The following is a 72,089-nucleotide window of genomic DNA, read 5'->3' on the forward strand; positions in this document are numbered from 1 at the left end:
GAGGACTGGTAGTGGGTATCCAAAGATAAAAGAGAGTCTGTGGGTCAAAATAGGAAGCATTGAGTATTCTAAGTCCCTTTGTAGATGCAGAATACACATTAGCCTAGGATATGTTGTAAGGAGTCAACTAGTGACAAACTATTTCTCATTGAATGTAAGATACCACTGATCTTAAGACATACCGTTACTGTATTTGCCACTAAACAAGGAAAAGGAGAAAGTATAATTGTAATATATTGTCAGTTATGAGATGCATCCTGATTTGAGAGGTGTTAACATGTGAGAAACTGTGAGATGTGGAACTGTTGGATAGAATCAGGTTTAGTTCTTAGATATGCCAAACTAACTGGGCCTTTCTTGTCTGATCCAGGCTATGTTGTGACGGTTTACCCTTATTTTATTTTAATTACCATAAATAGATATTATAGGATGCTAAGGTTGTGGCTAAGATAACTCTCTGATCAAAGATGATTTGTGTTCCTTTCCATAACATGGAATTGGTGCTGTGGAGCCGTATATCCCAGTGTGTGTGTGTGTGTGTCTGTGTGTGTGTCTGTGTGTGTGTCTGTGTGCGTGAGTGGGTGTGAGTTTTGGGTGGTGGGTAGGAGGCTTGAAGCTTAGGAGATAGAGTCCTCACTGGGTGTGGTCTTGGGACTGGTTCTGGCCAATAATGTGTGAGTAGAGATAATGTAGGTCACTTCTGAGCAAGGATTTCTAAGTATCTGTGTGTCCTCCCATGCTCTCTTCACCTTCCACAGCAGGCTTAGAGGCTGCATATTGAATATTCTACCATAATGAAATAAAAGGATCCTGGACCCACGAACCATTCTTGGAGTACCTCCAATCAGGAATATTCTTGCTGAACATTGCATGGGCAAGAAAGAAACGTCTCTTGTTTTAAGTCACTGAAATGTGGAGGTAGATACAGAAATCAGCCTATCCTAGCACAGGTCAATTTTGTTCTTTCTTTATTTCTTAGCAAGTATGTAGTGCCTGCCAAATAATACCAAACACTTCTTCCAAAACTCTGATGAAGATGGAAATTCCTCAACTGACTGAATGCTTATGGGTCCTGAGTTGACCTTGCTCCACAGGGATTAGAAGAGCAAGTTGCTTCCCATGCCCCTGGCGGGGTCTCCTCGACTGTACCCAGGGTGTGATTATTACTGTATTGCAGTGGAAACTATGGGCCCAGGAGTTTCTCTTTTGTATTTGATACATGGCCTGTCTCCTGGCAGGGGCACACAGAACTGAGAGCTCTTTGACTGAGGTCAGTAGATCATGGTGTGTTAATCCCATGGAAAGAAAAAAGCATCTTCACAAGGCACTATCATTAACTCCCCGTTCTTGGCTAAGAATAATTTTCAAGAAGACTTCTATAAAATGTGTGTATTCACATCCTTGAAACATAGTCTGGGAGACTGTCTTCGACCCCTTCTCTTAGTCCTCATCTTGGCCATCATGGGGTTTTCTCCTTAGTGATGGTAAGAAAGGGGATTTGCACCATTACACACATATTACTCTATCCCCTTGAGTGCTGTGTTCTAGTAATGGGGTCTTGTTCTAGTAACAAGACCTTGTTTTGTCTGGCGTGAAATAACACACATTTGTTTCTGAGAAGGTAGAATGTGTGTGTGTGTCTGTGTGTGTGTGTGGGTGTGTCTGGATGTGTCTGGGTCTAGTGGGTGTTAGAGGCATAAGGCATGAGGTCTAGGCAATACAAACCATTAGAATATTATTAACATGAGGTGATTTTATTTGCATTTTAGAAACATTGCTTTGCTTTCAGGATAAGGGATGGATTAGAAGAGTTAAGACATGGGCAAAAATAAGCCTGGTCCCTGAGAGACCCGTTAATAGTGTATTCCGCTAATCCAGGCCAAGGGATATATTCAATGGCAATGCTAATAGAAATGAAGACTGACATTTTAGAATTCTTTTATAGATCAAATCTCTAGGAAATGGTAGAATGTTTTATTTTAAAGTGTAGGTTTTATCATTCAGGTGTGGTGAGACCAACAGATCAAGAGATGATTGCCATTGAAAATCTAGTTTGTTATTCACAGTTCCCAAGAGGAAGGCCACACACTGCACCATGCAGGGCCACATGTGGAAGCACCAGCATCTGTCAGGAGGCATAAAGAGCAAACAGCAGACACAGGCAGGAGGTTTGGTTGTAGTTTCTGAAGTAGGAAAGGCAAGAAAACATAAGGTCAGCAGGCTTAGACTTGGCTAGTTTGAATAATTTCAGGAAGCTATGGGGTATAGGTGCTTTCTCTAGGTATCTGGTACCTGGTATCTAAGGCAGAAAATTGCCTCCTAGCGTATAAAAGCCAGGCAGAAAAGGCATTCAAAGTATGAGCTTAGGATTGGTGCATTTGTATATGAAAAGTGAACTCCAGAGCAAATCACTTGCTGTCAAAGGACTGTCTAGCCCTGGGAGGGACAGTCTATCCTAGCCAGCAACGCCGGGAGGCAGAGCAACAAAAATGCAAAAAACAAGAAAATGTAGTTAATGTGCATTTGATGAGAAAAAAGAGGAAGTCAAAGCGATTTCCTTCTGGGATGACTATGTGGAAGTGAAATGCTATTTACATTTCAGAGAACTATTCTTCTTTATTGAGCACCTACTCTGTGCCAGGCACTGCTCTATGATCTTTACATAGTCTCAATCCTCAAAGCAAAAGTTTGACAGTGGGACTATTTTTAGCTTAATTGTATACTTGTGTTGAAGAAGACTGCAAGAGTTTGTGCTCAGTCGTCTATGACATGCTCCCTCAGAGCTTGATTTTAGAGATGTTGAACTTGAGGTGCCAGCAGGACATCTTGGTAGAGCTATCTAGGACACAATGCTAGCAATACCCCCATTTTTTCCGATGTTCTTGTTTAACAGAAACTTGCCTCGCACTTGCTACATCCCAGATACAGCTCTAAGAGTTTAACAAATGCCAACTCATTTAATCCCATAGCAATACTTTGAGGTATTATTTTATCCCCATTTTACATATATTTTTAATGATTATAATAGCTACCAATTTATGGAATATACTGATGAAGCATGTACTAAACATTTTATGTAGATTAACTAAAGTTGATCATGTAAGACAAATGTGATTTATCTCCATTTCAAAGACTAGAAAACTAAGGCTTAGTGGCTTGCATCATTGGACTACTGTCCCATGGCTCGATTTTTGTGAATTTCATAGATTCGAGCTTTGATTCTGATTAAAGGCATTGTCCCATTTTGCAGACCAGAAATTAAGGATCAGTAGTATGAAGTGACTGACAAATGCCATGGGGCCATCCTTAAGTCACCCAGCCTCAGTTTGGATTTCAGTATATCTGATTCTTCATTCCAATCTCTTCCCAATATTGCTGTGCTTTCAAACTGTGGTTCACTGGAGCTGTGTTTTCAGTCAGTTTCACAAAAGTGAATTTCTTCACAAGATTTCACAAGAGTTGACGTTGCTACGTGCTGAATTGTATTCCCCCAAAATCCATGCTGAAGTTCTCCAGTCCCTCAGAACGTGACTATGTTTTGAGACTGAAGCTTTAAAAAGGTAATTAAGGTAAAATGAAGTCATATGGATGGACCCTAATCCAAAATGACTGATGTCCTTTTAAGAAGGGGAAATTGGGACACACACACACACACACACACACACAGGGAAGAGCAAGTGAAGGCAGCCACCTGTATGCTGAGGAGAGAGCCTGAAGAGCCGTCATCCCTGCCCACACCTCCATCTCAGACTTCCAGGCTCCAGAACTTCATGAGGAAATAAACATCTGCCCTTGAAGCCCCCCACCCCCACCCCAGTGTGTGGTAATTTGTCACGGTAGCTTTAGGAAATGAATACATACAGTGAGTTTCCTCTACTAAAACGAAACTGGAAAGCCACGTCCTGGATTGTTGCGCAGGCTGTTTGACCAGTTTGATTGCTTTCCTAAGTTCACTAACCAGGAGGTCAGATGACTTCCCGGGATCAAAGTCAGCTTCCTCTTGCTGTTACTTGGACCACTGATCTGCAGACATTTTCTTCTTCTTCTAACTTCCCCTCCTGTGACTGGGGACACAACTATTAGAGAAACAAAAGCCCAGAATGCTAAGGTTGCCTTTCTCACTTCCTCTTGCCTCTGAACGCAGCATTGCTTTGAATACAGTCATTGTCCTAGGGCACTGAGCAGGGGAGAGAAAGCGGCAGTACCTCGGAGGCCACACCAGCAGGCGGATACAGCGTGTCATGTTTCACCGAGCCATTTTTGGACACAGAAAATGCCAGAATGATGCCTCCTACCCGCCTGGCTGGGACTCTGATCCCAGCCATGGCCTTCCTCTCCTGCCTGAGACCTGAGAGCTGGGACCCTTGTGTGGAGGTACGTGGTTAGTGTCAGCTCATCTCCTATGAGATTTGCCTTGCTTCTGAAAAACTGCTCTCTGCCCAGAACTTCCCACTGTGGATCCCCTGCTAGTTGCCTAATTTCATTTGCAAAAAAGAGTCAAATTACCTTAAGGACTTGAGAAGGCACAGGGACCAAACAATTCATGGTTCCATGGCACCAACAGGTAGCCCATGGGTCATGTCCCATTCAGGACTTTAAGTGCTAATAGGGGCTTTAGGTCAGATCTGCTTAAAATCACTGTTCTTCGACTTCTGGGCTGTGTGATCTTGAAGAAGTTATTAAACCTCTCTGAAGCTAGATTTCACATCTATGAAAGCATTATAATAATACCTGCTTAAACAGAGAGCTGTAAGAAGTCTGCTTCCTGTCATTTCCTTCTGCTAGTGGTCTGTACTCTCAGCTTCAAGCACTCACTTCACCCCTTTCGATCTCAGGAAGGAGTGTGTGAGTGTGTGTGTGGGAGGGGTGTGGGGGTGTGTGTGTGTGGGGGGTGTGTGTTTTCTCTTAATAGGGAGAACTTTCTAAGTGGATTTCAGACTTGTGGATCTAGCCCTGGTTCCAAAGGATGAAAAGAAAGGAGTTTAGAAAAGAAAGGGGAGAAAGAGAAATGAAGGCAAAATGGAAAATAAGAAACAAAGATACAAGGGGTGGGGGAAGAAAGAACCATGTAAAATGACAGCTAATGCAATGGCTTCTTTCTTTGTGAAATACCAACCGACTTTTGCATAATCTCATTCATGATGGATCTCTTCTGTCCCTCCCCACCCTGTGCATGGACTTTCACAAGTGCTTTGGAAGCCCATGGTAGGACCCAATAACCAAGAGAATGTCCTGGGATTTAATGTGTGACAGGGTCAGAAACTCAAGAAAAGCATAACCAGTGGTGCGCAGAGATTGAGGGCATGGCGGAAATACCATGGGGGAAATACATACCATATGTAACAAAGACAAATTTGTCATCTCAAAGTCTTGCCTTCCTCCAATTTCCTGCCCAGAGCCCTACTCCTTGTCTCCTCTGTGTCCCTCCTGCTGTTAGGTTAATGGGGATGGTCCTCTAATCAAAGTCACCACTAAATAAAATCACACCTTCCCTTTTCCCACACCTCATATTCTCAGTCTCCAAAACCTGTCCAACCCTGCCTATCCCCTAAGTGCCACCCTAGGGCAGGTCCTCAATTTTCCTGGCCTTGAGTCTTGGATAGTGACTGGTCTCCTGCCTCTGGAGTCCCCTTTCCACTCTAATTAACTCTGTACATTTTTGTTTGTTTATTTGTTGTTTTGCCTAAGTCTCAGTTCCAACAAATTGCCCTCTTAACAACTTGTGATAACTTTTGAGTGCTATTAGAACAGTTTGCTACCCCACGGCCTTTGCACTGGCTTCCTCTAGCTAGAATGCTTTGCTCCTAAATCAGTGCTGCCCAAAGGCAATATCATGTGGGTCACATGATCTTATTTAAACAATAAATGTAACCAACTAAATTTAGCCAAAGTTGTACTTAACTAAATTGTAGGTAACTAAGTTTAAAATGTAGCTTTAAAATTTCTGATAGCCACTTTGAAAAAATAAAAACTGATAAATCTGATTTTAATATTTTTATTTAACCCAATATATTCAAAATATTATTTGAAAATGTAATATATACTAAACTATTAATAAAATATTTCACAGCCTTTCTGTGGCACAGAGTGTTTGAGATTTAGTATGTATTTCACATTTAATATACCTCTCAATTTAGACTGTTTCTCATTCTCAATAGCCGTGTGTAGCTAGTGGCTACCATGCTGGAAAGTGCAGTTTTCCTTATCATCATGACTTAATCCCTCATTTCATATTTCTGCTAAAATGTCACCTCCTCTTGGAAGTGTTCCTTGATCACCTCATGTAGAACTCCCTATGCCCCATATTTGCCTCTAATCTCTATGACAATTTATTTTTTATAGCACATCATTAAATACTTTTTGTGTATTTGTTCACTATTTTTCCGTCCTTTTAAGATGGAATCTGTAAGTGAAGGATAACATTGCTGATTTTATTTATCACTATATCCCAGCATTTTGTGCTGGTCTCAGTCTATCAATAACCAATGTTGTGGTTGGACCAGCCCTTGTGGTTCTTTTGGATTGTAAGGTACCTTTCAGCAATAACCATCTGGAAACTTTGAAAAACTAAAAATTTATAACTTATAAGACCTGGAAATTATACAGCACATGTAGGGCCACACATGTGGCCTCATTGAGGGTAGAGAAAAAAACTGCTCAAGCATGTGGGGTTCTGTTTTGACTGGGGTTGAGAATGGGGCCTTAGGGTTTCCCTGGCTCCCTTCTTAGTGGTGAATTTAAAACATAACAGCAGAGAGTTAAAGGGAGGAGGTCGAGGGGGAAAAAAAAGAAGGCTCAGTGGGGGAAGAAGTCCTGGCTCTGTTTAGTCATGTGGCTGGTGTTGTGTTTATTTTAGCCCTCTTCGAAGCTGATGCCTCCCCCAATTAAAGCTTAAACCAGACACCTGAATTACAAGAAATGCCTACTGTCAAAGCTTAGACTATACCCAGTACCTAGTACCCAGAAATTGCTCAACTTACATATTTTAGATGATTAAAAATACTGCCACAGGGCTCTATCTTCCGCACTGGATTAGGATCCATTTCTCCCACTATGGACCAGCCGCTCTGAAATAGTTTCCATCCTTTTCTTGCTTACATTATTCTCTCCTTCTTTCTCTTTCCACATATCCAAATCTTGCTCATCCTTGAAGACACACCTTGAAACCTTCTCATTCTCAGAGGCCTTCTATAATCCCTGGATCCAGAATTGACCTCTACCACTTATGTGCCAAAGGAACTATTTTGGGGAAAAAAAATTTCCAGGCCTGATTTACGGTCCATTACACTAGTGTGAGTTGTGTTCCTATCTTAGCTCTTCCTCTAGACTGTAAGCTCCTTGAAGTCTGGAGCCATTTCACACTGGTCTTTGTACTGTCCATAGCACTTAGATAAAATGGCTACAATTTGGATTTAAGCAAATCTTCATTCAATCAGGTATTCTCTCATTTAGTCAATAAATACTTAGTGAGCATTCACCATTTGCCAGGCACAACTGTGAGTGCTGGAGACATAGCAGAGGACAAGAATATCAAAGCTGACAATGTAGTGAGGGTAATGAACAAGACACATGGTACAATCACATAGACAGTGTAATGTTAGATGGTGATACACGCTGCGAAGGCAGATGACAGAGCGTAAGGGAAGGATGCCTGGTACCATCCTCTATGAGTCAGTATGGTCTGGGAGGCTCCTACAGGGGATAGCATTTCCAGAGACATGTCCATCGATGAAGTGAAGAGCTGCACACGTGACCTGTAAGACCTTATGCAGATTATTCCATCACTCTGACTTCTTCTTTAAAAGGTTTATTTGAAGATTAAAGTATATAACATATAAGAAATAGGCCCACATATGGTAGGGGATTAATAACTAATAACAATAAATGTTAACATGTATTGATCATTTACACTGTAATAGGCTTTGGGATAATCTCTTCAAATGCCTTATTTCATTTAATCCTTTTAACAGATTCTATTTTGGTTTGGTTTTAAACAGAAAACCAAAATTAGCTGGCTTAAGCAAGAAATTTTGTTGAATAAATCAGAGAATTCAGAAATTAAATGGGAAGTTAGAGAACAAGGCCTACAAAGAATTTGGGAAATATGATGGAAACAAGCATAGGAACCAAGGGAGCATAAAGTACCTGGCCTTATTTGCTAGGTTACACCACTGAAGTCCAAGCATCTGAAGGATTTTTCCCCATTTCTGTGTTACCTACTCAAAGGTCAATCAGCCAAAAGAGAGAATGCAACTGGCAAAAATTGAGTTATGACTATGAAGTCCAGGCACCTGAACTGATAGCCTCCTCGAGGCTGTATACAATTGTGGGGTACTTGGTATAAAAAAGGTTTTGCCCCAAATCCCATGGAACACTGGGGTGAAACTCAGGGCTTCTGGACTCCAGAGCCTTAGCCTTTCAGCACTTGATTCCCTTGCTTCTCCCTAAATGCTGCCATTGTGATAGCAGAGGTTAGAAAACAGGACATAGGAAGTTCTCTCCCCTTCCAAATCTAGAGTAAGAGATTTTATAAAGTGAGTGGATAAATGAATGAATGAATGAATGAGTGGATGGATGGATGGATGAAAGATGGTTGGATGGCCCCAGTCCAGGAGGTCTCCATGGGTCTGGCCTAGGAGAAGGGTGTGGAGAGGGCAGTCCATTGAGGTGCATATATTAAGACACTGTATCTAATATGTGATCATTGCAGGTGGTTCCTAACATTACTTACCAATGCATGGACCTGAATCTTCACAAAATCCCCGACAACATCCCCTCATCAACCAAGGACCTGGACATGAGCTTTAACCCCCTGAGTCATTTAGGCAGCCATAGTTTCTCCAACTTCCCAGAACTGCAGGTGCTGGATTTATCCAGGTAATGACTGAGATTTTACACACGGCACAAGGTGAAATGCTCATTGTTCTATCATTTCGTTCTTATGTCAGGAGTCTCCTCTTTATTCACTTAGTCATTCATTCAACAGGTATCTTATTTGCTGTATAACTTTGGGCAAGCCCCTTCCTTTCTCCAGGTCTCAGTTGCCTCATCTGTGAAATGAGTACCTGGACAATTTCTAAAAACAGTTCTATCTTTCGATTTTAGGACAGGGGAGAAAATTGACTCAAACTCTTTCACCAGCAGATATATATTGATTACTATTTGCTATATAGTATAGAATCTACTAGGAAATAAAAGTTTATTGATATATTATATATACAACTCCAGCTATTAAAGAGGGCATACACACTTGAATGAAGTAACATATTAAAATCCTGAGCATGATGTTAGGCCCATAGTAGGCATTCAATAAATGTTACTTGATTCTGATTTGGGATTTTTGAACCTGAGATAAGCATGGGAATACACACCAGTAAGTGATAAGCTATGTGCAAACTAGAGGCAAAATGTTGTGTCGTTCAAAAGAGAGGCCTTCTCTGCAGTGGGTAATCAAGACAGATTTCATGAACTGAGTAGGATTCAAAAAAATATCTAGAATATTGAAAGTGTGACAGAGATAGGGAAATAGGAAGATATAAGTAACCCAAGAAGAAAGATGACAAGATCAAAGAAAAATATCTTCTGTAAGAAAGAACAGTGACTAAGATTTTTCTTTTCTGATTCAGGGAAATGTAACATTTATTAGGGCAGGTGAAATTATTATCATTATTTTGGGGAGAGAATTGGATTCTAAAATTATTTTCATCATTAGGGCTATGATGGGTTATGGGTTATGGGTTATGGGGCTATGATGGGTTTAAAATGTACTAGATAATGGATCATATTCTATATAAGAGTTTGGGGAAAATGAAGAAGCATTTATATATATGGCTATTTATTATAGAAACTTTTAATGAATTCTAAGACCATAGCATGAAAACCTTCTTTAGAGCAGATCTTTATATAGAAAGAAGAGGGGACACTTGATGTTTTATACTCTAACTTGGACAGTGAAAGTGTATAACAAAGAGGGAATGGAGCATTTTGAAAGGCAGTGGGGGTTGAGGAGAGAGCTCTGTGGGGCTCAGAAGACCTGAGCCAGATCTTCCTCCAATATTTACAGCCACATGGACTGAGGCATGTCACTTGATCTCCCTGAGTCTCAGTATTCTTATCTGTGAAACAGAAATGATGAAACTTACCACACAGGGCTAAATGTGATCGTGGATGTTAACATGCATATATATTAAAAACCTTATAAGGCAGACTTTATAAGAATAAAAATATTACTATTGTTATAGCACTTCATTAGTTTCTGAATTTCATTTTTCTGAATAAGACTTTTTCAAGAACTATAATTAAGATGGACAGATCACCCCTCCCCTTTTTTAAAGCAAGAAGTAGTTTCTCATCAGACCATGTGTTTTATAAGGAATACTTAAGGAACTTTTCTCAGAGGCCTTAACTATGTGCCTCAAGAGAGGCCAGCTCTCTCTCTCTTGATTATGGTTTAGGGCAAGGACAAACATAGTATTGTAGATATCCTTTCCCTTCTCATATCCCTTCACAATGTTCACATATAGTGATTCAACTAGTCCTCTAGGATGCTTTATAATAGACCAGGCACCCTGTTATTCTTATGGAAACCTATTGACACATGTATTTGCTTTTTTGGACAAGGAAACTGAAGTACAGAGACTTTAAGTAATGTATCTACATTCACTCTCTATGTTTTGTAGAGCTTGCTGCAGCAGAGATTCATAGTCACATCTCCTGCTTCCAAGTTAAATGTTGTCTTCATCTTAATGCTCTGTTTCTCTAAAGTGATGAGCCCCCTTTGATGAGACAGAGCAAGAGCAAGACCTCTCCAGTCATCTGATGCACACAGCAATATACATAAGTTTATAGGTTACAACATCTTATAACTGAAAGTAACTTGAGAAATAATCAAGTTTAGCTGCCTCATTTAGAAAGGTGATAACTGAGGTCCGGAGAGGAAGTTTCCAAAATCATGTGATATGAGAGAGAGGACATCAAAGACACCAGAGCCAAGATATCTTGCCCACTTTTCCAGTATTCTTTCTATAGCATCTTCCACCTTCTATTGAATTACCAATCGATAACAAAAGCTTGGGCCAAAATGCTTTGATTACCCATGACCCACATGGAGGGGATAGGACAAGTGGGGAAATTGTTAACGTGATTCAGGTTGGACTAGGAAATAACTCACTTGCAAATTGTAACTGTCATGCACTTGTAGGACTGGCAGGTGTTTACCATTGACTTGCCATTCATTGGCTGGATAAGAACCTTGTCTGTAGGACACCTCTACGAACACTGTATACAGCATGGCTTCCATTTCTCTGGAAATAAAATTCAAAATCCTTTATCCAGTCTTTAAGCCTTTGCTTTGTATCCTCCTTTCTCCACAAGTTCGTCTCACACTCCTCCACTTCCCTCTCTGTACTGCAGACACAGAAGCAGTTTCTTACGGTTCCTCCATGTATCATGGCTGTTGCCTACCTCAGACTCACTTCCTTTTCTTGGTAATCCTTACTCATCTTTCAGGTTTCAACTTAAGTGCTCTCGTGGAAGCCTGCTCTGGTCCCCCCTGTCTAGGTACATTCCTTCCATATAAGGTTTCATAGTGTACTTTCCTTTTCTTCCATACAACTCTCTCCCATCACCTGTTACTACTAACATTTACCTGTGATAACCACAACTTGCAAATATCTAGCTATCATACATGGAGAACTCTGCATTGACATTGAGGGTAACACAAATGTGTAATTTTTTATGTCTTTAAAATTGACACTGACCGGTTATTTAGCATGCCTAACAACTAACAGCTATCCATATCATCTGTGCCAATCTGATGGACAATCACAATTATGTATGGCAGGAAATAGCTAAAGTTAATCCAAGGTGGTTACATACTCTATCAGCCATACAGTCTTCACGTGTCCCCATTATTGATCTTTAACTGACTTCTTTCTGATGGATGTGTTGCCTCTGCTTAGCACGTGTGCCTAGTGTGCTAAAAAGAGTTTGTCATTGTGTCCGGCGTAATAATACTGCATCTGTGGGGTTTCTTATTTGCTCGTGTCATGATCTGTCCTGCTTCATGTCTTTGTCGATGGCATAGATCATATGGCATGTCACATCTGTGTGAAGAGCTAGGTGACTGGGGTGGTTACTCCATTTTGAGTTTTGATCAGCAGAAATATTACATAATCTGTATCTCTTTTCCCTGTAGGTGTGAAATTCAAATAATTGAAGATGATGCGTATCAGGGCCTAAACCACCTCTCCATCTTGATATTGACAGGAAATCCTATCCAGAGGTTATTCCCAGGAGCTTTTTCTGGACTATCGAGTTTACAGACGCTGGTGGCTGTGGAGACAAATATAGCATCTCTAGAGGACTTCCCCATTGGACATCTCAAAACGTTGAAGGAGCTTAATGTGGCTCACAATCTTATCCATTCCTTCAAATTACCTGAATATTTTTCTAACATGTCCAACCTTGAGTATTTGGATCTTTCCAATAACAAGATCCAAAATATTAATCATAAAGACTTACAAGTTCTACATCAAAAGCCTCTACTCAACCTTTCTTTAGACTTGTCCCTAAACCCTTTAGACTTTATCCAACCAGGTGCCTTTAAAGAAATTAAGCTCCGTGAACTGACTTTGAGAAGTAATTTTAATAGTACAGATGTAATGAAAGCTTCTATTCAAGGTCTGGCAGGCTTACAGATCCATCAGTTGGTTCTGGGAGAATTTAAAAATGAAAGGAACTTGGAAAGATTTGACAAATCTATCCTGGAGGGACTGTGCAATTTGATCATAGAAAAATTCCGGATAGCATACTTTGACAAGTTCTCAGAGGATGCTATTGACTCATTTGATTGTTTGGCAAACGTTTCTACCATTTCTCTGGTGCATCTGTATTTCAACGGGCTAAAACAGCTCCCTAAAAATCTCGGATGGCAACGGTTAGAATTGGTTAACTGTGAATTTGAACAATTTCCCACATGGAAGCTGGACTCTCTCAAGGAGCTTGTTTTCTCTGCCAACGAAGTTGGGAACACTTTTACTCAGGTTAAGTTGGAAAGCCTTGAGTTTCTAGATCTCAGTAGAAATGACTTTAGTTTCAAGAGTTGCTGTTCTGAGAGAGATTTGGGGACAACCAGACTGAAGCATTTAGATCTAAGCTTCAACAATATTATTACCATAAGTTCAAACTTCTTGGGCTTAGAACAGTTAGAATATCTAGATTTCCAGCGTTCCAGTTTGAAACAGGTCAGTGATTTTTCAGTATTCCTACCCCTCAAAAACCTCCGTTACCTTGATATTTCTTACACTCACACCCAAGTTGCCTTCCATGGCATCTTCAATGGCTTGATCAGCCTCCAAATCTTAAAAATGGCTGGCAATTCTTTCCAGGACAACTTCCTTCCAAATATTTTCATGGAGCTGACTAACTTGACCATTCTAGACCTCTCTGATTGTCAGCTGGAACAGGTGTCCCAAGTGGCATTTAACTCACTCCCTAAACTTCAGTTGCTAAATATGAGTCACAACCACCTCTTATCATTGGATACACTTCCTTATGAACCACTTCACTCCCTCCAGACTCTGGACTGCAGTTTTAACCGTATAGTGGCCTCTAAGGAGCAAGAACTACGGCATTTTCCAAGTAATCTATCTTCCTTAAATCTTACTCGGAATGATTTTGCTTGTGTTTGTGAACACCAGAGTTTCCTGCAGTGGGTCAAGGACCAGAGGCAGCTCTTGGTGGAAGTTGAACAGATGGTGTGTGCAAAACCTTTGGACATGCAGGGCATGCCCATGCTGAATTTTAGGAATGCTACCTGTCAGGTGAGCAAGACCATCATTACTGTGTCGGTTTTCACTGCACTCTTGGTTTCTCTGGTGGTGGTTCTGGTGTATAAGTTCTATTTCCACCTGATGCTTCTTGCTGGCTGTAAAAAGTATAGCAGAGGTGAAAGCACCTATGACGCCTTCGTTATCTACTCAAGCCAGGACGAAGATTGGGTGAGGAATGAATTGGTAAAGAACTTGGAGGAGGGGGTGCCCCCTTTTCAGCTCTGCCTTCACTACAGAGACTTTATTCCTGGTGTGGCCATCGCCGCCAACATCATCCAGGAAGGTTTCCATAAAAGCCGGAAGGTTATCGTCGTGGTGTCCCAGCACTTTATCCAGAGTCGATGGTGCATCTTTGAGTATGAGATTGCCCAGACTTGGCAGTTTCTGAGCAGCCGTGCCGGCATCATCTTCATCGTCCTGCAGAAGTTGGAGAAGTCCCTGCTGCGGCAGCAGGTGGAGCTGTATCGCCTTCTCAACAGGAACACCTACCTGGAGTGGGAGGACAGTGTCCTGGGGAGGCACATCTTCTGGAGACGACTCAGAAAAGCCTTGCTGGATGGTAAACCACGCAGTCCAGAAGGAATGGCAGATGCAGAAGGCAGCTAGCGTGGAAGAGTAACCTCTGCCTGAGGAGGAAACACTCCTGCAGTGCTCCTTGCCCAGCTTGACCCAGTACCTTCGTTCACGAAATGAGAATTAAATGCTGTGACATACCTGGCGCTGTGCCAAGGGCAGATGATTCAGTGGTGCCCGAGGAACCCAGGACTGCTGACCTCATGGGGTTTACAGCGCAGGGGGAATAAGTACTGTGCTAAATTACGGAATCTCCAGGTGGATGTTTCAACCAAATCAGCTAAGGAGTCCATGGCAGGGAAAGTCAACTCAACACTTACCCCATCAAACTGAATTAGACCTAAGACCCTGGGCCCTAGTGAAATCAGAAGGTATAGTTCTTCACCTGAGTCTTCTGAATGGAAACTACCTCATGTTTTACATTTTAGCCAGCTTAAACTTAACTGAATGAGGTCTTTACTCACTTTTCCCTTTTCTATTGAATGCAATTTAAATTCCACTTGATAACTCAGAAGGCTCCTGATTGAGACCACCTCCCCTCCAATTTCAACCTGTTTCCTTACATAGGCTAAAGTCTGTAACTAATTCCGAAGGAAATCTGAGTAATACATATCCACAAACATCCTGGTCTTTCTTTTGTATGTTCTAAATATTAACTGACTGTGCCTGATACATTTTTGTTTTTATAAATCTAGTTCTCATTTTTCATGTCTTCTCTATAAACTCTTACCATAAATAAGGCTTTTAGAGACATGCTAGAAATTTCCATATTTAAGCACTATCATTCAAGAAAATATGTGAAATTCACTCCATCACTTTGTCGCTTGATGTCACTCTAAAGTTATTAACTACTAAGTTATGACTGTCATGAAGGAAGCATTACAATGATTTTGTTTAAAGTGGCACTTTTTGTAAGAGAGAGGGACAAGTCCAAATTCCTGGTCTTATAAAGAGCAATTCAGGCTAAGGGCAGGCCAAGAAATGGGATGGCCTCAGGAGGTCATTTTTTTTTTTTTTTTTAATTTTTTTTTTCAACGTTTTTTATTTATTTTTGGGACAGAGAGAGACAGAGCACGAACGGGGGAGGGGCAGAGAGAGAGGGAGACACAGAATCTGAAACAGGCTCCAGGCTCCGAGCCATCAGCCCAGAGCCTGACGCGGGGCTCGAACTCACGGACCGCGAGATCGTGACCTGGCTGAAGTCGGACGCTTAACCGACTGCGCCACCCAGGCGCCCCAATTTTTTTAAAATTTTTTTTTTCAACGTTTTTTATTTATTTTTGGGACAGAGAGAGACAAAGGAGGTCATTTTTTGATGGTCCTAGAAACATATGGCTGATACAGTTGAGGTGACCACATGACGAGAGCTGCAGCAGTCTCTTCCACAGCAGATGAATATTGCCTGACAGGACACTGATGCCTTCAGGGATTGTGAAATAGTTTAAGGTGGGGAGCATACATTGTGGCTTCCTGTTGGGTATCACTCTGTGACCACATTTAGGAAGGAGTGGATGTTATGACTGAGAAAACAATGTCACTGAGGGTAAAGTGGGTCATGTTGAGGAGAATTCTTCGAAGAGCACACACTTATCTTCCCCAGAATGGTACATTCAAAGGAAGATCAGTGAAGATACTTGGAAAAGATGCTTGTCAAAACTGAAAACATGGCCACACCCAAGAGTGTGCTTGTGACGGAGTGTTTCAGAGTGCATTTTCATTGCAATATAGTGGGAGGTGTTGCACACAGCTGGGTGTGCTTCTAAGTCTTACGTGGTAGTGAAAGTGGATAGTGGATCTATGTATTTGTGCATGTCTCTAAGTATTACTGTCTGTGTGTGGATGCAAGAGTTTGTGTGTGTGTGTCTGTGTGATTATGTCTGTATGGAACAGTGTGATTATATTGCAAGGGGAATATGTGATTGATGTGAATGTCTACAGCTGTTGCTTTATTATTTTTATTATTTTTTAACGTTTATTTATTTATTTTGAGACAGAGAGCAAGCGGGGGAGGATGAGAGAGAGAATCCCAAGCAAGTTCCATGCTGTCAGTGCAGAGTCCGATGTGGGTCTCCATCTCAGGAACTGTGAAATTGTGACCTGAGCTGATATCAAGAGTCGGATGCTTAACCGACTGAGACATTCAGGTGCCCCTACAGCTGTCTGAGATAGGTTCTCTACTCTTGTGTTTGTATGTGATTACTTATATACAAATGTCTACATTAGATTCTGAGTATGCCTGAAGGCATGTGTTTTCTGCGCGTGTCCACGCTATAGTGAGTGTGTGTTTTGCACATGTGTGTTAGTTCAAGCAAACATACAAGACTCCAAGGAGGAAAATCAAAATGCAACTAGAGTGTTTCTTGTATACAAGGCTGATGCTGGCCTTCTTCCCATCAGCCTCCTCTCCCAGATGGGAATTCAGAAAATTGCAGGTGAGGTAGACCAGAAAGGAAAGAAATGATACGATGGAAATGTAAGGGGAGGAAAGAAGAAAGTCAGACCTAGGGCAAATTCTTTGCAGCTATTTAAGTCCTCTGGATTGAAAAGACATGAAGAGTGGAATAGAGAGAAAGTAATACTAATTGGAATGCCTTAAATTTGTGTAATACCTTACAACTTGGAATATAGTCACACAATTATGACCACATATAAATTTCTTATCATTGAGGTGAGGTAGCAGGTTAAGAATTAGTTTCCTCATTTTACTGACATTAAACCTGAAGTGAAAGGAAGTAAATTTATTGTCAATAGGCCACAGTGTAAATGAACAGCAGGACCTGGACTTGGGCCTCCAGCCTCCTCAGGGCAGCTCAGTTTTCTACTACACCCCACTGCTTCATGCTGAGAGTTGGTAAAACAGGAAGTGAAACCCCTGTAGTTTTCTGTGTGGTTGACACTAGTCAAGGGTTTTTCACTGAAACCATGAATCTTTAGGCAAATACATATGCAACACATATTATATATCAAATGATTTACTTACAACACATTTCTTTCCATAAAGGATGTGAGGGAGATTCAAATGGGCAATAAGCTAGCCGATTAGAACCAGAAAAGCTGGACAAAGAATGAAAAGGGGAAAGGAAGACACTAAGCGTAAGGTTTAGCATACTGTTTTCCCATTCAACCGTTGGAAAGACCCCCCCCCCACCCCCCGCTGGTGTTTTGGGTAGTGTGGCTTCTGGAGAAAGCCAAAATTCAGATTCACCATGTATCCTGTATGCTTTGGGCTTCACTTTTATGAGAGTCGAGCCAACTCAAATACAAAATGAGGGTAGAATATTACTCTGTAAACTGTTGTAAGTATTAAAAATAATTGCACATATAAGGATACTACTTTTATGGAGGAGCGATCCTCTGGGACTTTATGCAGGGCGAACAGAAAGAAACACTAAGTGGTCTTCTCAAAAACAATATTTTAGCAATTGCTGTTTTCCCAAACTGTGGGGCCACAGGAAGACTGTAACTGTAATCAGGCAGTTTCTTTCTGACTTGGCCTCCACCCGCAGGATTGTCAGAACCCTAGCCCCCTTCTGGACTTTATCACCTTTCTAGAAATCACCAGCAGGTCCTTGGAGGGTCTTACGTAAACACAGTTCTCACAAAAATGACTGACTGCTCTGTGAGGGCAGAGGGCAGAGGGCATGTGCACTCATCCTTTGCTGCTCCAGCCCTGAGGTCAATGGCCTGCACACAGCAGACAGAACAACATCGTCTATTTGAAGAATTAATGAGTGAATGAAGAACCATCTCCAGAGGGGATGTTGTCCTTTGCACCTCCTGGTCAAGGCCCCCAGGTCCCAGGCCACTGTTCTCTGCCACCCATGCAGTATCTGGGGCTCTAGCTTTCTATGGCTACTTCCTGTCTCTGTTGTTGTCTGCATAGATGGTCTCAACTATTTCCTCCACTCGGTTCCTTAACTCCAAGTATCCCAAAAGTTACTTTGCAGAAGAGAGGAAGAGGAGTTATAATAGTTACTTACCCATTGTGGCTATTTTTAGGTCCTACTCTACTGCTTTATGTATGATATCTAATTTAAATTCCCATACCATGACTATGAGATTGATTCTGGTAATATCAGCATTGTTACCCATTAGGAAACAAAGATTTTGAAACTGTAAGTAACATACCCAAAGTCACATAGCTAGTAGTAAATGCACAGCTTGGATTTAAAACAAGTCTCTCTGAAATTAAAAGTCAGCTATGCTAGATGGTTTCTCTAATGCCTTCCTTCTATTTCTTATAGAGATTTTAGTACTACTGTTCTTTATTTTTATTTTCTCTTTGTTATGGCCAGCACTCAACACCAGAACTGAACTACGGTGGTGAAACCAAAGGATGGGTGTTGGGCCAAAGGTTAAACTGTGTAAGAGACAGCAGGCTGTCCATGAAATCAACCATTTCCTCCCATGATGCTGGACTAAGCCCTTCTCACTTCAATGCTCTTTTCCAATAGAGCACATTCTTGTCCATGAGGCTCCCAGGGCTTTCAAGCAAATAGGCCCATCCAAATGGCCTTCCAGATGGGCCCAGCTGATTCTGTATTTATAGCAATTGCCTACCACCCTGTACTCAGTGATCCTTTCTGCCACATGGCTTTATATATGGCCATTCCTTTCAGTGTCTTCATTAAATGACATTGGAAAGCAACTTGATATAAAGCTGATATAGTCTGAATTCATCAACTTTAGCAACGTATCTTGACACAGGATTTAAGCTGGACAGTCTGGAGGAGGAGCAACATAGCATGAACCTTGCACTGGGTTTCCTACTGGCACTGTTATTCTCCCTTCTTTTGGCTTAGATAAACGAGAGGACCCCAAAAGCTCAGAGTCTGAGAGTGTGAATTTCAGCCTACCACCTAAAACACTAAGAGTCTATTTTGCTAACTAAAGAAGAATATAGATGCTTTGAAAATCAGAAGTGGCTAGAAAGTCTGACTTTTACTTTCTTCTTGTGGAACATTCTAGCTGTTGTTACTAAATATAGGGGTGTAGATAAAAACAAAATTCTATGTGGACCTGTTTATGGAGCTATTAGCCCAGTAGATGTGTATGGCGCACTTGGGTTTGGATCCTGGTTCTGCCACACTTTCACACTATAATTTTTTTTTTTTAATTTTTAGTTTAATGTATTTGCTTTTAATTTTTTAAATGTTTATTTATTTTTGAGAGAGAAAGAGACAGAGCATGAGCTGAGCAGAGAAGGGGCAAAGAGAGAGGGGGAGACACAGAATCCAAAGCAGGCTCCAGGCTCTGAGCTGTCAGCACGGAGCCCTGACACGGGGCTCGAACTCATGAACTATGAGATCATGACTTGAGCTGAAGTTGGTTGCTTAACCAACTGAGCCACCCAGGTGCCCCTCGCGGTATAATTTGGAACCAGTTTCTTATGCTAATTCTCATTCCTTTTCTTGAGTGGCAAGGGTAAGTAAGTTTCTCCTGTGCCACAGGGCTATTATGAAGATAAAAGAGAGAGTGAAAGGGAGACACGGCACAACCCTAAATTTACCCACTTGAAGGGTCCACCTGAAGAATAGGTAATATCCCAAGCCTCATATGAAGTTGACATAGAAACCTGGCATCCTGAAGTTCTCTAAGGCAGGAGTCTTACTCAAGAAATTGAATCTCGGGGAGGGAGAATGGAAAGAGAACACAGGAAGAGCCCTAGCTCTGAAACACATTGAATTACCAGATGCTGCTGCCAGAATTTACAAAGGGGCAAAAGCCATATTCTGTTTATTTTTAATGCAGCAGAATCCTGCTGTAGCGGACAGCGAACCACCTGGGAGGGTAGAACGTGAGATCTGGTCTAGGCACTCTATTTACTTGTTATATGACCATGGGAAAGCCATTCAAGTGCCTTGGAGGCTCAGATTTCAATACATAAAATAGGAGTAACAGTACCTTCTTGGCAGACCTCATGGGGCTATAATGATAATGCTGACAATAATAATGTTACCTTTATTTTTAAAATATTTTTTAACATTTATTTATTATTGAGAGACAGAGAGAGGCAGAGCATGAGCATGGGAGGGACAGAGACGGGGGGAGACACAGAATCTGAAGCAGGCTCCAGGCTCTGAGCTGTCCGCACAGAGCCAGACACAGGGCTCGAACCCACAAACCATGAGATCATGACCTGAGCTGAAGTCGGACGCTTGACTGACTGAGCCACCCAGGATGTTAGTTAAAATGATTTAACTAACCAATCATTTCATGCAAAGGCTTTGTATGTACTAACTCATTTGCTGTGTCACATCAATGAATTAAGAAGATACTAGTTATTTCAAATTTACAGATGAGAAGACTGACACTTAAAGATATTCTCTAATGTGTCACCTGCTAACAAATGCGAGTTCTGTGGTTAGGATGTAAGGCCACGTCCACTTCATAGCAAGGTCTATTTATTTATTTATTTATTTATTTATTTATTTATTATTTTTTTTTTTAAATTTTTTAATATATGAAATTTACTGTCAAATTGGTTTCCATACAACACCCAGTGCTCATCCCAAAAGGTGCCCTCCTCGATACCCATCACCCACCCTGCCCTCCCTCCCACCCCCCATCAACCCTCAGTTTGTTCTCAGTTTTTAACAGTCTCTTATGCTTTGGCTCTCTCCCACTCTAACCTCTTCTTTTTTTTTCCTTCCCCTCCCCCATGGGTTTCTGTTATGTTTCTCAGGATCCACATAAGAGTGAAACCATATGGTATCTGTCTTTCTCTGTATGGCTTATTTCACTTAGCATCACACTCTCCAGTTCCATCCATGTTGCTACAAAAGGCCATATTTCATTTTTTCTCATTGCCACGTAGTATTCCATTGTGTATATAAACCACAATTTCTTTATCCATTCATCAGTTGATGGACATTTAGGCTCTTTCCATAATTTGGCTATTGTTGAGAGTGCCGCTATAAACATTGGGGTACAGGTGCCCCTATGCATCAGTACTCCTGTATCCCTTGGATAAATTCCTAGCAGTGCTATTGCTGGGTCATAGGGTAGGTCTATTTTTAATTTTCTGAGGAACCTCCACACTGCTTTCCAGAGCGGCTGCACCAATTTGCATTCCCACCAACAGTGCAAGAGGGTTCCTGTTTCTCCACATCCTCTCCAGCATCTATAGTCTCCTGATTTCTTCATTTTGGCCACTCTGACTGGCGTGAGGTGGTATCTGAGTGTGGTTTTGATTTGTATTTCCCTGATAAGGAGCGACGTTGAACATCTTTTCATGTGCCTGTTGGCCATCCGGATGTCTTCTTTAGAGAAGTGTCTATTCATGTTTTCTGCCCATTTCTTCACTGGGTTATTTGTTTTTCGGGTGTGGAGTTTGATGAGCTCTTTATAGATTTTGGATACTAGCCCTTTGTCCGATGTGTCATTTAGCAAGGTCTATTTAATACTGTTCTGTACCAGAGCACGGTCCTCTCAAAAAAAAAAAAAAAAAAAAGCATAAAACTTCCTATCTCACCATCATAATTTTGACTGATATTAACCAAAGGGAATTATTACTATGCTACTTTTGGATATTAATACCACAGCCATATGAGCCTGGGAAAAAGTGAATCAAAGATATGCATGATTAAAACTGTTTAACAATGGACAAATCAAGCCCAGTAGATGATGATTTTCCTGAAAACAACAGCCTTAAGTAGCTGTATCATTTCTTAGTCAGTCTGACTTCCTGAATGGAATCACAGACTGGTGATTTAACAGAGGTTATGGGGGAAGTTCCAAAAGCTAAGGACCTTCCGGCTGGTTGGAATAAAATCACACACTCTTAAGGAGATCCCCAAGCTTTCTAATTCAAAGTGAAACCCTGTGGAATAAGTAGTTGATCAAAAGCAACCAAATACACTGAGCACCATGCAAGCTCTTCTGACTGATCCCCTGTGAGTTAGGTACTACTCTCCTCATTGCTAAAATGGATGCTCAGAGAGGATGAGCCACTTATCCAAGGTCACACAGTTTATAGTATTAATAATAACTGACATTTGCTTTTTTCTTCCCCTCCGCATGTGCCTGAGACTGTTCTAATCAGTGTACTAATTCACTTAATTGTTAAAATGACCCTATTGGGCAAGTACTTGGTAGCTAAGCTACCAAGTTTTGCCATTTCTCAGATTAAGAAACTGAGGGGCAAATGTGAATTGTCCAGTTGGAAGGTGGGGTGGATAGGGTGTGAAGCCAAGCTGGCCTGATTCCCAGGGCTACATTCCTTCCACCATGTAACGACTGCCATGGTGCCCTGGCTACTCTACCATGGGGAGAAGGACTGAAGGATAATGTAGACAAGGTCAGTAACCCCCATGCCATCTAGAAATGGAAAGTTTAAAAGGCAGTGTCTGCTCCTCGCCTCGATCTCTGCAGAAATAGAGATGATACCTCCCTGTGACAGTGCTAAGTGACAATTCTGAGTGTAAATGTGTTTTTTGGCACAAATTGTCCTGTCCTAATAGTCTTGATTATAATTATAAAATAATGGGTTTCTGAAAGGCTGCAAGCAGTTCTGGGAATGGCAATAAGGGTTTGGAAACGACATGTTGTTTATGCGAGAAGTGTTTTGTTGAAAATTAAACCCACGTTTAGGAGAAAGGATTGTGTTGTATGCTCTTAAGAAACTAACTCACTATGTAATTAAATCAAAACCAGTCAGTTGCCAATTTGAGCTCTTGTCTCACACTAATGACACCCCGTTTCCCATGAGCCAAGCAACATGACTGACCTAAAAAAAACCCAGCCTGGATCTTATCCACTGCCCCCAAGAACCTTGCTCCTCTATTTCCCTGGGGGCCCTGTGAGATGCGGTTGCAAAGCTCATCTTCTTCAGGGGATTCTATCTTATCTTTCCCTTTAGATTCTTGTTGGTCTTCTCACCTCCACACAAAGAAAGAATGAGCACTTACTGTTAAAGGGATTTTCTGGGAGGCACTATATGGAAATAAGGAGTTTTTAAAAAAAAGGATGTGAAAAAGTTTTAGAGGCTCTGAACTTCTCGCAAAATCCCCAGAGAAACTGTCTCTGACTTCATTTCTTAGAAGGGTAACAGAAGTCTCTCTTCTCTGTTCCAAGATCCCAAAGTTAGATTAAGCTACTAAATCTACCACGTTTTCTTGTGTCTCTAGGTCCCTCTCTCTATCTGTTCTATGTTCTTCTAGCATCTTCTCTCACCCTTCATTTGTACTCAATCTATTTCCACCAAGGACTTTAGGCAGCTTACAATTGAGATAGCTTTAATGGAACTATTAAAAATGGAAACAGTGTATCGAAATGATAAAGTTATCCACCTCCGGCTTTTTAAAAAGCGCTTGGCTTAAGAATCACTTGAGGACGTTAATTATCTATTTCCATCCATTTTTCTAGATGTGTTTATGATCTTTATTGTTGAAAATTCTGATTTAGTATCAGAGATGGGGCTTAAGGAATCTGTATTTTGAAAGGTTGCCCAAGTGATTTTAAGGCACAGACAGATCTGAGAATGACAGTCATAATAGAAAATGGAGGATAATACCCCACATTTAATATGGTTACTGGTTTTGTCCTTGAGATTTATTGCTACTATCCAAAACAGCCAAGGCAAGGTCAACGGGATGGAATATGTGATCCTTCTTATCAAGGGAAATAAGACACTCCTTATTGGTCAGACAGTTTCTTTCTTTCACACTGTATGGTTATTCCCCTCATCCTCCCAGGTCAGACCCGATGGGATGCTAATGGTGGCCTAGTTGATTCTGAGCTTACAATATCCACTTAGATCTTGTGACCTAGGCTCTTGCCCACTTCTCCTAGTTCCTCCTAGTGTGGTTCCGATTTTCCTTCTTCACGCTCTAGAATAGCTGAGACCCCGCATAAGCTTATACCAGAAACATGTCATGGTCTGCTCTGGGTTCTCTGAGCCATCTGCTGCCAATTCTGGTTTTCTGATTTTTATTGCAAAATAAATAAAAATAAAACCTGTCCGCTGTACTTTCACAAACTGACCACTCAGCTTGCCTTTGACAATCAAGATTCCAAAAATAGTTTTCTCTGGGAAACACCAGGATCTCCGACGCAAAGACTAGCTGAGTCATTGTCAGTCTTCCCAGGAACCTCTTTTTCAATATTGTTGGGAGGCAAGTGGGGCAGTGAGCACTGAAGGTTGATATTCAGTAGATTTTGTCCTTTAAGGCTGAGATCCTGAATCCTCTGGTGGAATGTACTGCTCCCCAGTGGGGAGGTATCTGCTGTAGAAACTTTCCAACTGCAAAGAGCACTTCTGAAATTCATGGCAGAGAGCAACTCTCTGGCTAGAGCTGTGTATCCTTTCCACACATCATCTTTGGCTGGATTGGCCGTAGTTGCAATGTCTCATCCAGGTCTGGGAACTAACCCCAAAGAGCAGGGAACACCCTTCTCAGTTATTAGAATATTTGCTGCTGAGATTAGGTAAGTAAGCAGAGGCAGCAGTAGTGTGGGTAAGAGCTTTGACCTGCATTCAAGTCCCTCGTCTATGAAATGAGACACTGGGGCTGTGTCAGCATTTTCCAAAGTGTGGTATGTTGGTAATCGAGATGATTTTATGCAGTTAACAGATGAGTATACTACCTTTAATGATTATCTATATATTCTCATGTTTTTTTTTTCCTACTTATGATAGGTTGTGTGAATAATAAGGAATATGATCCCTTAAAAATATTTTTAAGTTTATAATGCAAGCCTTTTTAGGAAAAAATCAAGAACAAAAACAGAAAACAAAATGAATAATACAAGAGGTACGCAAATGTGGAAAAAAAATTGATATTGCATGAGAAAGTTTGCCTATTGGAAAGCAATGGACCAAATGGCTGCTGAGGGTCAGGCCAGCTCTCTGACATTCTAGTATGTTCACTTCTCCAGACTATTTCCTTATCTCTAAAATGCAGGGGTTGGAGTAAATGTCCTTTATGGCCATTCTATCTATGATTCCAGGCATAACTCCATCATACAGATGTTCCATCACCCTTAACATGTGGTTCTAGCATCTTAAAACTTGTGATATTGTATGAAAATGGGAGACTCAATAGTAAATTCAGGGTTTATTCATGCATTTATAATTTCCCCCATTCGCCCTCATTTCTGGCAAAGGCTCAGCTATCAACCGAGTTGAGTGGCAGGTGAAAGACTATGGAAGAAGGGATTAGGACAACTGGATGGTGCACTGACCTCACCACTATCTGTTTAACAAACAGCCTCTCGATCTCTTTGTCCCTTGGTGTCTCTTTGTCCACGGGGTGCATGGTTTATACAGGCACTTTGACAGATAGGAATCACTTGCATGAATCAAATGGAACAGAGGATTCAAGAAAGTTCATGCAAGTGGTATGTAAATCAGAAAAGTTAGTATCACACTGGATTGAAAAGTCCTTGAAGGGAGGGTTTCTCTTCCAAATTGTATGGTTCAATTGTATAAACCAAGAATACCTCCCAGCTTTCCCACTCATTTAAAAAGCTGCAAAATTAACACATGTGTCAGTTTTATAAGACTCTTCTATATTTTAGCAACATGTTACTTGGCTACTTTGAATTACCTTAAGGAGAAAACTGCAGTTTGTCTAAATCCAAGCACCTCCTTGCACTACAATGCTTGCTATTATCCTTCCCCTTTGCCGCACTTGACATGTAAAGTGATACCTCCCAAGCTCCCAAGCAGTTAGCTATGGAGGCACGGTCTGACCCCTGGTGTTTTCCACCATCTGCGGATTCTTGCCAGTTAAGAGTAAACACTCTGTGTAAATTTCATAATTGGCGCTTGATAATGGCAGAGACCTCTGGTTACTCATTCCTTCCTGCTCTCTTTCTTAAAATGCCATCCACGATTATCCCTTCTATCCTTCTATCACCGTGGGGCTGCTATCACCCCTCAGCCATATGCCACCGCAAACAGCCACCAAAGATGCACTCAGTGGCCAGGCTGCCAGACCTTCCAGGCACTTTCCCTTCTCAAGCGGTGAGGTCAAGCCGCCGCCTTCCCAAGCTGTGGCATCTTCCTCTAAATCATTCTTCCTCCTTTGCCTGCTGCAGGCCCCTGTCTTTGCCCTTTTCTGGTTCCCAGAACAGTTTTGAAAAGAAACTTGTCCAATTATCTGGTGTTCAATTCTGCTGCCATTCTCATCTGTCTAAATGTCACTTCGATCTTCCTTCCTTCGCACCTTCTTACTGGGCACAAAGTCGGTGCTTGCCCGGGAAGTCCTGTCTCCCACTCTGTCATGAACTGCCAGTATCCTGCCTTCTCAGTTTTTGAATTTCTTTCTCCCTTTACTCTTTCTCTTCCCTTCTTATCTGTGAACTCCATTACCTGCTTCTGCACGTGACAATGCCTATTGCATTCCCCAAAGAATGTGCCCTTTCTTCTTCTAACATATTGGGAAGAATGCGAGCTCGGGAATCAGATCTGTTTTCTGATGCCAAGGCTTAGAGAACCTGTCTTGTTCACCTCAGCTGTAAAATGAGCATACTAAGACCTACCTACCTCTCAGATTTGTTGGCAGTTTCATTAGCTAGAGTAAAGCTCTCAGTTTCCTCTATCTCCTTGAGAGTTGTCCTTATTTTATTAATCCTTCCATCTGTTATTTACGGAGAAGCTACCCTATGGTGGCACACTGCAAGGCACGTGAGGTGGCAGACAAACAACAAGACATGTTCCCGAAGTTGTGGGGTTAAGATTCAAGTTGGTTAGCGAGATGTGCCAACAAATAATTAACACACACACACACACACACACACACACACACACATACACTCTTAAGCCAACATGGCGGGGGGTGGGGTGGGGTGGGTTGTTCTGCTTAGAAGCAATCACGGAAGGCTTTACAGAGGAGGTGCTATTTGACCTAGACATTTTTTTTTAATTGTTTTAAAATGTTTATTTATTTTTGAGAGAGAGAGACAGAGCATGAATGGGGGAGGGTCAGAGAGAGGGAGACACAGAATCTGAAACAGGATCCAGGCTCTGAGCTGTCAGCACAGAGCCTGACGCGGGGCTCGAACTCACGGACCGCGAGATCATGACCTGAGCCGAAGTCGGCCGCTTAACCGACTGAGCCACCCAGGCACCCCTTGACCTAGACATTTTAAAAGACTAGCTCTGCAGGTGGATCATAGTGGAGGCTGAGGAAAAGGAACTCTTGAGAAAAGAAATAGGGGCACCTGGAGGCTCAGTTAGTTGGGAGCCCGACTTCGGCTTTGGTCATGATCTCATGGCTCATGAGTTTGAGCCCCACGTCGGGCTCTGTGCTGACAGCTCAGAGCCTGGAGCCTCCTTCACATTCTGTGTCTCCCTCTTTCTCTGCTCCTCCCCAGCTCACGCTCTCTCTCTCTCTCTCTCTCTCTCAAAAATGAATAAAGAGACATTTTTAAAATAAAAGAAATAGCACACACACGAAATATTAATACAAGGGCATGGCTATAGCACAGAGGGGTGGAAAAGAATATAGTAGAAATAGTTAATTGGGTAGATGCCAATCATTAATTGACATCAGCTGACCCTGGCAAAGTCATCTATCAGACTGTTTCTCAGTTTGTTCATCTTTCAGTTAAGGATAATGTATTAAACAAGTTAACACAAACAAAGGGCAAGCCACCCAACAATCACTCAAAAATACTAATTCTTCGGGTGCCTGGGTGGCTCAGTCAGTTAAGTGTCTGGCTCTTGATATCAGATCAGGTCATGATCTCACGATTTATGAGATTGAGCCCTGCTAACAGTGTGGAGCCTGCTTGGGATTCTCTCTCTCTCTCTCTCTCTCTCTCTCTCTCTGTCTGTCTCCCTCTCTCTTTTTTCTCTGTGCCCCTCATGTTCTCTCTCAAAATAAATAAACATTTAAAAAATACTGATTCTTTTTGTGTACTTTTGTTAAGAGATGGGGAAGATACCATGAGAATGAAAGCCCAGATAATTCCCTAGCATCAGGCCCACTGGATTGCAATGTCTGGGACTTACAGGGCCCAAATTCTCATCCTGGTGTTGCTGCAACCAGGCTGTGTGACTATGGGGACATTATAGATCAGATCTGAGAAACTGTGACTTGTGATTTGTTTTGTTTTAAACGCTGAGAATTGGGGGTGACCCCACCCTCCATTTCAAGAAACAAGACATTCTGGAATGTCACAACATCTGGGGTGGAGAAGTCACTGAGTAAGGGGAATGTGTCACTGGTGGTAAAACCGTTGTCAGTTGCATAACAGGGTTATATAATTTCTCCTTCCCCTATTTCTATGCCAGAGAGTCAAAGATTCATGACATGGCAGTTTTACTTCCCCAAAGGAGACATTGCAGTTGACTAAAATCAATCACTTAGATATTAGCAGCTATAGAGCCAGCGACCAGAGAATATTCACTGAGTGCACAGTTTCCTACCAGATGGTGAAAAGGTACAGAGAGAAGAGACCACTACGTCCTGCCCTCAAGGAGATACTACTTGAGCAATAGGGACATAAGGGGGAACACCAGAAAAAGAAATCTTCCAAAGGACTCTGTACAACAGGGTTTGTTCACATGGCAGGCTTAGGCCTGGGCTCCCCTGTGTCTCTCTACACATCTCCTGCTCTGTGTAATGTCACAGGGACAGAAAGAGGCATGATCTAGATTGGAATCACATCTGCCTGGTCCACTGCAGGATGCTGCCTGTGTATGAGGCAGACACCGGAGTCGAGGTGGTAGTTAGCAGTAGCAAAATGATATGAAAACCACTACGACTGATAAGAAAAGAACTGTGCAGAGGTGGAAGGAAGTGGGCGGGGAAATACGGGAGAATAACTGGAGCATTTCTGCTGACTCTTGTGGTGTGTGTGTGTGTGTGTGTGTGTGTGTGGTCATTTTAGAAACTTTTGTTCAACACTCTATTCAATGTAGGAATTCCTCCCACTACCTTGAAACAGTAAGAATTAAAATGATACTAATGAAAAACATAAATAATTATGAATTTCATGTATACTAAATAAGGCAGTCTTTGGGCTGTTACCATGTTCCAGGCAGTAATGCTGGGTGTTTTACAGCCGTCACTCCATTTAATGTCCCCAGAAGCCCTGAGAGGTGGCTGTCCTCATCATCACCATTGGGCAGAGGAGGAGAGTGACCATCAGGGAGGTTGAATGGCTTCTTCCAAACCACTTAGCCAGTATATCACAGCTGGTGAGACGTAAGACTGGAATCCATGTGTGCCTGATTCCAAACCCTTCCCTCCAATATCTCTTACACATAACTGTTCCGCTTATACCTGCAACTCCAGGGATGGGGCTGATTATTCTCCAGAGTGTCTCATTTCATGGTTTGACAGCTCTGTTGACAGGGGTAGGGACAGAAAGATTTAAATGGAGCCCGAGTCAGCCTTCCTCTGCATTATTGTTGGACTAGTATTTTTCACCTGTGATGTGGAAAAGTGCTGATACTTGTTGCTTTGCAGGTGTGGGGAGGTGAAATAGAGCCTTGTCCAGAAGGGGAGTTGGAGTCAGACTCCGCCCTTTGCTCATCAGGAGCTCTTGGCCAGCTGGGAGCAAAAAACCATTGTCCTGGGGTAGGGACACCATTCTTGGAGAAGTTTCCTGCAGAGTCTCGTATTTTTCCAACTTGGCTGTTCCCCCCTCTACAAGTCACTGACTGAGCTGTTTGGGAGGTAGGAAATGCTTAAGGAATGCACACAGAGGTTCCTTCCTCTATGACCTCCATAGTAATGTAGTTTGTCTGTGCTGCTCACGCGTTCCTCTCCAGTATACTAGGGTGTTTAATGTCATGTGTTTACAAGAAATGGGGCAATGCATGTAAGACACTCAGCATGGTGCCGGGCACGTACTTCCTACGTGGTTCATGTGTGGTCAGCTTCTGTAACCAGCTTCTGAGCAGATGTTCAATGGGGCATCCAGAAGCAGTAGACTGGAGTTCTTACAGGCATGGAAACTGGAGGAAGCAACTGAGAATCCCTATCTGGTAGCCTCCATGCCCCCCCATAGCCCAGAAGGGAGAATAGACATTAATACCAGAATCCCTTGCCAACTCATTTAAAAACGTTCACTGAGCTCATGCTATCTGCCAGGCTCTGAAGGGGAGTGATATTAAAAACAAAAAACGAAACAAAACAAAGCGTGCCCTCCTCGCTCAGGAAGGTCAAAGTCAACATAGTATACAGGAAAGGGCAGTGGAATGGACCCTTCCCTAAGAGTGCACACGTGGTGCCATGGGTGACCAGGCAGCCAATTGCTAACTGGGGCTTACCTATGGGGAGAGCTTCCTCCATGGCCAGCATTCTTCAATGTGCGTGATGTGAATGTACTCATTTATCCGTCCCATTATACAGATAGCAACACCAGGCACAGAGCAGCGGACAACTGAGCCCTAGATCATTGCAAGCCCAGAGGTCACAGAAGTGTGATTTGAAGTACTCTGGAGCTAGGTTCTACTTCTTGCCATGCCTCTACCACAAAGAGACAGAATAGAGTTCAATCTGGAAAACATTTTCTGTAATGTCTGCCAGGTCTTTGTTCCTGCCAGAATCCATGGGGAGCAAAGAAGGAAAACATTGTTCTTAATCTATCAGAGTTGTTGACTGAGTTGAAAGAGAGAAAGACATATGAACTTTGGTCCCACTGTAGCATGATACACTGGAGGCAAAGACCAGTGATTAAGGGTATGGAGTTGGGTGACAGACAGACCTAAATGCCAGATGTACTATATATAAGCTGTGTGACCCAGGGCAGGTTACTTAACTCCTCTGTTCCTAGGTTTCATCATCCTGCCTGGTAAAATGAGGATAGTGCAGATACTTGCCTCAGAGAATCAGAATGGTGTAAAATAAAGAGACATAATTAATAGAGAGCGATTGGCACACTGTCACATACTAAGCCCTCAATAAGTGATACCTGACATGGTTTTGGAGTGGTGGTGGGCGTCCACAGCCAATCAGAAGAGGTGATTTTATTTTATTTTTATTTCTTTCTTTTTTCAATGTTTACTCTTGAGAGGGAGGGAGAGAGCATGCGCGCTTGCACAAGGTGAGCACAAATGGGGGAGGGGCAGAGGGAGAGGGAGACAGAACACCTGAAGCAGGCTTCAGACTCTGAGCTGTCAGCACAGAGCCTGATGTGGGGCTCAAACCCAAGAAACGTGAGATCATGACCTGAGCTGAAGTCAGACGCTTAACCGACTGAGCCACCCAGGCGCCCGGAAAAGTTGATTTTACTAAAGCACACGGAAAGATTGTGAGGCGTGACTGATTATTCACTTGGGAGTTAGGGGGAGGTAAAGTCAAGAGGAAGTCTCCAAAAGGACTTTCATATGCTAACGAAGACTCAAAGGATCCAGAGGCCTAGCTATTGTCAAGCTAAGGTTGTTTCTCCCTCCAGCAAACCGTTAAGACAGTAGGGAGTTGCAGGAAGAATATTATATTGAATATACTGAATATAACATTCTTCCTGCCTCAAGTATTTGTCAATGGGCTGCAGGTTATAAGGAAATTTAATTTTATCTGCTATTTCCTTCTGCCTTTGTTTCCCAGTTCAATACCCCATCAATAGGATGGGGACATAAAGGATATAAAGGGCTGGAAAAATAGCAGGGGACCAGATCTGGAAGGACACTGAAATTGTTTCAGGTATTGGGAAACGGTGAAGCTCTTTTCTCCAGGAAGGGACAAGATCAGAGGATCAAGTGGTGGATGGATGGAAGGAAGAGGGGAGCCAAAGGCCAGTCAGCTGGAGCACGGAGGCCATACCCTCATCAGCTTTGCTGAATGTCAAAGAGGATCCTGATTCCTGATCTTGTGACAGAAGGACTGAAAGATCAGGAGACCTGGGAACCTGGGCCCCTTTTATCTCCATCTCATAAAGCATAGAATGGGACCTTCAGGGCCACAGAACAATCTGTTCTTTTTGGGAGAAAGCAGCAGCAGTGTCTCCTGTGGTCTGACCCAACAATGTGGGCTCTGCTCATTCGTCTCAATAGCTCAAGCACTAGATATATATAGAACCGTGGTGACAACAGGCAGAAGGTAATTTAATTTGAGCAAAAGCCCCAAGTGGAAGAGACAGGAGGCCCTTCTGAATGTAAACGCCTAACGTGCACGGCTTTGTTTTTATTATTTCTGTATCCCCTAGCAAAGGCTCAGTCGCGTCATGTCTCCAGTTGCATTTGGCCAAACACCAGAGGGAAGAGAGACACAATCTAGGTCAGTGGTTATGCAAGGAAAGAAACCATTCTGAAAAAAGAAAACAAAAGCAAAACAGGCCTCTTAGTCCCTTGGAGGGTTGGAAAGAGGAGAGTGGGATTATTGGTAATTCCCATGCTATCATTCACTTCCTATGAGCTGACAAGTCATTCTCTCCTAGATCCCCTAAACCTGGACCAGAATATATTAGCCATAGGACAGTGGAGAGGTTTCTCAGACTGTAATAAATACTGGTATACGTTCATGTGTGTGTGTGTGCATGTGTGTGGGGATGCGTGTATCTGTTTGGTTTTTTTTCCTTTTTTCTGTCTACATAATCTCTTAGTTTCTTTGCATAAAACTGCTGTCACCTTTCTTTTATTTGTCTGGGGTTTAGTCCTATGCCTCAAGGTTCCTGAGACATGGAGACAGGCCAAACTGGGTCTTAATCCTTCTTTTTACCACTTTCTGCACAGGTAGCTTCAAGACAGTCACATAACCTTCCTTAACCTCAGTTTGTTCCTAAGGTGAGGATAAGGTTGCTTACATTCTCAGGTTAGGGTGGTAATGGAGTAAGGTAAGAGTAGAATGGGGCGTATCATAGAGACTATATAAATACTAGAGCCCTAGTCAATGACTACAAGGCACCCCCTTGGCTCTCATGGGCTTAAAATCCTCCCATCATGCTGATGGGGTTTTGGGGTGATGGTGGGGTTCAGAGCTGATGGGCAAGAAAGAATTCTTAAGGATGTCTTCAGTGCAAAAAGGTGATTTTATTAAAGCACACGGACAGGACCCATGGGCAGAAAGAGCTGCACTGGGGTTGTGAAGAGTGGTTATATACTCTGGAGTGGGGGAGGTAAAGTTAAGACTAAGTTTCTTAAAGGGATTTTCCATATGCTAAAGACTCACAGATTACTAGAGGACTAGATATTGTCAAGCTAAGGTTGTCTTTCCCTCTAGCAAAGCATTAACATTAAGACAGTAGAGGGTTCCTGGACTTTAGGCTATTGGTAAGATTGCCCCCCTCCACCCTTTTTTTGTAATTGTACTAAGATATTTGTAAACTGATGGAGACCCTTTAACAGTTTCACCATCTGTTTTCTGTCCTTTCCTTTGTTCTTGGGCAGCCAGGAGTTCCTGAGGAATATTAGACATATCTCCCCTTTGGAGGGGGTGGTGTGCTAGGTTGTGTTTGGCCCTCAGCTTGCCTTATGGTCCCTCATCATCCCTTCCTACAATTTGGAGGTTCCCTAGTTCCCAACCTCAATTTCCATCTCATCAAAACCTTTCTATCCTTCAAGGTCCAGCTAAAACTCTCTTTCTTGGGGCAAGCCTTCTCCGATCTGAATAGCTCCCAGAGTTTGTCACTACACTGAACTCCAGTAGGATTTCTGGCCTAAAGTCTCCCATGGGTATCTCCTAGGCCCTCCCAAGATGCCAGGCTGTGTGATGACTTAATATTTTACACAGACTCTATTTGACCCTGAGAGATACAGCTACTGTGACAAATGGACTTCAAAGGGAAGGCAGACAGATGTGGATTCAGCACAAGCCATCATTCTCATGGGAACCAGACCTAACCAGAATTGGAATGATCTTCCCTGCAAGCTGTCACTTCCCCAACAGTTCTCACCTCGATTGTCAGTGGCCTGAAATGCTGGTGCAGGGGCTGGTGTAAGAGAAACATCCAGGGTGGAGCTGGGCTGCCCGCTGGAGATAAAAAAAACACCTTAGCTTTGGTTTATAGATACAGAGATGACATATAGTTCAGTGGTCACCAAACGTGGCTGATTAGCAAAATCTCCTAGGGAGAGGGTGCTTTAGAAAAGAGAAAGATTCATGACCTCAACTCCTAAGGACTTGAACAAGACTTTTCTGTGTTAGAAATACGAAGTATATATATTTAAAGCTACCTGGTGACTCTGATAATAAGCAGATTTGAGAAGTAGTGATAGAAACCATCCACTAGATGCCATAGGAAAGAAACTAAGAACTTCTTAACGCATTTTCATTCCTCTCCATCTCTAAGAGGAGTTTAAGCATCTCCTTGATGTTATGGTCAAATATTCCAGCATTTGAAAGATTAATTTAGCTATTACCCTAGAATGATCGGAAGAAGGAGCACTGTTTCCTCTCTTACCACAGCTATTCTTGCTTGCACATACATTGTACCTATTTACCTGGCCCAGTTTGTGGTTTAGAACAGTCCTAGAGCCAGCATTTAGTGAGTGATTTCTGTGTCCCAGGCACTATGTAACTAGCTTGACTTGCATTGCTTCATGGACTCCCTCAGAGGAGCATTGTGATTATCCTCATTTTACTGATGAAATTGCAACAGAGAAGTTCATTAACTGGCCTAAGATTCCACAGCTAGTAAGTGGCAAAGCCAGAATTTAAATCCTGAGGCATTTACTCCAGAAGCTACCCTCATAAATATCACTATTACACTTCAGAATTTTAACATATGTGTCTGAGGATCTGTTTTTCAATTCCAATTTTAAACATGTAGCTTCATAGGTCATACTTCTCCATTTCCCAATGCCTTCTTCTTCCTTTAGACAATTGAAATCTTCTTCCAAATAAATCTGTTTTACTGTTTCAAAAAATTCATTTTGCTTCTACAAATATATTTGTGTGTGTGTGTGTGTGTGTGTGTGTGTGTGTGTGTGTGTGTGTGTGTTTTAGGGGAAGGCAAACTCATTAAAAAACATTATGTTTGTCCTTTCCTATTATATAACTGAGATCATGCAGCTTCCCACCCACATGGGGAATATTTATTGGTGTGCTGGTGAATGTTTAACAACCAGCTCTCCGGGGCAGGGGAGGGAAACAGAAAGCCTTGACTGTTGGCTGGTTTCTGTGGTGTAAATATTTCCACCATGGCTAATTTCACGATTCCAACACGATGTCACCAAACATGCAATTAGGAAGAGATGCTTATGACTAGCTCTCAGTAGCCAAATTATCAGAAATTGCAGCATTTTCTCCCTTTAACCTTTAAAGTATCTATTCTTGCTCACACAAAAATCACATCAATTTTCCAGGTTTGATTTCTGACTAAATAAAATCATGGGAACCAACATTTACAGAGTGATGTCTGCATTCCAAGGGCTATGCAAAACACTTGACATAATATTACCATTAGTTGTATCCTTTTTTTTTTAAGAGAGAGAAAGAGAAAGAGAGACAGAGAGAGAGAAAGAGAGACCATGAGTGGGGAAGGGGCAGAGGGTGAGAGAGAGAGAGAATCCCCAGCAGGCTCCATGCCCAGCAGGGAGCCCAACCCCAGGCTCTAATCTCACGATTTAAGACCAAGATCTGAGCTGAAATCAAGAGCAGGACATTGAACCAACACAGCTACCAGATGCCCCACCATTGGTGGTATTCTGGCATCAAAGAGTATGTTAAATAGAATTTCCAATCTTCCATTGCTCTTCTCTAGTGACCAGTGTATAAGCCATCAGACCTCATGGAGACAGGTTGAAATATGGGAAAGCACTGTCTCGACGTAGGCACACCCTCAATTCTGTCCTAGCTCTAGTATGACTGACAGAGTGACCTTAGTCAAGACACATGAGGGGCGCCTGGGTGGCGCAGTCGGTTGAGCGTCCGACTTCAGCCAGGTCACGATCTCGCGGTCCGTGAGTTCGAGCCCCGCGTCAGGCTCTGGGCTGATGGCTCGGAGCCTGGAGCCTGTTTCCGATTCTGTGTCTCCCTCTCTCTCTGCCCCTCCCCCGTTCATGCTCTGTCTCTCTCTGTCCCAAAAATAAATAAAAAACGTTGAAAAAAAAAAAAAAAAGACACATGATCGCTGCGGGATCTGGAATATATGACTAAACGTGCTGACAACAGGAGAACTAAGTGATAGACCATATGTAAAACACTGGGTACATTACAGATGATCAATAAATGTTAGCTATGGACCCTCTCTCCTTTCATGAATCATTTACATTTTCTGAATCCACATTGCCTTCTTGCTCAAATGATCTCTACTTGTTCTTCACTCAGAGCCCACAAGCTCTGTTTTCCCTTTGTAGTGTATGTCTCCCACTCTGAGTTGTGTTTTCTCTCTATTTGTGTGATTTTATTTACATCCTCCAAGACTTGCTTTCTAAGCCTCTTAGCTATTTCCTTTTTGCGTGACTCCTTTTTCTCTCAGGCTGTAACTTCCTCAGCCATGCCTTTCTCCTTCTACTGGGATGTGTGCTTCTTCACCAGCGGGACTCCTAGTCTCCACTCTCTGCTTCTTCCTCCATTAATTTCTCACAATTCCCCTTCCCATTACTCCTCTGTGGATTTCAGACAAAGCCGTCTTTACTGATGTGTGTTCTGTTTGCTTCTATAGACAAGAGCAGCCTTCACTGTCCTCTTTATTTCTTGCATCTTGTATATTCCTTGCTCCTACCTGTCTGCCCCCAACTCCCAAATGCTTCCATTTGAAATCCATTGTCTTTAGTTTTCCTTTTCCTTCCCAAAGGACTTCCAAATCTCTCTTCCATCAGCCCATTATCTGTCTTTCCTTTTCATTTTTCCCTGAAACTACTCTAGCTGGGTAGTCTTCCCTTTCAAGATGCAAAGGACACAGGGCCAATTTGCATTGATATTATCTGTTTTGCATCATAAAGGCAACACACTCCTTTTCAGGCTGAGTAGCTGGATTCTTGTCACTAACTTGAGAGGGGGGTTGGTATTGTTTCTGTCTCTACACTGAAATCTCTTTAATAAATCCCTGCACAGAATGACAGTTTAGGTAGTGGAAAGCACATGGACCCAGGCCTACTTTCAGATTCAGCTTACCACAGCTGTGTAATCCTCAGCAAAGGAATCCATCTCCCCAGGCCCCCCTCTCTTCATCAGTAAAATAGGAAAGCAGCACAGCATAGGGTCTAAGAATAGGATTTTGTAGATGGACAGATCACACTGCCCCGCTACTTACTGGTCCATCTCAATGGCTATGAACTGCTTAGGTCACCACTTCCTCATGATGGCAAGCACCTTTTTGGAAGTGCAAGGTATGACATCTATGAAACAGGTAAATCTCAGAAATGAAGGGAAGACTCGATAAAATCCTCTGTGCAAAATACTCAACCCATTGCCTGGGCCATCAGAAGCACTCAGCACTGGGGTTTATCATCATTGGGATATCTCTACGTCTCTCAGAAGTGACATGGCCCCTCATACGTGCCTGGCTTTGTTCTTGCTGTTCCCTCGACCTGGAATGTCCTTTAACCAACATCATCCCTGAAGTGTCCTCTTGTGACATTTTCTTTTTCTTTTTTTTTTTTTGCACTTTTTTGCAAAGCCTTATCTAACCGCCCCATTGTGCTGTAAACAGAATCAGTCATTCCCCACTGTCTGTCCTCAGAGCGCTTTGTCCCTGCTCAGTTTGTACGTCCAATCACATTATTTTGTAGCTTACAGTTTACTTACAGGGATACATCCTACATGTTATTCTAGACTAGGACTTTTCAGAGAGCTAGGCTGAGTCTTTTATTCTGTTTCTCAGCACCAGACACAATGCCTAGCAAAGAGTAGGTGCTAGACATACATTTGTTAATAATTGTAAGAACACATGCAGACAAATGGTAGATGTTCATTCTAAGTTTGTGATGAATGCGAGAATGAAGAAGACAAAGACCCAGTTTCCCCATTTCTATAATTAGGCCATATGGCTGGGGCATAGACCCAGGCCATCCAGGCATCCTGGTCCCAGTGTGTAGAACCAGGTTAGACTTGGCCCAACAGACTTGGCTGACTGATTTGGTGCTGAGGCCCTGAGCTGCTGATCTAGAACCTTTCCAATCTCTATAGACCAGGCACTGACTTGTTCCTAAGTGTGGAGTAGGTTGGAGCATGGGTATAGGGTTAAATGGCCCCAATCCAGAGGATGAGAGTAATATCAGGCAAGAAGACAAGCAAATCACTAGAGTAATATGATTTATTTGGCTCTCTCAATTAGTAGTTCCTAGACAATTTGGAGTTTTGACATCTTATCATTTTTATTTCTTTAAACTTGTACTTATTTTCTTATACTTATGAAAATGGCTCAGGGGAAAAAAAAAACTAAGGCATGCTGGGATTTTTAAAAAACAAACGTGAACTAAAATTATGCCTCCCAATCCCCCATTCTTTGCTGACACTTCCATGAATAAGGCCAACATCATATGACTATGTGTCAGGCACTGACCACATGATTTGTTGTTTTTCTGGGAGCATGATTTAATCTATGGAACAGGACAATTCAACTAGTCACTTAACAAGCATTTAATAAACACAGAGTCTGACGTAGGCACCATGTGACCTATCAAGACTAATAAAAGGTGATGGCTTGGAAGGTAGTCCTGAAAGAAATGTCAATGGCTTGGAATTCAAGTCTGTGACTCCACCCCTTATTAGCTCTGTAATGCAGGAGAAATCACGAGGACTCCCCAAATCTCAGTTTGCGCATCTCAGAAACAGGCAAGATATGAGTTGTCTTCTCTCCAACCCCTTCTCATAGAGTTGTTGGAAGATCAAACAAACTAGCATATTACAGAGCTTTGAAAACTGAGAAGTGATAAGAAATAACAAAGCATGACATTCAGCATTGCTTTTTGTTTGTTTGTTTGTTTGTTTTGTTTTCCCATCAAGTAACATCAACTTCATTCTGAGGAAACTGGTATAAACCAAATGAAAGCTGGTAAAGTGAACCTTAATCCCCCAAGTTCTGACTCTGGTACAAATTAGGTGTGTGATGTGGTCTGTTCACCTCCCCTGCCTGGGCCTTGATTTCCATATCTTGGAAAATGAGGTAGCCAGACCAGAGGAGCTCTAAAGATCCTTCTAGCTCTGATCGTGTTCTTGATTCCAACACAATGTCTGTCGTCTGCCTGAACTTGGTAGTAAGTTGTTTTTATAACTTTATACACCTGGACAGGAAGTATCAGAGGACAGGACTGAATTCTTTAGGCGTAGGAACACAGCTAGGGGGTGGAAGCCTCAAGAAGGCACAGCTGTCCCAAGTCTAATATCAGGGGAGGCCAGCATGACTTCTGGTGCCGAAGGCACATATGCCTTCATGGGTCCCTTCCTTTTTTATTTATTAAAAATAAATAACTAAATAAATAAAAAGTATATTTTATGACTGCACTGGTATAAAGATGACTATAACTCAGGATCAAGTATATATTCTTTCTTTTGATATAAAAAGAGTAAAAGTTTTAGTAGCCCTAAAAAATTGTCATGGACCCTAGGAACTATTCCTACTGTGTTTAATGCATATGTTGGCCTTGCTAGGTTCTCTTAAAAATGTTGGTGCATTTTTTGTTTTTAATGTTTATTTATTTTTGAGACAGAGAGAGACAGAGCATGAGTAGGGGAGGGTCCGGAAGAGAGGGAGATGCAGAATCTAAGGCAGGCTCCAGGCTCTGAGCTGTCACAGCTGACACAGGACTTGAATTCACGCGAGATAGTAACCTGAGTCGAAGTCAGATGCTTAACCCACTGAGCCACCCAGGAGCCCCAAGTGTTGGTACATTTTATTCAAAGAACACGTAGACTGCCAGCCATCTGAAGCTAGACTTCCTTCTAGAGTAGGGTTTTTCAGCTTTGGTTACTGACATTTATTTGTAGTGGGTAATGGTTCTCGGAGGAGGGCTGTCCTGTGCGTTGTAGGAAATTTAAAAGCATCCCTGACCTCTATCCACTAGATGCTGATGGCATACTTGCCTCAGTTGTAACAACCACAAATGTCCCCAGACATTGCCAACTGCTCCCTCAGGGGTAAAATCATCCCCAGTTGAGAACTACTATTGTAGAATGTTCTCTCTCAGTGATGTTCTACCTTTTGCTGACAGCTCATGATCTTGGGAATGGCTTCCCATATCACTCTTGGTGAAAGATGAATTCCTTACATGGATCTGTAAGACTCTCTGATCTTGCCCTCCATTCCGCTCTGACTTTCCTACTGTTACTCCTGTCTTCCACAGGATTCCTACCCCACTGTGTTCCCTGCTGCATCCTGGATCTACCAGCCACACTGAGTTAGGCCCTTTGAAATGGTTCTACCCTTTGCATGGAACACAATTCCCCTAGATAAGCCATTTGGTTAATTCTATCACTTCTTTGATTCTTTGTTTAAATATCACCTTCTCAATGAGGCTTATGGTAGCCACCCTTTATAAAACTTGAACTCTATTCTCTGTCATTTCTCTTCCTTTGTTCTCTCTCTCTGCCTCTGTCTGTATATATACACATATATTTTCCCCCATAGTTTATCATCTTCTAACATACTGCAATTGAGCCTGGAAACAACACAGGGGTTAGGGGCACCAACACCCTGCACAGTCGACTCCCTCAAAACTTAACTACGAACAGTCTATTGTTGACAGGAAGCCTTAATGATAACATACAGTCAACTAACACATGTTTTGTGGGTTATATGTATTATATACCGTATTCTTATAATAAAGTAAGCTAGAGAAAAGGTTATCGAGAAAATTGTAAGAGAAAATACATGTATAGTACTGTGCTGTGTTTATATAAAAAAAAAATCTGCATGTAAGTGGTTCCATGCAGTTCAAATCTGTGTTGTGCAACAATCAACTCCATATAGGGGTGCCTGGGTGGCTCAGTCGGTTAAGTGTCCAACTCTTGATTTCGGCTCAGGTGGTGATCTCATGGTTTGTGGATTCAAGCCCCACATCAGGTTCTGCACTGACAGTGCGGAGCCTGCTTGGGATTTTTGCTCTCCCTCTCTATTACCCCTCTCCTGCTCTTTCCCCACCTCTCTCTCAAAAAATTAACTAAAAAAATATTTAAAAAAAGAATCAGCTGCATATAACTTACGTTATTTAATTATCTACCACACATTCATCACTTATGGTCTTTGTCCCTCTACTAGAATAGAAGATCTACAAGAACGGGAACCTCTGTTTTTGTCTGTTTTGTCTACCCTACAGCTGGTACAGAGTACACGTTCAATAAAGATGCATGGGATCAAATTGGAAAAAAACTGAAGTAGCTGCCTGTCTTGGAGGAGGGCCACTAGGAATTCTCCTTCCTCCTTCTGACCTCAAATCCACATCTCTGTGTCTCCCTTGCTGTGCGACAATTCCTTCTTCAGTGGAGTTCTGGGTCCCTCTCTGAAGTGCCCCCGTGCTCCCTAGCCACGTTTCCATTCGTTTGTGTGCGTCTGTTCCCCCTCAGTCTCCAGGCCTCCTGGAGCAGAGGGGAAACCTGCATGCTCAGGGTTTTGAAACAACTTATTTTTCACTTCGTAGAGCTGGTCTATCCATGAAAAGGAATGATACAAAAGAGACTTGAAAAAAAACAAGACCTTGCCATCCTTGTGAGCAAAAACAATGACCAGGAGAACAGAGAAACCCCTTTCAATCTTCGTGTCAGGCATTATTTGCCACTGGAGGTTCTGAAAAGAAAGGCCAATCCACGGGGTTACGATGTCCTCCTCTCAAAGCCGGCTGGGGAGAGGCAGCCAGGAAGTCACTGCAGCCAGGGCTGGCATGCGGGGACACCAGGAGCCCACGTCTTGCTGGAGAGACAGCCCTCGCTGACCCAGTTTCAGAACAACATCGCCTGACACAGCACTGCAATCCACAACTTTAATAACTTGGTGACATACAAAGCAGTTTTGATGCAAAGTGGAGCTGACAGAGCAGCAGAGGGAAGGCTCTGCTTCTCACCGAGCTGTGTGGGGAATCCGTTCAAGGTGACTGCAACCTTCGCAGCAGAGCAGACAGTCCGAGGCTGCTCTTGCAAACAAGTAAGACTGGCTTGTTTTCCAGGAGGACAAACACAGGGGTGGCTGACAGTGAGTGGAACCAACTTAGAGGGACTGGGTGATACGGCCTGTCTCTTCTGCTTTGATTTATGTCCCCAGCATTCCTGCTCTTCATCATCCTTGCTGCCCCTGCCTTAATCGGGGCCTGTATCACCCGTGCTATTGGAGCGGTTGCATAATATTAAATATTCAGAGCTTATCCCCTCCATCCCTCTGGGTCACAGCCAATCTTGAATGATCTTCAAAAAGCATATCAATGATCACGTAACTTTCCACATCAAACCTTTCCCACGCTCCCCATTCCTACAGAAAAAATGTAAACATAAACAGTTCTTCATGCTTAGTCTGTGAGCCACATTTTTAATTTCTTCCACTCGGTCCTGCATATTTCTTGCCATTCCTTGCCACCATAGCCTCCATCACCCCCACATCTAGTTTCCTCTTTGTAATTTGCCAAATGTACACCATACTTTTCATTCCCTAGTGTCCTGAAGGATATGATGATTCCATGTGCACTTGAATACTCCCTGTGGTTGGGGACTCACTACCTCACATGATAGCCTTTTCTAATACTGAACAGTGTTAAAGCTCTGTAAGTCTTTTCATAGGAAACACAAACTGCGCTCTATGACTCTCCTTTGCTGTCCCTGTGTCTACTTTCTGGAGTCTCAGAGGATATGTTCAGTCCCAGAACTTTCTGAGAAATGAAATCAGTGGAACACAGCTTCGAGCTTTTTTATCTGTGCCACAGTGGCCAGGGTCCTTTAACCATTTTTCACAAGCTAAGATTTTACCCATCTCCACTCTCTCCAGCTTACCTTTCTGCACCTTCCTCAAATATCCCCGATTCCTCTTAGATTCAAAAGGGGAAAGTTGCTCATTGTGTGTTTAAAGAGAACAGTAACAATTAGCAACGATAATCATTACCAGCAACTGTTCTTGGCATATGGAAATGCATGTCTTGACCTAAGTTGTGCAATGTGAATTATTTATTCTAGTATTCATTCATTCATTCATTCATTCATTCATTCATTCAATGTATATATTTCTATTGAGTAATGAGGGTCCACAAAGTAAGACACAGTCTCTGTCTTGAAGCGTTTCCTGATCTGGAGGGCAAGGCGTGGGGCAACCATCTTGCAAGCAGCACTCACACTCCGTGTAATCAGAACTGTGGTAGGGGCTAAACGAGCATTGAAGAGGGGCCCTTAACCCAGCACAGAGACACTGAGGGATGGAGGGAAGAACTGCCCAGATATTGCTCTTCACCCTGAGACAAGGAGGGTAATAAATGCTAGTCAAGTGGAAGGAGTGAGCAAGGACATTCCAGGTGGTGTGAACGGCAAGGGCAAAGGCACAGAGATAAGACAGCGTGGAGTATTCAGTGACCTTGAAGGGTCTTGTGATTCCTTAACAGGGCAGTGTGCATTACAAGGTTGATTCCTGCGTCCAGACTGCAGTTAAACTGAAGTAACGGAAGAGAGAGATTACTGGGGCTTGAAATTGTCAGGACAATCTCCCTGGAGGTGAAGGGTCCTGAGGTGGGCCCAGAAGGAAGAGCACATTATGGAGAGCAGAGAGGAGGGGAGATAGATATCTATATGCAAATATGTCCACACATATACATCTGCTTCATATGCATTTAAACCTTAAATTGACTTTCACTTGCCTTCCACTTTGGTTTCCATGGTAACCCTGGCCACTTATATTTCTTTTAACCTCCTTTTCATTGTTTCAGGATGAGGAGAGCTGCGTGAGGGTTAACCAGTCAGGAGAAGACAGGAGATTTTAAAGCAATTATTTGGATTTTTTTTTTTTTAAGAAAACCGCCAACTTTGCAATTTAATGCAAACTGTCTCTGGTATATTTGCCCTGAAGGATGCTGTAGGGAGAAACAGGAGCCAGAATCCTTTTCGTCCCCTCCTCCCTGACTTCTATTATTACCGTGCACTTACTGCTAATACAGCATCTAAACTTGCAATCTTGGTAACTATGGCAATAAAATGGGTGAGATTCCCTTCCATTATGACTTGAATTGTTAGGGCTTTGCAAAGAGCACGTGCGTTTGCACAGAGAAGGGGGGCGGTGCACTCCAGGGAAAAGAGTTTTTCCAACTCTCTGTGGGGAATTGGAGACTATTGTCTATCAGTCCACATTTACATGAAGAATTATCACCATGCGTGTGTCAGAAGACGCGGGCACCCAACCTACGGGTTATAGTGTGCATCTAGAGCTCACAGAACTCCCTTGTGCACAGCCTAGAGAGCCAGGGGGCCAGGACTGCACGGAGCCTAGAAGAGAGGGCCAGCAAGAAACTAGAAGGATTTAATCCAGGAAACTTTCTCTGCAGAGGGCCAAACAGTAAGTACTTCAGGCTTGTGGGCCCTACCGACTATGGAACTCTGCTTTGCAGCTCAAAAGCAGTTACTGACAGAATGTGAATAAAGGGACAGGTGTGTTCTCCTATAATTTCATTTGTGGACACTGAAATCTGAATTTTGAATACTTTTTCACAGGTCATGAAATAGTATTCTTCTTCTGATCTCCTCCCACCCCCCCACCCCCAACTATTTAAAAATGCAAATCCAACAGAAGCACACCTGTAAGAACAGGGCCTGGGAACTTTTAAGAGCCACCTCATTGCAATGATCCAAAATCCACAAGAATTCACTGGGAATGGTCTTATACACCCCAGCTTCCCCGCCCCCTGATATCTCCTGATGGTTCTAATCTCTGGTTAGCTTTCTGCCTAGACATATAATGATTTATACACTCTTACTGTCTCCAGGCTCTGGCTGAGCCCCAGGAAGAGCCTGTAGCATTTGGGGCAACCTCCATTTACCTTTCCCACCCTTGCTTCCTTTGCTGGCTTGTGTTGATGCTGACAGCTTAGCCCCAAGTCCCATAAACCCACAGACTTCCTTCGTTGGCCAGTTATTCTTACCTGCCCCAACTCCATCCCTTCCAGGACCTTTGAGGTTCCAGCAACTTGAGGTACTCAGTAGGGAGAGGAGGATAACAGGGTCACTGTCTCCTGATCTGCAAAGAAGCGGGAGACTTTAATTATTCAGGACAATCCTGGAAGGAAAAACTAGGAACAGTGAGTGGAATTTATAAAGTGGCATATCTCTCTCTTACAGATCTTAGTCTAGGCTGCTAAATACACCTTGTGCCACAAGCAGCTGTGATATGGGAAAGACAGAGAGAGAGAGAGAGAGAGAGAGAGCGAGCGAGCGCGCTGAGCTGGGGGGTCTCCGGTTCTGGATTCGGGGCTTTAGCTTCTTTCATTGTATAGCTGGGCACAACCCTCTAATCCCTGTCTTCCAACTGGAAGGAAGTGGCTCTCTGATAGTGGGGAATGCAAAATTCAACAACAACTGACTTTGATGCTCTTGGCAGGTTGTGTGACCTTGGGAAAACCAGGTCCTATTCTCTGGGCCTTATCTCCCCATCTGTGCTCTGGGCGTAGCAACCCTCTCCAGCAACAGAGACCTCGGATTATAGCCCTTTCCTCTCTGCTCCCAAGGAACAGGCACATCTGTTTTTTTGGATCCATTACTTTGCAAACTTTTAAGGGATATTTTCCCCTCCCTGCCAGTCCCTAGGAAATTACTGCAGCTCTTTCTTTGGAAAGAACATTAGCCAGACCCTGTGCTAAGCAAATGCATTCAGCTTCTCCCTATCTGATTTCTCTTTTTCTCATTTGTCAGCAAAGGAGAAACCTCCCAGCTATTAATCAAACTCCTGGCTGTGGATAGCTCTAATTGCAGAAACCACTGCTGGATGAGGGATGCTCAACTTTTCCGAAGAAAGCCGGCTGCCTAGTGCAGAAGAGAAACAATTAATTACCTGCTCCTCCTGTCCCCAACAGAGATGCAGATGAACTAACAATATTGCTGCTGGCACCAAATCCTCCCTTCCCAAGGTGGAGGAAAGCTAACGCAACTCAGACAGCATTCATAAAAGTAGAATGCCCAAATAGAAGTTTAGCTACAACGCTCTGGTGGGACCAAAGTTTTGCCCCTCTCTGGCATCTTTACCTTAAGATGGATATAGACAAGCTCTAGATCTTATTGAAGAGAGTGATTGGGGATGTTGACATACTTGAGACATCATATTCTCCAAGGAAGGATCTAGTGTGTCAGAGATATTGAATTCAGAGAAGAAAAGATTAAGGTGGGGCTAAGGGAGGGATGCAACTTAAAAAAAAAAAAAAAGCCAGGAAAAGAGAGATCAGACTGAATGTGTATATTTCAATGGACTGACTAGAATTGTGGGTGGAATTTCCAGTTTCGCCTAAGAAGAAATCCTTGGGACTTGGAACTGTGTGCCTCTGGAAGGAGGTGGCCCCCAGAGGTACTCAGGTTCTTGCTTCTGCAGGTTTTTAAGAACCATGAAGGATGTTGTAAAACACTCTTTGTACTGGATAGGGAGTTTATTCAATCATCTTGGATATGTAACTGCCCCTCTTTTGGGTTCTGCCAAAAGTTACTAATACTTTTGTTTTACTTCAAAGTTTTCAGTGTAACAGGCAACATAGAAGGAATGGGTGGAGGTAGGGAGAGCTGAGTCTAAGATGGGAGTCTGTTTGAAGGAAAGACTTGCATTGAAGAACTGTGGGGGCTAGTGTTGGAATGCCTTTTTTTTTTAACATCTTCAATTGCCATGGGGATATGGTAGATATGATGTCCTCGTTGAAAGTAGGTGCTAAGAACTATATTGTTTTTCTCTGCATCCCCAATACCTAGCAGATGCCCTGCACAGGGAAACTTTAAGATGGATCTGAAAACCTTCTGAATGAGTCAGATTTAAACTTGCACTTCTGCTATGAGGTCCGGGAGGCAATATTGTGCAGTCATAAAAAGAATGAACCTGAGTTAGATGGACCTGGGTCTACAGCTTCCGTCCTTGTTTCTTAGGTAAATGAGCCTGGGCAGGGGCAGAAACGCTCAGTGTCTCAGTTACCTCCTCTGGGAAATAGGAATACATGTATACACTGGGTGTCTGCATTGAGGTGCCAGTCTCTTTAGAGCACTGGATTGGAATCCTACCTCGGTCAGCTTTTTTCCTTTGTCTTTATTTCATGTGTTCATTTACTTATCTCCTTAATTATTTACCTGCAGACAGAAAGGCGTGTTGAAAAACACAGCGGTGTGTTTGAATCCAGGCCTTTGCACTCCAGGCTGTGTTAAGTTGGGTCAAGTACCTAAAGTCTCTGGGCTGTGGTTCCCAGTCTGTGATGAAGCAAAGTACAAACCGTGTCCCCAGTGACGCTGGGGAAGTGCGTAACAAGGAAGCCTAGTTGGGAGATGGAGAATTTTCACACTGACTTGCCAATCTGCAAAACTACCAAAGAGGAAATATGTGGTTTACTCTTAGAAGCCAACGCAGTTCCCCTTAGTGGGTTTCCCTCTCAATTCCCCTCAACTGGGTTTACCTCAATTCCTGGTAAGCCCCAGGCTCCCACCTTCCCCCCCTGCCAAGTCTCTCTCAGTTTAGATAAAATGTATCCGGTCAGGAATGAGGTGGGGGAGGGGAGGCAGCCCTTAACGCCTTCGTCGTTTTCAATTGCTGGAGTTATTTATTTATTTATTTTTTAATTACCGCTCCCCCCCCCCCCCCGCGCGCCTTCCCTTATTTCTTTGCTTGAAGCATTCTTTTTCAGGGTGTTTGGGGGTTTTAACATTATTTCAAAAAATCTTGCTGTTCTTTCTTCTCTTGCGTCTACCAGGCTTTCTCAACAGCTTCAAATAGAAAACTTTGAAGTGAGCGAACTTAAAAGAAGCGCTGAAAACTCCGCCCGATGCCCCGAAGTCCCGTGGGCAGCCGTGCCACAGTAACCACTCTTGGCGGAGCTCATTAGCGCGGGCTGCGGGGGCCCGGGCGCCGCGCGGGCGGGCCCCGCCGGGGGGAGTGCGCCTCCGCCGGCCGCGCTGGGCGCTGCGCCGGGGCCGCGCGGGGGCGCGGCGGGCCCGGGGACCGCGCGCTGCGGGGATCGGGGCGGCCCGCGGGCCCCCGCTGGCGCCGAGCCCCCGGTGCCGCCGGCGCCGCGCGCAAATTACATCTGAGCCGTCTTTCAAGCCGCCGGCCGCTTTCAAAACGGGGCTTTGAAAGGCCGGGCTCCCCCGGCTCCGCGCTGGAGGACCGAGCCGGGCTTGTCGGGGAGGCCGGGCCGGCGCGCACGTGCCCGCCTCTGCGGCCCCCGCGCGCTCTGCCAGCGAGCATGAAAGCGAGGAGACGGTCTGGTGGGTGTTCTCGCCCACGCTTCCATCCCTTTATTTACGGAGGAAACGGGCCCGGCTCCCGGAGTCCTCGCCGGCCGTGGGGGGATGAATGGGCTGTTTGAAGTGAGAGCATTGAAAGTTTTTCTTTGGGATATATATAACTCTCTCTCTCTCTCTCAACACTCAGTGATCCCGCCTTACCGAGGGACCCAATCTGGGAGGCAAAGAACAGACAGATACATGGAGAGTTCAAACCCTGTTTGAGGTTTGGAAACCCAGTTTCTATTAGCGAAGGGAGGGTCGCTGCCACTCAACCCCCTTTCTCCTGCTTTTGCCCCAGGCCTTTTGGTCCCCGGTTGAATGAGGGGTCTTTCCACAGTGGGAAGGGGGAGGGGGAAGACAGAGCTGAGAATGACAGATTGGGTTTGAATTTTCTGCGCCACTTAACGCAGAGAAGGTGCCTGACCCACAGTGGCCATCCGGCCTTTCCCCCTCAACTCCAGAAGTTGCGCGCCCTGCGCCTCTACGAGTGTGCTTCCGCTCCCTTGTGTTTCTGTCAGTTCTTCCTTGCCCAAAGGTTGAGTTTTTAACGTGCACAGGTCTCCAGTGCCTTCCTTTGCACCAGTTATTACTGTGGTCTTCAGTATAACTGCCTTAAAATTCTTTTTTTTTTTTAAGTTTATTTATTCTGAGAGAGAGCATGTGCGCAGGAGCAGGGAATGGTCAGAGAGAGGGAGAGAGAGAGAATCCCAAGCAGGCTCTGTGCTGTCAGCACAGAGCCAGCCGCCGGGCTCCAACTCACCAACCATGAGATCATGACCTGAGCCAAAATCAGGAGTCGGTCGCTTAACCTACTGAGCCACCTGAGGCCTCTGCTTTAATATTCTTCTAAGACGTTTATAACCCCAACTCTTTCCAAGTCATCCCAGTCTATGTGGCAGTCAGTTCTTGGCTCTAGGGGCATGGTTCCACCCCTATGACATCCAAAGCCATCAAACAGATCATACTTGGGTTAAAAAGAAAATGTTAAGTACTCTTCTCCAGGACACCCCTCTGTCTGGAAGGACAATGGCTTATTCAGGGTTTCGCAGAAAGTTTATCAGTGAATCAGTATGAGCCTGGTAGAGCATATTGAAATACACTGTCCCCCAAAAAAGGGATATAGATTCAATGCCACAGTCCTTGAGGGCGATCTTGTTAGCCCCTTCTTACAAGAAAGTATGATTGAAAGATCTCTGTGAATTCCCAAGGCAACACAGAAAGTGGGGAAGCCAGAACACAACAGATGTAGGTTTTCTGACTCTAAGTGGATGTTCTGTCCACACACAGTGACTTGCTGTCCTCCTCGTCCCCACCCCTCTTCCTCTCTTCCTGATTACAACTCTATCTCTTAATTCCCTACCTCAAACTTTTTGTGCCCTGAAGCCTTATCGGGCTAGGACAGGCAGTCCTGGGCAGAAGGCCCACTCAGTACCCTGTGAATAGTCCTTTGCATTCTCACATACAGCCTATGTTGTGTACCAAAACCTTATTCCCTTTGGTGGGAGGAAACTGTTAATTACAGACGCGGGCTCATGGGCTCTGCGTTCCAAAAAGACCCAGGGCCTGTCTTTGTGTCTCGCCCAGCCCAGCAGAGAAAAGCTAAATTGTGTTTGAAAGCCTTACAAGGGGAACGTTAATTGAGGCATAAAAGCGTGTGTCTTTGATCTTCCCAGGACCTGTGGTTCTCCCATTATCTGAATCCTGTTCCTGATGACACAGGTTGGAGCAAAGCCTGCAGTGAGACGGGCCAAAGGCACCAAGCTGGATGTCCTAGCTGCTGCCTCTCCCTTCTTTACACCACGGTGAAAGCTCTGCCTATAGGTATTTAGCTGTGACTTACATTTGCAGCAGCCTAGCCCTGATCTCCGTGGCCATCTTCCTGCTCTACAATACAGGCCTGTGTTCTCAGCCTTCAACTATTTCTGTGAGCATTTCTGTGCTTCCCTTCTAGAACTCCCCCCACCCCAGGATAATTTCTCACGTCTGTCCTAAGTCTCAGCTTCACTGACATGACTCACTGACTTCACAGCTGGATTTCAGGGTTTTGTAAGATGTCGTGTTCATTCATTCACTTAGGCATTCGGTCATGTAATTTCTCCTTCACTCATTCACCCGTGCACTTCTTCAAGCATTCACTTACTTTTTGGTCTCGTGTCTAGTCTTTCACCGACTGAGCCCAAGGAGACTGCATGTGTTATAAGTTGACTAGAGTCACTGTACAAGTATAAGGATTCCTGCATGCACATGCCTGTTTGAGTTACTGAAAGCGGCTGGAGGGAGCTCTCGCAGTGGCCTAAAATCTGTGTAACACTGCACTTCCCAGAGAAGTGTTCATCCAGGGTTGTTTGAAGGTCTGAGGCGGTATTTAATGAGCAAGTCAGCTTAGTGTAATACAAAAGAAGTTAGTTTTGGGAGTGGAAGAAAGCTCTGAGTTCAAATGTCAGCACCACCACTTAGCAGTCATATGACTCTGGGCTCGCTGCTTAAACTGCTCGGAGCCTCACTGTTCTCATTTTTAAAAGAGAGGTACGGATATCGATCCGGGGAAAGAGAAAATACTCGTACATACTTATACAGATCCTGGCACACCACTGCTGTGGTTGGTAATATATTACTGCTCACTTGTGAAGGTGAGTTGCAACCCAGCCAGACAGCATTGCTGACACGTCCCCGTGTCCTCTGGGGAATCACAGATACTCTGATAGTCTCATAAGATAAAAGCTGAAAAATGGGCCTTCTTTGAGGAAGCTTTCAGCATAAAATGAAACTGCTGATGCTTTAGCCTTCCCTTTCATCCTGGGGGCCCATGTGTGGGGACAGCAGTAGTGACATCTAGAAGAGTGGCAGAAACAGGTGAAGAGTCTGTATGATGGCAGCAAAGCTTGGTCAGCTCAGTAACGTTGGAGCTTCTCTGCCCCCATCTGGGAATGCGTCGCCTGTTTAAAACGTTCATTCATTCTTCTACCTATTTGTAACATATTTATGTTTGATATGCTAAGTTCCTGACAGACTTCTGAAGAGGCCTGCCCTAAGTTACCCCCTGACTGCCACTGCACTTCTAAGGTAGTTTTCAAATATTATTATCTTTTTTTTTTTTTTTTTTGTCTTTCCTTGCAGCACCTTTGCTGTATTCAGAAGACACCTTGCTAGAAAATCCCATACATAAAACAGATACAGGTCTGTTGTAGTGGAAATTGGGGTCAGGTTAATGGAGCCTGCCTGCTCAGTCTCTGTTGGGCCTGTCCTTCCATCCTCTGCAGGCTTGCGGGGATTCTGGAGGACCCCGTTAGTTTAGGAAACTAAAGAATGAAGACCTCATGTGGCTATTGCCAATGTGCAACCCTATTTTATCAGAACGATGAAATAATAACCATTTGCACCAACGTGCTTACAGTCCAGGACTGGCAGATTCATCAGTCACACAAACAGGGCAGTTTTGATGGGAAGAGCGGGATGCAGTTCAGGGTATGGGATGATGGTGTTATGGGGAAGGCATAGGGGCAGGTGTGTTCACATGTCTTATGTCATGGAGTTGTCAGGCCAGCCTGTGATATATGAAGGAAGTAACATCACCAACCAGCAATGCGTCCATTTTGTGTACTAGGAAACTGAAGCTCATAGAAGTCACCTGGCTGAGAAGTGGCCGGGCTGAGATTTTAGTTCAGGTCTTCTTTTTATTTTTTAACTCTTTTTTTAATGTTTATTTATTTTTGAGAGAGAGGGAGAGAGAGAGAACGAGAACAAGTGGGGGAGGGGCAGACAGAGAGGGAGACACAGAATCCAAAGCAGGCTGAGCTGTCAGCACAGAGCCCGACACGGGGCTTGAACTCACAAACCGTGAGATCATGACCTGAGCCGAAGTCAGACGCTTAACCGACTGAGCCACCCAGGTGCCCCTTGAATTCAGGCCTTCTGACTCTCTTTCTCATAGGTACTATGGCACTTCCCAGGCCTCTTCCTTCACCTCCTTGAGTGCTGTATCAGCTGTCCTCTTTGCACTGAGTGTGGGGAGGATGCACGACCCCAGGAATGTACCAAGCACCCATCCAAATGGCCACTTTCCTTTCCCTTTCTGCTCCTTATCCCTTTATCTTCATCAGGGCTGACAGATTGGTGTGTGTTTCAGGAAGATAAATGTCCCCTCAGATATTCTGACAGAGATGTCTCATCTTGGGAGATAGGCTTCCAGTATCCCTCCTAGATGCCAGAGATTGGAGCATCCAGAGGCTGTGCCCTCCCCCTTCCTGAGCCTTCAAGGGTGAAGCTAAAGTAAGCAGAGCCAACAGTGGCTGAGGGAAGAGCTTCTAGAATCAGGAGTAGCACCTTCCTGGCCATCTACAACCCAGAGTCAGGTGAGTGAGGGAAGGAGGGGGATTCATTATCTGAGGCCAATTTCCTTACCTCTCCTTTGAATCTTGGCTTTCAAGTGAGAAAAGAGGCTGTACCAGGATTTGAGGACAATTATGGTTTCCCTGTAGTCAATAAGGTCAGTTGGTCCCTCAAAATGTGTCTACACATACAGTGTGGAATGAGGCTTCTCCTTTGGGCTTGGAAGTACATGGAAACCCCGAAGAAAAGGAGCCACCAATGATGGAATTGCTTTTTGTCACCTGAGCAGCCCTTCACTGTAGAAAGAAAGAAAGAAAGAAAGAAAGAAAGAAAGAAAGAAAGAAAGAAAGAAAGAAAGAAAGAAGAAGAAAGAAAATCTTTCTTGTGCATTGTCTCATTTCATCCTCACAATAATCCTCTCAGGCAAGACAGACATAATCATTCCATTTTACAGAGGGGGAAACTGAGGTTCAAAGTGGCCATGTGACTTGCCTGAAAGCTCACAAAGTGTTGGAGCCAACATTTACATCCAAATCTTCTGACTCAAATGCAGGAATATTACTATACTCATCAATGATTACTTTTATGAGAGTATTTATCTCCATAGTGATGCCAATGAGTTTGCAAAAGATGGAGTTCTGAGGTCAAGTTGCTTAAATGTCATTTCAGTGAAATTGTAATAGGACACTCCTTGTAGCATTTTTGAAGGAATGAGAGGGTTCCTCATCAACTCAACCTTACTTCCAATGCTTGGTCTCAGTTGAGGAAAGAAAAACACAGAAAAAATAGTACATATGTTTTGGAAGAGACCATGGCCATGTTTACACAGAGCAAAACTTAAAAATTTCAGGAAAACTATAAGACAGCAAAATTTTCTGGGGCACTAGTTCCTTATACAACAATCTTATGGTTAATAGAAGGATTTCAGTAAATTGATGGGTGTTCCGGGAGCAGAGGAAGAATACATAAAAAGGGCAAAAGGGTTTAAAATAGTGAGGAATGGTGTAGCAGCTGGGTGGCTCAGTTGGTTGAGCAGCCAACTCGATTTTGGCTCAGGTCATGATCCCAGGGTCATGGGATCAAGCCCCACATTGGACTCTGCACTGGCCATGGAGCCTGCTTAGGATTCTCCCCCCCACCCTCTCTCTCCCTCACTCTCTCTCCCCTGCTCATGCTCTCTAAAATAAATTATATATATATATATATATATATATATATATATATATATATATATACACATACACACACACACACATATATACGTATATACATATATATACATATATCTATGTATATATATGTATATGTATGTGTATATATGGGGGGAATGGTGCTCACCATGTTCAGCTGCCATTTCCCTTACCACTTTTTAGGAGCATATTCTGTTAGCATAGTGCAGCTGGACTTGTATGAGAATGCAAGGCCCTTAGCCTCTCCCCTGTCCAGTCCCACATGTATGCATCAGTACCAGATTAGTCTCAAAGCATGGCTCTGGGCACATCACTAATGGCCCTGCTTGGATACCCTCATTGCCCAGCCCCCCCCCCGCCGTGCCTGCTGGGTAAAGTCAAAGCATCCTAGCCAAGTATTTAAGGCATTTAACATGCTGGCCCTAATTAATCTTTCCAACTTTATCTCCTAGAACTGCCACTCTTCTTCATCAGAAACTGCTTTGTATATTTCCCCCGTGGCTTTCTGCCCTCACCCCTTTTTTCACCAGTCATCCCCTTCCCCAGATTACCAAATCCAGTCTGTTCCTGCTTTTGCCTCACCTCTCCACACACCTGGTGTTACTAGAGGCTCACACCTAGCCTCAACCTTAGCCTATTTCATGCATCACAAAACTTGGAGATGAAAAACAGAGACTAGGTCAATCTGCACTAGATTATGTACTTGTCCTCCACATTTGTCTAGCTGCTGGACTCCTTCAGTTTGCTAAGAGGGAGAGCCATTGATCTTGGGCTCCAAATATCATCCCTGGGTCCCTGCACAGTTTGACATTACCATAGGACTGATTTTTGCTTGGAATTTTATGGCCCTGCCTCTTCTTTTCATGAGGCTAGATTCCTTTTCTGGAACACCAGACTGCTGACTGGTTGGTAACAATGATCTGTTAGGTCTTCTGATACCTCGTAGATAAGCAGGATACTCTCATTTCTCTGCACGCTGCCTCTCCATAAGGTTCCTCATCTGTGCTTTCCCATCACTTGTGGGTTCTCAACTCTTTGGATTCCGTATGCCAACCTGCTGGATTGGACTTTTGCTCACCTATCATTAGCCTAAATGCTATCTCTTCTAAGAAGCTGTCTCCGATCTCTTCAGTTTCACATGATTCTCCATTCAAGATAGCTCCTTGGAAGGACCACTTTCTTGAAATATGGTTATATGTGATGGTGACATGGTCAGTTCTTCCCGAGAAAATAAAGGGTTCTACGTGTATAGTCAATCCCATAGTATAAATGTTCCCATTATGGCAGATTTCAAACCACTACCCAAGTAGGAACAGATGTGTACAATGGGCTCTTGGCAGCTGGCATGAACTGGTGCCAGGACTCTCTGGTTATGTGTGTTCTGTTGTTGTCTTTAATTCTGTCCCTACTCCTGTTAGAGCCACTGGACTTCTCTGATTCTTTTTTTTTTTTTTAATGTTTATTTACCTATGTTGTTTGTTTTTGTGGTTTTTTTTTTTTTTTTTTGAGAGAGAGAGAAAGAGAGAAAGAATCCCAAGCAACCTCTGTGCTGTCAGCACAGAGCCCCATGTAGGACTTAATCTCACAAACAGTGAGATCATGACCAGAGCCGAAGTCGAGAGTCAGATGCCCAATGGGCTGAAACACCCAGGCACCACAACTTTGATTCTTGAACAGAACATGCTCTCCCACACCTCTGGGTATTTGCAAATGCTACTCCTCTCCCAGTCACATTCTCCTTCCAGGGCCCCAAGTCCTTTATGTGCATCTGCCTAACTTGTTTTAGGGCTATCTTTCCACTAGCCTGAAAGCTCTGAGAGGCATACATCGTGCTTATTTAGCTCACCACCATATCCCTAGCACCTCGCTCTGTGATTGACGCATAGTGAACTCTCACAGCATGCCTGTTGACTATACTATCATCTTTTACTGGATGGTAAATTTTTATCAGCATATTTCCTGTGAAGAACTGGTATGCTTTTCCTTTATCAGTATTAGACATCTAGCGAACAATTGTGTTTTCCTTTTTGCTTCAGCAGACGGGATGCTCAAGCTGATTTAATAACCTCTATATGTCAGACAGTGTATATCTAAGTTCCAGTATTTTCTTTACATTGGTCTGGTCCTTTTATTTGGCTTCTATTTGCCATTTTCAATTTCATTGCAGGTATTTTTGAAAGCGTCCTCAAATTTGCTGGGTAACAATATAGGATATAGACAAATATAATTCCTTACTGTAGTTTGTTTGTTTCGTCATTGAGCAAACACCCTTGTTGTGCCTTAAAGCAAGACCTCCCACCAGGCCTGGCAATGGGAGGGAGCAGATTGAAAGTGTTGGGATTTGGGCTTTGGAATCATAAGGATCTGTGATAGAGTCCCCAGTTTGTCACCAGTTTGCGATATGACACCAGGCAAGTTAACTGGCCTCTCTGATTTGAAGTTTCTTTATCTGTTACCTGGATGTAATAATGTACTCCTCACAGAGTAGTTATGGAGATTAAATTAAATAATGTGTGTAAAGTGCTTAGTACAATTCCTAGGACTTGGTGAGTGCTCCATAAATGACAGGTATAATTACAAATACTGCTAGTGAAAAAGACACAAGTCATGGCAGAATCATAGCAGGGGGTTGGCAAAGGCCAGCTTATTTATGCTGCAACCCCTTCTATCTTCCCCCATCCTTCTGATGCGACCCCTCCCGTTAACCTATCTCTGAACATCACAAAAAATACCAGTGCTAAGTCTTTGATTTGCTAAGAGTGCATCACTGATTCCCCCAGGGATAGTGCCTGGCTAAAACCCCCTACTTTCATTTGCTGGGAGAGAAACTTTAATTCAGCACACTGAAGAAAATGCAATTTGGTACATTTCATCAATTTATTGCCCTCAATTTGCTCAATTTGTGCAGAGGAGAGGTGAAGGCATGGAAAGCAAGCTATAGAATGTTTAAGATTGTACAGGACCCAGACGCAGGCTTATTCATTGGCTGCTTGCAGCAGCCACCCCGGGACATCTGTTCTACCTAACGCCGATGGGTGTGTGTGGCTTCCACTGATCTACCTGGAGCACCGTGTCAGCCTCCTGGGGATGCAAGGAGAGGACACAGAGTGGACCCAGGTTGTGGCTTTCTCAACCAAGTATTGTGGGTGAATTTTACAAAGTTACTGTGGTCGCCTCAGACTTCCTTGTTGAGTTTGCTGTATGTTTATTCTCAGCGTCATTTATTAAGTATTTGGTGTGCTTACTAATGTATTAAGTATATGTATTAAAGACCTGATCTGTACAGGACGCTGTCATAGGCAACACCTCACTCACGAGCAATGCTTAGCAATCTTCTTTTCCAAATGTATTGATTTTCCTACAGTTCCTTAAAATGCCTTGGCTCTGCACACTAACTAGCCTTCACTTGTAACCTCCCCTTAGCTTGAACGACTCCATTCTTCTCCAAGAACAAAATCAAGACTTATTTTATTTTTTTAAGTTTATTTATTATTTTGAGGGAGAGACAGAGAAATTGAGTGAGGGAGGAGCAGAGAGAGGGAGCCCAAGCAGGGTCCCTGCTATCAGCTCAGAGCCTGACATAGAGCTGGAACTCACAAACCGTGAGAACCATGACCTGAACTGAGATCAAGGGTCGGATGCTTCACTGACAGAGCCACCCAGGTGCCCCAAGACTTATCATTGTAGTTCCAATTGAGCTAATAATTAGGAATGACCATTTTTTCATTCTTCCATTCATTCTTTTAGTGGATGTTTATTAAGACAGGCACAGTGTTTAATGCTGGACACACAAAACATTTAAAGAAGTATATATGATCATTCTTTTTTTTTATACAAAGAAATTAGAAGCTCTGCAATTGCCCAATGTTTATCAATTATAATGGTAAAACTGGAATTAGACACCAGGTCTAGATGTTTTTAAGGTTCATGCTTTTCTCGCTGTGCTACCTCACTCAATGCAGAGCGATCCTATATAGATATTATCTATTGTTGTGACAATCATTTGACTTAGACGGTCTTTGTGAGGTGGCATAGCCCAGACACGAAGAATTTGCAAACCGGTCCTGAAGTTTTGGGATATACTAGGGACATGAATGGAACATGATCATCCAGTGGTGGGGGGAGAACCAGCATGACAAATGATGGATGGCCTGGAGTCAGATTCTGGTTCAAGTGCAGAAGGAGGGCCAGGTAGGGGTAGGCACCATAATCTAAGGACCTGCCCGATGCCTAGCTAAACCTTGATAAGACGGAAATGTACACGTATGAGGGAGAGCACTTAGCAGTTCTGGAAGAATCTGTGTGGATAATGTCCCATAGTCATAGGAGATCTTTGATGTTCTATGATTGGCCTCCTAACCCCCGTCCTCCCACATCCTTCTTTCAGCTGCCTGTTAGTTTGCACGGTGCTGTGCTCTTGAACCTGTGTCTACCAATACTGAGATTGCTGGACCAGTCTCTTGAGCCAGGCAAGGCCATTAAAGATTTCTTGGAATAAAACATGAGTGCATAGGGACCATTACAGCCTCCATCACTGTCATCTTACTCTGTGATTTTGGGCAAGTTACTCTTTTGTTTTATCCCTGAATTTCGCTTTCCTCATTTTAAAATGTGTGCATATGAATATAAAATGTTTAAAGGGAACACAAGTAATTGCTAACAGCAGTCGACTCTGGAGAAAACACCTTGAGGACTGGGGAAATAGAGAATTACTTCCCTTGTTATTGCATTTCAAATGGTTTGCATTTTAGCATATCCTCTTATTTGTGTATTCTCTCTGTGTGTTTTATATGTATACACACACCATATATACATATGTGTGTAGGCACACACATATATACCCATATGTATACATGTATACACATGTACACATATAAATTTATCAAATTATAGTTACCACCTGTTATGTTCCAAACGCTTAGTATTGAATGTTGGCTTGTCAATCAAAGGATTTGCTTCCCCAGTAAACAGTGGCTCTTAGAAGGCAAGGATGGAGTCTTGATCATTTGTGTTTCTCTGGAGCCTAACATGGGACTTGGCACATGACAAGTGTTAAATAGATATTTAGAAAATTACTTTTAAGAATATGTGAATGTGTAGAATTACATGTTGGGCTAGGTAAGAATCTTTTGAGGTGGGTCTTCACAACTTGGGAATCTGTACATTACACGTGTATCACAGGGGCTTTGCATCCTCAGGCAAAATTGTGTATCTCTGAGCATCTTGCTCCTTAGTGTAGGATGCCAGGGGGCATGGTCTGGGAGGTCAGAGCCAGTATCAGGGACCAGCAGCAGTCATGGGCAGTTTAGATCCTGGGTAGAGACTTCTCTAGGTCTTCTGACTTCTGCTCTGGGTCAGGGCTTCTAGGTGTCTGTAGCCAAAGATCAAGGCAAAACTCCGGGGTGGTATCTTGTTCCTGAAGAAGCCAAGTGGTAAGGGTAGAAGGTGTAGACTTGAGGGAAATTCTCGTACGCCAAGCCTTCCCTTCAGGCACAGTGCGGGAGTTAGTGCTGTGGGGGGTGACTTCCTCCTAAGCAGCCAGGCTGTCAGCTTCCAGGCCTTTTTCTTGTGACATCTGCTCTAGCAGCCAGGAGCTGGGTCACAAGCTTCCTTCCTCTCCTGCTTCTGTGCAGCACAGTCCGGAGGCAACGGGGAAGAAGAACGAGGGAGGGAGAATGTTGTGTACACAGAGTTTAAGTGATGTCTTCAGGGCTTGGGAAAATGTAATTCTGTTTGAGCAGTTTGCTGGCAGTTTTGCAACTCATCCCCCTGAATTAGGGACCGAATGAAGTCATTAGGCCCTAATCAAAAGCAGCTAATCAGGAGTCAGTGGGAGATCTACCAATTAATCGCGGCTGGAACCCAACGAGCTGAAGTACCCAAGGCTGGATGGATAAAAGTAATGAAATTAAGTATCAGTGCCATGCAATGCCGCACAACTTCAAGAGCCAGTTACGGGCTGCTCAGCCCTTCCTGCCATATGAGAAACAGAGACTCAGTGCCAAAGCATGGATGGGTTGGGAAGCAGCTTTGGAGCTTGCCCTGAGATTTTTAGAGATCCAGATATGTGTAAACAGGCAGCGGGAGGATATGAAAAAGAAGATGGGGCTGGATTTTTGTAGATGTGGTAACACGGTAATAGCATGGTATGATATAATATAACACTGTGGTTTGATAGTCATGTGATAATACCTCTTTCATAGCATTTAAACAATTGATGCCCATGTTCTTTGTGGACGTATTGTTCTCTCCATCTAGACTCTGAGGACAGCGGTTGTTTCGGATTAGTCTCTTGTCCCCATACCCAGCATAGCACTTGATTGCTGCTAAATACATCATTAAAGATTCATTTAATTTTTTCTGGGCGGAGCAAGGATTTAAGTCGAGGCTTTCAATTCTAAGTGCTGCATGCCTTTTCCTAGACCACTCAGGCCAAAGGATTCAGTGTCCTGAGTTAATCAAAATAAAAATTATTACCTGCTGCCAGTTTCTGGTTCAGAAACATCCAAATACTTTGAATCACAGCTTTTAGGGGATCTTACAAAATAGACTGTCGAGTCTAAGCCTCTCCATCACAGGTGGAGAAACCAGGACCAGAGAGCGACAGGAGCTTGCCCCAGGTCCCCCAGCATATCTGGTTCAAGTTGTTTCACTCAGCACCTGGTCCTTTGCTTTCATTATTCATGATCACCCTTCTTATGCGGCATTTCTTTGTTGTCTGAGATTTCCAGAGCTATTAGTCTGTCTAGATTGGGACCAATTAAAGGTTTGCAAAAGTGTTCTTGGATTCTGTATTGGTGGCCAGGGCAGTGAGTCTGGGCCACAAGGCAGGTGGGGGGCATCTAAGGCACAGGAATTATCTACATTAGGAGGTCTGTGTTAAAAATAACAGAAAACTTGTTTGTTTTGGGGAGATTTCTGAGGTGATGTTCATCTGAGTGAAGTCTGGGCTCTGGCAGGAAGGGAGCATTGGGACCAGAGTGTGTGTGTGTGTGTGTGTGTGTGTGTGTGTGTGTGTGTGACTGTGCACAGGTATACTTTGTTATATCCTATATGTGGCTTTGTGTTTAAAAGTAGGTGATTGATTCTATCATAATTAAAAATATATATGCATGATTTTGTCTCAGTATGTGTATGTGTGAGGGCTTCATTTGGGCACAAACATTTATGGGTGTTCATGGGGGTGTGTGTGGACTATTGGAAGGTGCCATTTGTGTAACGAATATTGAGGGTGTGTGTTAGTATGTATGTCTACATGTATTTTATTGTCATTTTTCCTTACACATCATCTTTCTGGATTTCTGTCTTCCATGTATGTGGGTATGAGAACCTGTTATTGTCTGTGTGAATGAATGGGTGTTTTCTTAGTGTGGGAAGGATCATTTAGGTAAGGATTTGAAAGTGCGTACTTAGAATTTGAGGGCATCCATGCATTCTGGTGAGTGTGTGTACGTTGTACAATGGTTGAATATCTTTGTATGTGTTTGTGGGGAGAAGGGGAATTCAGTATGTTGGTATATATATGTTTGTATATGTGTCTGTGGAATGGTATGTTTTATTAAGGAGTCTATGTTTAAAAGTGAAGGTGACTATATAATTTATCATTCATATGGGACATGTTTGAGAATGAAATGTGAGTGTGTGTGTGTGTGTGTGTGTGTGTGTGTGTGTGTGATAATTACACCCGGACACCAGGGGAAATCCATGACTGGCCCAGGCAATCCAGGGCACACTGACATTTATGTGTGTGTGTGTGTGCATGAGAACATATGTCTCTCAATGGACATTTGTATTTAATTTTGTGTGTGTTACTTGTGTCCAGAATTTATAAGAACAGAAGTCATTAAGTTATTTAGGTATTTCTCAGGTTGTAGGCTTATAACAGAGGCATTAATAGAATTAACAGGTAAGAGGAGGTCAGCCCCAAAGAGATATGTTATTTTTTTTTTCAAACCAGATCAGTGAACTGAGAAAAGAGGCCATACATATCTTGTGGTAACAAAAACCTACGTGGTTAAAAAAAATGAGCACAGTCAGTAAGGACAAGAAATGTGAACTATATTGTGCTAGAAAGTGTCTTTCATGTACAGCATCCGCTTTGCTGTGTCCTCTTTATGCCTCCTGCCTTGTTCCCCATGAGTAACTCCAGCTTGTGATGGCCAAGATAGCGGAGACCTTTTATCCTCTTACCTCGACAGTTTGGAAAAATAGCTCAGTGTGACCTCCCTCGTGTAAGAGACAGAAAGAGGCTAGAGAGAGTCAGCTGCTTCATTTCAGGTGATTCAGAAAAGAAATCCCAGGGATGCTCCTGGCATTCTCACCTGTTTTCAGAGAGTGCTGCCCCAGAGTCCCTGGTTTATATATGCACCCCCTGGGGCTGGGAAATCCACCTGCTTAGTTCTCACTGGCTTCGCGGGGTGGAGTGGAGTGGTTGGAACAGTGCTCTTCCTTCTAGTCTGCCACATTGGTGTAGTCGTTTCTCAGCAGCTCCATGCCCCCAGCCCCATCATCCCCTTTCCATACACACTCTCACAGCAGTGGAGTGTCTGCTATTGCTTGCTAATGTTATAATAGCATCAGTACCGCTAGGTGTATGGTAGATTAAAGATGGCTGCAACTTCTTTGTTGTCTTCCCATCGAGAGGTGGAATTTAATTGCCTCTCTTTGAATCTGGGCTGGCCTTAGTGACTTACTTGACCAAGGGAATGTTTTCAAGCGATGTTCTGTAACCTCTGAGTCTATCTTGGAAGAGCCTTGTGGCTTCTGCTCAGATCTCTTTCCTCTCTGGGAAACGAGTGGCCACCCTGTGAGAAGCCCAAGTCACTGGAGAGACCACTCTAGTCTGTCTGGTCTTTGTAGGCTCTCTGGTCAGCAGCCTAAGCTCAGTGTCCGTCTGACAACTAGCATCCTTTCCCAGACGCCAGGCAAGTGAGTGAAGAAGCCATCCTAGCGGTGGATGTTCCAGTCCATGCCACATGGGTCAGAGACAAACCACCCAGCTGACCAGTTCTTGGAATCCTGACACCCAAAGTCAAATGGTTGACAGTGCTCTGCTTGGAAGTAGTTTCTTCCAGAATAACGGATAATTGGAATATCAGTGCTCGAAATAGCTGCTGTGTATTGAGCCATTCCTGTTTGTCAGAGAATGTTTTTAGGAATTTGTGTACATTACTTCATGCTGTCTTCACAATGATCAGAGGAGTTTGGAGCTTTCACTATTCCCATTATACATATGAGGAAGATGAGGTGAGGAAACTGCCCTAAATCACAGCTAGTCTTTGGCAGAGATGCATTCAGTCTAGGACTTTTTCTTAAGCACCTCCCTCCTTCATATTGATGTCAATGTGTAGGAAGATATCCTTGGTTCTGCTTGGAATAATCTTTCTAATCACCCTAGGAATGACAAATTCCTTCTGATCCTTCATGGTCTAGTTCTGTAACTATAACCATTTCACACCCAAATCCATGTAGATTTCCCTCAGCAGGTACACATGCACTACACCACCTTGTATTCACAGCATGAAAACAAACAAGAATCTCAACCTCCCTGAGGCTCCTTTCTCTCCTGTGTAAGATTGGCTACAATGACTTTCTTATAGGTTTGCTGTGAAGATTAAATGTTGTGAGAGATGCTAAAACGTGTCATACATCGAAGACCAGGATGCACACACTAACCTCTGATAACTAACCATTATCAAAGCTGAGCTGCAGACCTAAAGGATGAGCCTGTAGTTAATCACTTTTCAGTGTATGTGTTTCTGGGTGTACAGAGTCGCCTAATGTACCAGCTGTGTCTCATGGAGGTCGTATTTCAGTGGGACAGAAGACAAGTAAAAGAACCAATATGTTAATGAGATTAATGGCAGGGTAGAGGGGGACAAAGAGTCTTAGAACCTCGGAAAGGACCCTTAATTCCTTTGGGATGGCATGTCATGATAGATATCTTAGAGGTGAAATGAGTCCTGCAGGATGAGAAGGAATTTGTGAGCTTAAGAGAGGAAAAGCATGCATTCCAGATAAGAATGAGCTTGAGCAAAGATTTGAAGGAATCCAAGAGGAGGATGTATGCAGACCCAAGCAGCTTGGTACCCTAGGGGCATAACAGGAGTTAGGTGAAAGTTGCCTGGGGTGGGGTATAGAGGCTTGAGAGAAAGAGAGATCCTTGAATTCCAAACTGAAGACTTTCTGCCAAGGTTAGTGGGAAGCTAGCACAGGGTTGAAGACAATGAATGCAGATCAATAAGTCTGCATTTTAGAACAATTACTTTGGGGGTCATTTAGGAAGGGGCAAGACTGGAGGAAGAGAGATTGACATCAAGGATTTCACAATATAGATCTTCCTCGACTTATGATGGCTTATATCCTGATAAACTCATCATGAGTTGAAAACATCTTAAGTCAAAAATGTATTTAATACACCTTACCTACTGAATGTCCTAGCTCAGCCTCGCCTGCCTTACATATACATTATGTATATGTATACATTATATGCTAAGAACACATACATTAGCAGACAGTTGGGCAAAATCAGCTAAAACAATGCCTCTTTCATAACAAGTGTTGAGTATCTCAGGTATTTTTTGAATACTATACTGAAAGTGAAAAACAGAAGGGCTATGTGGGTCCAGAATGGTGGTCAGTGTATTGGTTGTTTGCTTTCATGACTACGTGACTGACCAGGAGCTGTGGCTCGATGCCACTGTCCCAGCATCATGAGAGAGTATCTTACCACATATCACTAGCCTGAGAAAACATCAAAATTCAAAATTCCAAGTATAATTTTTGCAGAATATGGATTGCTCTTACACCATCATAAAATCTAAAAATTATGAGTCAAAATATTGTATGTTGGGGGCTGTCTTTACTTTTAAAAAGGTGCTGGTAGTGTGATCCAGGGACATGGCAGTGGGCATTGGAGAGACGCCAAAGCAAAGGAAAGAAGGAAACTTGGTGACTGATTGTCTAAGAGGGATAGAGTTGGGGCAGGAACCTGAACTGATACCCTGGTTTCTGACTTGGGTGACTTAGTTCATGGTGGCATGCTGTAATCAAATAGCACTAAGAGAATGAAGAAGGAGGAATAGTCTCTTCCCACTTCTGAGGAGAGGACAATGGGTCCTATGGTCCCCTCTGCGGGAGTCAAAGGCCCACAGGAACATGGATCCAAGCAGGTCATTACAGCACATCAACGTCCGTGATGAAAACGGAACTCTAATTGTGCCAGCCCCACTCTGGCATAATAAGTGTGGTTTTAACATAATGCACTGCTGGAGTGAAGTTGTCAGAAAAGCAGGGGGTGGAGGACGTAATCTGTGAGACTTCAAAGAAAAGAAGATTGAAGCCATTTTCTGTGGCTGGAAATGAGTCATTTGTCAGCGATGCCAACCTGCTGTCAGCCCCACAGGGAGATATGGCTGGGCACCCTAGGGGGAGGGCTGGTGAAGGTGTCAGCCTCCAGTCACCAGAGGCCATGTGTGGGGTAAGAAGTGTCAGTCACATCACATCCCTGTCCTGACCTGGGTCAGAGGGAAACCAAGGTCATGTCAGAGCATTTAGCATTGTAACCGAGGAACCTTTTAACCTGCCTCTGTCAGGAAAAGCTGATGTGCTCAGCATTATCAGAGACAGTTCAGAGCTTTAATTCCCCAGGAGACGTGCACTTTAAAAGAACAGTGACAGGGCAACACTTTTAGGAAAAGGAAGCTAAGAGGTAAGAGTGGATTGGTGGCACCAGGGAGAAGGGACTTCTGAGCAAGGACCTGCTTAAGGTCACTGAAAGAATAGCACGTAGATGCACACTCTCTCTATCCGGTCTTCAAGGCTTGGTGAGGGGCCGGGATCTGTGAGTCCACACAGCTTGGAAGCCATTCCAGTGAATGATGTTGACCTGCTCTAGATGCAGGGGTCCTGCTTTTTAAGCCACGGCGTTACCTGTTAGCCCTTCCCCCCGTTATGCCATTCATCAGTCCCTGGGGCACTCCAGCCACTGCAGCGGGCTCCTCTAAGGTACTCTCCCTGCTTCCGCTGCTCTGTTCTAATCCATTTTCCTCCCTGTGACCACAATGATCACTTAAACCCTAAATTACATCTCTTCTCCCTGCTCACCATGTCCCCCCAGGTTGGATGCTGTGATCTCTACAACCTATATGGTGTCAATCTCAAGCAGGACATCTTCTCCCTTGTTCCCTGCATCCCAGCCGCACACTCCCTTTTATAGTTCCTTGCATACGCTGAGGTTTGGCCTCTCCCAAGATCTTTGCACAGCCTAGCATCTCTTCTTGGGTAATGTCTATCCATCCTTCAGCTCGGCTTAAATATTGCTTCTTCGGAGAGATACTTCCTGACTCTCAAATCACCCCTCGCCCCCAACACAGACAAGCTTTCTATTTCATAATTTCTTATTTTCCTGTGGAATATTTAAGGTTATTTTCTTATTGTGATTGTTTACATTCTGAGATCCCGTTTTGACTGTGAACTCTAGATGAGTAAGTATAATGCTTTGTCTTTTTTGCCAATGCATCTACGTGACTAATATAAACGTTCCGTAAGTATTTGTAGGATGAATGAATGAATGAATGAATGAGTGACTGAATGAATAAACAGCTCTTCAGTAATTCTAGTGGGCAGAAAATATTGGGACCCCATACACCAGGCAATATTACAATAGGACCAAGTGACTGCAGGCAAAGAAACAAGCAAAAACTCAAGGAACTGTGTCAGTCCCTTTCCTGCCACTTTACAGGAAGCTGTGCTTCCCATTCACATTTTCTGGGCCAGGAGAGTTTTGAGGAGCTGACATTATAGAGCACTTTCCATTAGGCCAGTAGTTCTCAAAATCTCCCAGAAGAGCATATGAAAACACAGATCCCTGGGCTCCCCTGCTTCCGCTCCTCTTCTCTTATCCATCTCTAGTCCATGTCAGATGATCAGCACTATCACAACCTCCCATTTTTACCAACCATCTGACTTTCTCAAGGTAACTTTTATGTTCTACCCATCCTCACAGAGAAACACCATCTACTTGGGCTTTTTTAGTTTCCACTAAGGCCCTGATGATACTTGATAAGCTTCTCCAGTTACAATGCAACGAGTAATGGCTAGACCAACATATGACTTCTCTAAAGAGAACTTTCATTCCAATACCTGATAGAACATTTGTATCCAGGTAACAGTGACTAATGGTGGTGGTCAATCTGGGCCATCCTAGTTTGCAGCTTAAAATAAGCCTTCACACATACTATTTAAAATGTTTTATTTAGTAAGCCTTTTCAATATACCATTAAAAAGACTGTGGGGTAGGCAATGATAAGACAGCTTAATAGTGGAAATTATTTCTCTGTACTTTAGACACATCCACATGTATGACAATAAATAGTGTGCTAGTTATAATAGTATCTTATCCATCCTACAAGGATCTTTACTGAGAAAATATTTAGATATGGTAGGTGACTTACCACTTGTATCTGAAAAAAAAATGCATACGTACATATATAGGTATGGATACAGGTAAAGCTGTATGTGTATGTTTTTCATCACGAAATCCTAAAATTCCAGTTTTTCTTTTCTCACTCCATTGACTTCATATGAATTAAGTTTGATTCTACGAAATGGAACCAATTATAACTTTCATTATCTGTTCTCATACATACTAGATTGTATCTCTTGCCTCACACTCATTAAATAAGTATTTAGTAACATTTCTAAAGAACGACTTCTGCTAGATCAAGCTGGAAGCCATTGGGGATCTAAGTCTTTTTTTTTTTTTTTTAATGGCAAAGTATCACAATCCCTGAGCAATTTACCAGGTTGATTTAATTTGGAGTCACTTCCATGCCTTCTTGTAGACCTACCCTAAGTCTCTAGCTGAACAGAGTTAGAAATTGATGAAATGTTCTACCCTATGTCACACAGACACACGAAGTTCAATTTCAGCACTGATACTTTCATCTACAGGCTTGGTTCTACTTGAGGAAAATCAAATATTTTCTTTCCTCTTGAGTCAGATAGATACTTTTGACAGTAAGAAACGAGGAAGAAAACAAATGCACTGAACACATGCTATACATCAGGTGCTCTTTGTATGTCAGTGATGATTCTCACACCAACGCTGGCGGATAGATGTCATTATTCCTCCAAGGCAGATTAAGCAAAGTGTAGGGAAAAAAGGAAAAGGAAAGGCCTAGGAGTGAAATCATATACCTGAGGTCACACATCAAGCAAATGACAGAGAACAGATTCACAAACAGGTTCATTTGTCACTAACAGCCATGTGGTATGTTTGAGCAGGGTCACTGACTACTGAAGAAACTCTTATGGTGGCTGGATGTCAGCTTTGACAATAACAACCAAGACACAAAAGGAGTCAGAAACAGTCTTTCATCTTTTACGCTGAGGAGACGATGTAGTAGCTTTTTCCTCATTGCTTTTCAAGGTAAGGAGCCTACACCACTTCTCTGAAACTTCTGAGATTTTTTTTTTTTTAATCCTCACCTCCTTCTTTTCGTTGTATCTGATTTGGAGAATCAAATTCAGTCCCTCTAACCCACGAGTCCTCTGGCTCCACCACTAGACGTAACTTTCTTTATCCAGTTATTCTAGAATGCTAGCCTTTCATCTCACTTTTTCATCTAGCACTGAACATTTTGCAATTTCACTTATACCTGCTTATTGTCCAGGGATATTAGGGTTGAGGAGAGAGATGAAGGAGGGTGAAATTTTGGATCAAATCAGTGACATTCGTGTGTCCAATCTCTGATTTCCTTCCCAAGATGAGGGAGGGAGGGAGGGAAGAAGGGGGGAAGGGGAGTATTATTTAATTGGTATTTCCAACCAATTCTCCCTGAAGAGAATGGGAATAAAGCTACCTCCCATGGCTCACAGGGCTAATGAGGATCAAATGAGATAATACAAGGGAGAGTATTTTTAAAAAATCAAATTGCTAAAATTACTGTTAGGGCAACAACAGAAACTGTTTGCAACAAAACTTCGTGGATCCATAGACTACCTGAAAAACTTTTCTTTAGGTTGAAACTCTTAGAAGACTTCCCACAAATATCATATATGCTTTTCTTGTTATGCTTATTCCTAAATTCTTAGTAAAGTCTACTTTATTTATATGTCTTAGTATTTTAGAATCAGTAGATATTTTAACAAGTATTAGACTATTAATAAGCTCTAGGCAGTAAAGATTGAAAACAAAGTTACCAATGGGGACAGGAAAAAGAAGGTTTAAACTATCCAGGAAATCAGACGTTATTCAAGAGTTAGATAAAATCTATTTAGCTGTATCCAACTGCCGCCAAGAATACACAAATCATTCTTATTTATATTCAGTTCTTCATATCTCAGTAAATTTGCATGTACTAAAATGGCATGTAAAAATGAACACAGTCTAAACCCCTATTTTCCCAACACAGGGAATCTGAAAACATCAGCAGACTAGTAGTTCTTGGTTTTCCCATCTGTAAAATTAGGAAGTGGGACTTGATGGGGAATAGAAAGACACAGCAAGTTGGCCCTACACTGCCCAACTCCTTGCCCGTGGCAGACATCACTAATGGATTAAAGCACCTTCCCACCAAACTAGGAAGTAGCCTCAGGATCCTTCTCTCCTTACTGCTCCCTGCAGCTGCTACCAACCAACTGGAACGCTGCCATTGTAGGATTAGATGCTTTCTAAGATTTTATTTTTTAACTCTGACATTTTCAGGATATGTAAATGCAATGAGTTTGTCTAAGTTCTAAAATTCATTTTGTTAAAAGTAATCTGTGCCTATTCTCTGGAAGATGATGACAACTTTCAGTTGGTATTTCTCATTCAGTTGTCTGTCTTCTCTCTTCCCCATTCCGTGAATGGTACTGGTGTCTCTCAGCAGGAGATGCCAAGTAAATGAAACTGCCCAGCAGGAAACCCTGTTTGGCAATTCTAACAAGGCTTGAAGAATTGGTTTCCTCGTTAGAAACAACAAAAGTTTCCTATCTGGTGAACATGCAAGTTCTGGACACGATCTCATGGGTGCTCTACCTGAACAAAATATTGAAGCATAAGGAATATAAATGAAAAGGAAATTCTTGGTAATGATGGGATCTGTCATTCACCTTGACTACAGGAGATAAAAATTCCATTTTCTTGCAAGATATTATCTGGGTTTAACAGACTCTGGCCCTAGGAGTAGAAAGACTTCACTTTCTGCATGGGGATTACCACTTCATAAGCTCCTACCATGTACCTAGGACCCTCATATGTATCATTTCATTTAATCACAATAATACTAGTTAACACGTATTAAACCTTTCCAATGTGCCAGGGACTGTTCTAAGGACTTTACTTGAATCGACTCACGTAGTAGCTACAAGTGCTTTATAGAGCAGGTACTACTAGTATCATTAAATTAGGAAATAGAGGCAAAGGGAGGCTAAGTAACCCGTGAGAGACAGCGGTACCATTCACTTGCCCGAGGTCATAGAGTAGTAAGTGGTATACCTGATAACTGAACCTGTAAAGTCTGGCTACAGAGTCTGAGCTTGTAACCACTGCATTGCCCTACCTGATGATGTTCCAAATAGTTGGTTGTTATGTTTAGTTTTCGTACGGGTAAAGGAAACTTCAGAGCCTATCTCCTCTCATCCACAAAGTGGCATAGCAGGGCCAGCACTTTTCATTTGTTGTTACATTTAAATCCTTGATACAACCCCACAATGTAGATGGTAGCATTTCCCCCACATAACAGATGAAGAAACAGAGGTTCTTGAGGGACTGTAACTTGCCTGAGATCACATAGCTAGTAAATGGTAGAGCCGGGCTTTGAACAAGGCAGCCTAATTCAAGATGTACAGGTCTCCAGTTTTCAAAGAGCTGATAATCATATCTAAAAGAAGGAACAGAATAAAGATGAAAAAAGGTCTTCCAGATCTGATGGACCAAAGATAACATGGACAGTGTGAACACAGGGCAAGGGACTCAGAGAAAGATCAGAGTGGGGTGGGGGGGGGAGGAGTTTCAACAATAAGGAGGAATAATTGACTATTTAAGAATAAATGGAGGGTAGGGGCGCCTGGGTGGCTCAGTCAGTTAAGTATCTGACTTTGGCTCAGGTCATGATCTCATGGTCTGTGAGTTCAAGCCCTGCATTGGGCTCTGTGCTGACAGCTCAGAGCCTGGAGCTGCTTCATATTCTGTGCCCCCTTCTCTCTCTGCCCCTCCCCTGCTTGCATTCTTTCTCTCTTTCTCTCTCAAAAATAAGTAAACAGTAAAAATTTTTTTTCAATAAAAAAAGAATAAATGGAAGGTAGATTGAGGGGTTTTCAAAGTAAGGTGGATTGTCAGCATTTGCTGAGGGGGTGCTCATATGTGTGTGAGTCACAGAGAAGGATGGGCACCTACTAATCAGTTTAAGAGATGCCAATAATTGATTAATAAAGGAAAGTGGATTAAAGATCTGTTTGTTCAGTACCTGCTTAATAATTACTTCATCAAATGTAATGAAAATGTTTCTGAGCCTTACTTTAGAGCTCAGACAGATCCTAGAATTTACTTTTTTCCTAACTAACTCATTCTACCTTCCCATCTCTCTGCCTTTCTGCCTCACTTCACTATTGCAGAGTATTCTTGGAAATACTTTCTAGCCCTTAACAGAATTCTGTTCCTTAAGCAGGGCTTTTAGAAATTGCGATCCCTAGTTTATTGTCATCGCATTTCAGCCTTTTGACTTTGTGGCAGTAAATTGCTCCTAAGTTCATTCCTGCCATCCCCCCACCCCCCTTTTGCCATAATTGGATTTATACTTCTCCTCTGCTTATGTGTGCGTGCACGTGTGTGTGTGTGTGTATATATATATATATATATATATATATATATATATATATATATATATATAATGTGTATACATATATAGATTACACACATACACATTCACTGCTTGCTCACAGTTTTGGGGTTTGGGGGTTGTTGGGTTTTGTTTCCC

The 72,089-nt window shown here is 43.0% G+C and overlaps 1 protein-coding gene and 1 long non-coding RNA gene across 2 annotated transcripts; one reads left to right on the plus strand and one right to left on the minus strand.

Annotated features, from left to right (window-relative positions):
* Positions 1 to 1,922: 1,922 nt before the first annotated feature.
* Positions 1,923 to 47,557, minus strand: LOC122204855. Its single transcript, XR_006195807.1, has 4 exons — positions 47,459 to 47,557; positions 45,286 to 45,380; positions 34,197 to 34,273; positions 1,923 to 2,183 (listed from the first exon to the last, which is right to left on the minus strand). It is a non-coding gene; the product is annotated as an uncharacterized LOC122204855 (long non-coding RNA).
* On the plus strand, positions 3,928 to 15,394 carry TLR4 (toll like receptor 4). The gene is made up of 3 exons (XM_042912614.1): positions 3,928 to 4,374; positions 8,711 to 8,877; positions 12,197 to 15,394. Exons 1-3 carry the CDS (start codon positions 4,282 to 4,284, stop codon positions 14,436 to 14,438), a joined length of 2,502 nt encoding a protein of 833 aa, XP_042768548.1. The 5' UTR covers positions 3,928 to 4,281; the 3' UTR covers positions 14,439 to 15,394.
* Positions 47,558 to 72,089: the final 24,532 nt, after the last annotated feature.

This window comes from Panthera leo, chromosome D4, assembly GCF_018350215.1.
Source record: "Panthera leo isolate Ple1 chromosome D4, P.leo_Ple1_pat1.1, whole genome shotgun sequence".
Lineage (NCBI taxonomy): Eukaryota > Metazoa > Chordata > Mammalia > Carnivora > Felidae > Panthera > Panthera leo.

Coding starts and splice junctions, on each gene's coding strand:
- TLR4 (XM_042912614.1), top strand. CDS start 4,282: ATGATGCCTCCTACCCGCCTGGCTGGGACTCTGATCCCAGCCATGGCC. Junction 4,375..8,710: donor GCTGGGACCCTTGTGTGGAG/GTACGTGGTTAG, acceptor TGATCATTGCAG/GTGGTTCCTAACATTACTTA. Junction 8,878..12,196: donor CAGGTGCTGGATTTATCCAG/GTAATGACTGAG, acceptor TTTTCCCTGTAG/GTGTGAAATTCAAATAATTG.